General features: G+C 44.1%; 1 protein-coding gene across 2 annotated transcripts; it reads left to right on the forward strand.

Annotated features, from left to right (window-relative positions):
* The first annotated feature begins 5,334 nt into the window (after positions 1-5,334).
* On the forward strand, positions 5,335-52,605 carry LOC121533962 (mast/stem cell growth factor receptor Kit). 2 transcript variants are annotated; one of them, XM_041840358.2, is made up of 21 exons: positions 5,335-5,541; positions 10,454-10,708; positions 11,526-11,810; positions 11,944-12,083; positions 12,651-12,846; positions 13,059-13,245; positions 21,778-21,893; positions 22,170-22,284; positions 28,057-28,241; positions 31,240-31,346; positions 31,647-31,773; positions 32,351-32,455; positions 35,630-35,740; positions 37,058-37,214; positions 37,624-37,721; positions 46,787-46,917; positions 47,498-47,620; positions 48,623-48,734; positions 48,861-48,960; positions 49,444-49,549; positions 51,606-52,605. In XM_041840358.2, the coding sequence occupies exons 1-21, from the start codon at positions 5,487-5,489 to the stop codon at positions 51,807-51,809; spliced, it is 3,015 nt and encodes a 1,004-aa protein (XP_041696292.1). In that variant the 5' UTR covers positions 5,335-5,486; the 3' UTR covers positions 51,810-52,605. The 2 variants fall into 2 exon arrangements, with proteins under 2 accessions (XP_041696292.1, XP_041696293.1); XM_041840359.2 differs by having other exon boundaries at positions 12,678-12,846.
* Positions 52,606-72,089: the final 19,484 nt, after the last annotated feature.

Genomic DNA, 72,089 nt, shown 5'->3' on the forward strand with positions numbered 1-72,089 from the left:
CACCACCCAACTCGACCCCATCATCTCCCCTTATTTCCATTTCAACCATGTGCAGCTTGCAGAGTGCTGTTATTATGTTATCCATAGCATCAACATCACAATGCAGTGCATACAGTATGTGTCTACAGCTTTAATGTTACTGTACCTATGACGTTGTTGCTAAGGATCAATGTGGGGTCAATAGAGAATGTCAGGGTGCCATTGAATCCTTCATACACTAGACTAGAGGAATGAACTAGCCATCCATTATCACTGGTATTGATCACTACAAGACTGACTACCATGGTGTTCAGTTACAACATCATGTTGTTATATCTCTTTGTCTTTTTTTCTTAATTTTCCCTCTCTCTAACCAAAACACACACACACACACGCTGCACAAACGCAGGCTGTGGGGACTGGAAGGGTCATGGGAGAGAAGATGGGACATGTTAGCTTTGTTTAAAAATAGTTGTTATTTTTATTTGGACCCTGCGGACAAGCATATGTGGCAAGAAGCACAGTAGACACTCTGTTTTAGGGGGGATAGTGGGCAGGGTCAATGTCCCCTCAATCGTTTAACTTCCAGTAAAGAAATGTCTTTACTTGAATTAGGTGTGCTTCTTGAAAGCAAGGAAAACTTTAGAAATCCGACATACTTCTTATTATTTACCTTCCGCTGGCACCTGTAGCGCCAAAACCGTAAAAGCTAGCAACACCATAACAACTTTAAAATGTGCAGTTTTTTTGATACTACTAATACTTTTCACACTACAACCATATTTGTATAAATCCCAATGCATTTCAATGGCCGTCGACTTAACTAGTCTTCAACCATTTAAGCTAGAAACGCCATTCAAACATAGGTTGCTTGTAGAAATCTTTTTTATATAATTTATAATTTTGAACTATAACCATTTTATATTTGCATAAAAGCTCCATAGGCTACAATGGGAAGTATTTGGATTCACTACTGCCCTTGAATTGTTAATTGTTAAATTGTTAAAGCTGGATGGATTTTCGATTTAAAAACTTTACACCCCCAAGGTCTGAATGAGGAACTGGACCTAGCATATTTTTTGTAATGTGTCTAGACTGTAGACTCTAGGTGCTTCATCTTAAGTATGTGTCTCCTCTAAATTAGTTTGTAACGTACAGCACATGTTTGAATGATTTTGTTGTTGTTTACAACATCAACAACAAAAATATGCAAATATGGATTTATGGGACAGTGGAACATTAAAAAAAATAAGTGCAGAGCAATCATTCAGAATGGGATTCTGATGTAATATGAGTTGGTTTGGAGTGTTTTAGAGCATTTTCTAACATGCTTTAGACACATTTTCTGATCACATCAAATCAAATTTAATTTGCCACATGCGCCGAATACAACAGGTGTAGACCTTACAGTGAAATGCTTACTTACAAGCCCTTAACCAACAATGCAGTTTTAAGAAAAAAATAAAAAGTGTTAAGTTAAAAATAAATAATTAAAAAATAAAAATAGCAAATAATTAAAGAGCAGCAGTAAAATAGAATAACAGTAGGAAGGCTATATACAGTCAATGGCAAGTGATGACTCAGCAAAATGTGTCTACCAATTTTCTCTGTAACAACAACATATCAAAAAACGGTTTGGGGGATCAACTATAAGCACAGCAAAGGTGAAAATAAGGCCAAATGTAGAAATGGGTGAACTTCCCCTTTAAGGTCAATCCCTGATTACTTCCTCACTACCACTACCTCCACTACTACTATTTCACAACGATAAACACTTCAAGACTAGCAGGCACACACATTTTCTTTAGAAAATGTCATTTTCTAGTTAATTATATTAATTAATGACTTGTTTAAAACATTTATGAAACAGCAATATATGTATGTCATATCTTAAAAGTGTTTAAAACAGGTCCTATTCTGTAATATCTGATACATCCAATTGATACATCAATAGATAGGCCTTAATTGATTATACTGTTTGCATACAAGCTGTCTTTTCCAATGGCATGAAGCATATTTGATTGAGAAATTAATTAGGAGAAAGATTAGTTTGAATAGTCACAGCGAATCGATGGTTGATGACATGAGCGTTCATCTGCGGGACTCTAAAGGGTGTTAATTGTATGAGATGGTCATAGTATGTTAGCCACCTGACCTGGCAAAGGCGTCTGCACTCAAGTCATCTGTGCTGAGCTGAAGTTTAGGTTGTAAGTATGGTTGTAAGAAATGTACCTGTGTACCTGTTTTGTATCTGTCCTGTACACACCACATATTTATATTCTGGATTCTGACACATGCTCACTGTAATATACAGTGCATTCGGAAAGTATTCAGACCCCTTCCCTTTTTCCACATTTTGTTCCGTTACAGCCTTGTTCTAAAATTGATAAAATAAATAAAAAATCTCATCAATCTATACACAATACCCAATAATGACAAAGTGAAAAACAGGTCTTCAGAAATTTTTGCAAATGTAAAAAATGAAGCAATCAGAAATACCTTATTTACATAAGTATTCCGCCCCTTAGCTATGAGAATAGAAATTGAGCTCAGGTGCATCCTGTTTCCATTGGTCATTCTTGAGATATTTCTACAACTTTGATTGGAGTCCACCTGTGGTAAATTCAATTGATTGGACATGATTTGGAAAGGCACACACCTGTCTATATAAGGTCCCACAGTTGACAGTGCATGTCAGAGCATAAACCAAGACATGAGGTCGAAGAAATTGTCCGTAGAGCTCCAAGACAGGATTGTGTCGAAGGCACAGATCTGGGGAAGGGTACCAAAACATTTCTTAAATGGAAGAAGTTTGGAATCACCAAGACTCTTCCTAGAGTTGGCCGCCCGGCCAAACTGAGCAATAGGGGGAGCAGGACCTTGGTCAGGGAGGTGACCAAGAACCCGATGGTCACTCTGACAGAGCTCCAGAGTTCCTCTGTGGAGACGGGAGAACCTTCCAGACGGACAACCATCTCTGCAGCACTCCACCATTGTGGGGATGTTTTTCAACGGCAAAGAAAAAGTCCAGTGTCTGTGTTCTTTTGCCCATCTTAATCTTTTCTTTTTATTGGCCAGTCTGAGATATGGCTTTTTCTTCACAACTTTGCCTAGGTCAGCATCCTGGAGTCGCCTCTTCACTGTTGACGTTGAGACTGGTGTTTTGCTGGTACTATTTAATTAAGCTGCCAGTTGAGGACCTGTAAGGCGTCTGAAGCTAGACACTCTTGCTCAGTTGTGCACTGGGGCCTCCCACTCCTCTTTCTATTCTGGTTAGAGCTAGTTTGCGCTGTTCTGTGAAGGGAGTAGTGCACAGCGTTGTACGAGATCTTCAGTTTCTTGGCAATTTCTCGCATGGAATAGCCTTCAGTTTCAGAAGAAAGTTATTTGTTTCTGGACATTTTGATCCTGAAATCGAACCCACAATTTCTGATGCTCCAGATACTCAACTAGTCAAGAAGGCCAGTTTTATTGCTTCTTTAATCAGCACAACAGTTTTCAGCTGTGCTAACATACTTGCAAAAGGGTTTTCTAATGATCAATTAGCCTTTTAAAATGATAAACTTGGATTAGCAAACACAGCCATTGGAACACAGGACTGATAGTTGCTGATGATGGGCCTCTGTACGCCTATGTAGATATTGCATAAAAAATCAGCCGTTTCCAGCTACAATAGCCATTTACAACATTAACAATGTCTACACTGTATTTCTGATCAATTTGATGTTATTTTAATGGACAAAAAAAATGCTTTTCTTTTTTCGAAAACAAGGACATTTCTAAGTGACCCAAAACTTTTGAACAGTAGTGTATATTTTTGGTTAAACATTTTTTTATTTTTCCCAGTCTGAAAAAATAGGCATATACTGAAATCTGTTAACTCACCATAAATGTTAAACTCAATAACTAAAATCTATTCCTTAGGCCACTGATACTCAAATATTGCATACACATTACTAACCATTAGGTCTACTATAAATCTGTCAGATCAACTATTGGTGGACTTTATCCTCAGGGCTTCCAACCATAGCCATGGGAAGCACTTTGGGGGTGCGCTAATGCAGGACTAGTAAAGTCCCAGTGCACTACTTCTGTGAAATAAATGTAAACTAAATGTATTTAAGTGTTTACCAGCATTTGTAACTTGAGTCTAGACCACTTCAGTTTTCACATAGAAATAAGTAGCAATTGCAAAGCATTTCAAGAAACTGGAAGTATTTTTATATTCTACAAGTATTATCATTTTAGTCATTTAGCAGACGCTCTTATCCAGAGCGACTTACAGGAGCAATTAGGGTTAAGTGCCTTGCCCAAGGGCACATCGACAGATTTTTCACCTAGTCAGCTTGGGGATTAGAACCAGCAACCTTTCGGTTACTGGCACAACACTCTTAACCACTAAGCTACCTGACGCCCCAGCAGTTAATTATCAGATTAACTGTTTTGTACAGATAATTATAATGTATTCCTTTTCCATTTTATTAGATACTCTTATCCAGTGCAACTTACAGTAGTGAGTGCATACATGTTCATGCTGGTCCCCTTGGGAAGGAACCCATAACCCTAGCATTGCAAGCACCATGCTCTACCAACTGAGCCACATCACCACATCACAAAACACTTGATGTCTCAATGTACTCAATTACTGTGCATTGTTTTTCTTCATGGTGATGGAAAGTCTACAGGTACAAACCTAGACGACCAGCCTATGTACAATACAGTAATGTACATTTACATTAAGTGGTTTGTAAGGATGGTAAATTAATACTGCACAGAAAGTGGTTGTTTTCCATGTTATTTGATCAAGAAAAATATTTGATTTGATGTGGATGTTTTGGGTCTTTGCCCATAACTTTGCACCTTTTGATGTAAATGTTTGAGGACAGGGTTTTGTTTTTTCTGGATTCCATTAGAATGACAATTGCAGAGAAAGGGACAGGGCAACAACTCGTACAATTCCAACTATTGAATCCTGCAAGATACTGCTCTTAATTATACAACTACCTTTTTTACCAAAGCAGAGATGCTGAAAATATATGTATATATCGGTCTGCTAATACTAGTAAAGGCCCAGTGCACTACTTTTGTGAGAAGAAAAAATATTTATTTCAAAGAATATGTATTATTATTAAAAATAATAATTATAATCTGGGGATGCTGCAGCACCCTCAGCACCCCTACTTCCTGCAGCTATTCTTCCAATGCAAAGTATTGCTTTGATGTTCTGGCATGCATGGAATGTGATTGAAATACTTGTTATTGTTGATGCCACACAACCCGCACCCTCCCCTGCCCACGAACGTCCTCTATAGACGCAGTTCAACACAACATCACCACCAGTTGATCCTAGTACTTCAACACAATACCCCGCTGTATTGTGCGTTTAAGACGTTCAACTGCATGTCTTAAGCCTTCACTGAACTGCCGAACAATCCGCGACATTTACAAGCGGGAGCGCTTCATGGTAGACATTGGCACCGCACTACAATATAGATGGAATTGTAATAATGGAATACCACTGGGTACTGTTTTCTGTCTTGATACAGTTATCCTTCCAAACAGGTAAGACATAATATTGGTCAACATAGTCTCTCTGCCAACAGTTGTGAGGCTAGTTGTTGTTTTACAGAAGTATATTTTAACCACATAGTGGTGATTGATCACACTTCACGAACATGATCACCTTGGTCACTATACTAAATAGATTTTTGGAAATTGTTTTGTTCATTATTATTATTTGTTCTTTTTTTTGTGGACTATAAATATGTTATTTCTATTCAGTTAAGAATTGTATTGTAGCCTAGCCTACACCTTTTTCAGCAGATTTGAACTTTGTATAGTTTATGATTTTGGCAACACCGATCGTTCAGGACGTAGAGATAGCCTGTTGGTTAACCTGTACCTTTACATTTTGAGTAAGTCACTGAAACCTAATGAGGAAATTAGATATTTGTGTGCTCAGCATCAGGTTGCGTTCATCGCAATAATTCATCTAGTGGACCGGGCACAGCACGGAGACATTGGCAAAAAGTAAATAAACAGCGATTTATTTATGAACAGATTGATAAGTGACCTCGTTGTAGGCTAAAAAATGTTTGTTAGACATTACAATTAGGAATAGTTTCTACTATATGATTTGGGAACGTTAGTTCAATAGTCTAGTAGGACTATTTGGATAGGCTCGCTAAATGGTTTGTTATTTTCCAAGAGCCTCGAGTCATTGCCGCAGATAAGCGCTGTGCTTGTCATCTCTTGTCATCTCAGCATATAACTGTCATTATGGAAATGTCGAGGAATTCTTTGGAAGTAGGCAAATAAGCAGTGGCATTTTCTAAGAATTGGTTTTGCATAGACCTACTGTGGGCCTGTGGCGTTTTATATATTTTTTGTGACCATTAGCCTAGCCAATACAGAGAGGCTTTTGTCATACATTTTTATATCAACAATTTTTATATCAACATTTGCGTTCAAACTCTGTTTTTAAGCCTTGTAATGGTGTTTTGGTGTTAGGGCTTCATGTACCATATAAAACATATTTGACACAATTTACAACATGCCTCGCCTGTGAATGTAATGTCACACCTATAATTGCATGCCTCACCTATAGATTTAATTTAAAGCTTTATTGAGCAGTATTGAGCTGTGAGTGGTAGGCCTATCACTGCTTGTGATTGCTTACATGGTTGAAGAATCAATCCAAAAAACACCCACTTGAAAACAGGCAAAGACAGATAAATAATGTCAGTTATCCTGTAAAGTGATGCTTCCTGAAATAGAGGAATGCTTTCTTCTGTAGAGTGGAGTGCAGGGAGGGGGGATTAATCTGCACAACCTTGTCTCAGAGCATTTCGTATTATTCTGTACATAAATCCGAGACGCTCCATTTATGATGATATGTTACATTTCATATGGTTACGTACGAAGATTGCTTAAGGCAAAAACGAAAGTAGGGTGGATGGGTGGGCATATACCGCGAATATCTAGCAACCCAAAGGTTGCGATTTGAATATCATCACAGACAACTTTAGCATTTGAGTTTATTAGCAACTTTTTAGCTACTTTGCAACTACTTAGCATGTTAGCTAACCCTAACCCTAACAGTTTTACCTAACCCTTCACCTAACCTGCTGCCTGAACGTCTATCAACTCAAAGGTTGCGAGTTTGAAGATCATGACGGACAACATTAGCATTTTAGCTAATTAGCAACTTTTCAACTACTTACTACTTTTTAACTACTTTGCAAATACTTAGCATGTTAGCTAACCCTTCCCCCTAACCCTAACCTTAACCCTTTTAGCTAACCCTTAACCTAACCTTAACACTTTTAGCTAATCCTTCCCCTAACCCTAACCTTAATCCTTTAACCTAACTCCTAAACTTAACCCTAACCCCTAACCCTAACCCCTAGCCTATCTAACGTTAGCGAGCTAGCTAACATTAGCCACCTAGCTAGAATTCGTAACATATCGTTCATTGAGCAAATTCGTAACATATTGTACATTTCCAAATTCATAACATATAACACATTTTGAAAATGTGTAATATATAACACGTTTTGAAAATGTGTTACATATTGTACTTTTTGCAAATTCGTAACATATACACCACCAGTCAAATGTTTGGACACACCTACTCATTCAAAGGATTTTCTATATTTATACTATTTTTGACATTGTAGAATGATAGTGAAGACATCAAAACTATGAAATAACACAGATGGAATCATGTAGTAAACAAAAAAGTGTTAAACAAATCAAAATATATTTTATATTTGAGATTCTTCAAATAGCCACCCTTTGCCTTGATGACAGCTTTGCACACTCAATTCTCTCAACAAGCTTCACCTGGAATGCTTTTCCAACAGTCATGAAGGAGTTCCCACATATGCTGAGCACTTGTTGGCTGCTTTTCCTTCACTCTGTGGTCCAACTCATCCCAAACCATCTCAATTGGGTTGAGGTTGGGGGGATTGTGGAGGCCAGGTCATCTGATGCAGCACTCCATCACTCTCCTTCTTGGTAAATAGCCCTTACACAACCTGGAGGTGTGTTGGGTCATTGTCCTGTTGAAAAACAAATGATAGTCCCACTAAGCCCAAACCAGATGGGATGGCGTATCACTGCAGAATGCTGTGGTAGCCATGCTGGTTAAGTGTGCCTTGAATTCTAAATAAATCACCGGCATTGTCACCAGCAAAGCACCCCCACAACATAACACTTCCTCCTCCATGCTTTACGGTGCAGAGATCATCCATTCACCAACACCGCGTCTCACAAAGACACGGTGGTTGGAACCAAACATCTCCAATTTGGACTCCAGACCAAAGGACACATTTCCACCGGTCTAATGTCCATTGCTCGTGTTTCTTGGCCCAAGCAGGTCTCTTCTTGTTATTGGTGTCCTTTAGTAGTGGTTTCTTTGCAGCAATTCGACCATGAAGACCTGATTCACACAGTCCCCTCTGAACAGTTGATGTTGAGATGTGTCTGTGACTTGAACTCTGTGAAGCATTTATTTGGGCTGCAATTTCTGAGGCTGGTAACTCTAATGAACTTATCCTCTGCAGCAGAGGTAACTCTGGGTCTTCCATTCCTGTGGCGGTCCTCATGAGAGCCAGTTTCATCATAGCGCTTGATGGTTTTTGCGACTGCACTTGAAGAAACTTTCAAAGTTCTTGAAATGTTCCGTATTGACTGACCTTCATGCCTTAAAGTAATGATGGACTGTCGTTTCTCTTTGCTTATTTGAGCTGTTCTTGCCATAATATGGACTTGGTCTTTTACCAAATAGGGCTATCTTCTGTATACCCCCCCCCCACCTTGTCACAACACAACTGATTGTCTCAAACGCATTAAGAAGGAAATAAATTCCACAAATTAACTTTTAAGAAGGCACACGTGTTAATTGAAATGCATTCCAGGTGACTACCTCATGAAGCTGGTTGAGAGAATGCCAAGAGTGTGCGAAGCTGTCATCAAGGCAAAGGGTGGCTATTTGAAGAATCTCAAATATAAAATATATTTTGATTTGTTTAACACTTCTTTAGATACTACATTTTCCATATGTGTTATTTCATAGTTTTGATGTCTTCACTATTATTCTACAATGTAGAAAATAGTGCAAATAAAGAAAAACCCTTGAATGAGTAGGTATGTCCAAACTTTTGACTGGTACTGTAATACGAATTGTAATTCGTAACATATCATACTAAATGGGTGATGGACATCCACAAATTAATACGTACCATATGAAACGTAACATATCATGCCAAATTGGGTGTCTCAGATTTACATACAGAATAATACGAAATGCTCTGAGTCCAGGTTGGTTTGCATGGTGGGTTTTGGCTGATTGGTGGTCTGTTAAAGAGAGCAGCACACAGTATGTTGTACCTGGTGTGTGTTTGTCCTGGACACAGCCCAGGTAGGCCAGTTCTGCCTGCTTCTCACCTGTGCAGGGGTTGTCTGCTCTGAAGGTGGAGTTTATTTTGTGCTGCGTGCCTGTGGTTTCTTTTTCTTTTCCACTGTTCTAACCCATCCTCTGCCAAATTCTATTTAGGTTATATTTAAAGTGTTCTAGTTGACTATTTCATACACAAATATTTATGTTGGGTTAAGAGCCGAAGGGCACATAAGGAATGGGACGGGAGATAACTTGTTTGGCCTTCAAGGCAAAATGAATATGACACTCCTCCCATGCTGATATTGCTGCAGGTATATTTCAAGTTGTGCCAAGAATTGTACATGGTGCATCGTTTTACATCTTTGCCAAAGCGATAACTCACCTGTCATTTTTCAGTCATAAAGTGGTGTCAATATATTGCTAGGAGTGCTATGATAATGATTGGTATTACTATCAAAGTGCATGCAAAACAAGCTCTGAGGCTCTTGTCTACCCATCCTCAGTATTGACGTACATTTCTAGCAGATGAGGCTGGTGGGAGGAGCTATAGGAGGACGGGCTCATTGTAATGGCTGGAATGGAATAAATGAAATGGATGTGGTTTCCATATGTTTGATATGTTTGATACCGTTCCATTTATTCCCTTCCAGTCATTACAATGAGCCTATCCTCCTATAGCTCCTACCACCAGCCTCCTCTGATTTCTAGCCTAGTATTACTGTTGAAGTACCTGCAGTGCACTCTTTGCTGTTAAAGAAAGGTACTTCTCCTTCTTACTTATTTACTCCATTTTGTTAATCATACCTGTACTCTTCACCCTTAATCCACCTAAACACAATTTAGTGAAAGCCTCCGATATAAAACTGAATTGTCATTAGCCTAAAGAAACTGATCAAGGTCAATTGGAAACTAACTGTTATGATGTCTGTGCTGCAGCCTTTATGTTATGTGTTATATGGCTCTGAGTGAGGACTGTGACGTGTTATGATTACGTTTTCAGTGACTATGTGTATGATATCCAGAGCCTGTTTGATCAATACTGTAATGACCATCCCAACCATGTTACTACAGGCAGCGCCAGACCCACCATCACCCCCAGAGGCCTCCACCTGGTCATTCCACTCAACGCCCCCCTCAGCCTGCTTTGCCAGGGTGACCAGGTGGTGCAATGGCAGCGGGAGGACCGTCCCAAGCTGAGGGGTGAGGAGCGGACTAATGGGGCGTCCATCCTGAAAATCCCCAGAGCTCAGCCTGGCCACATGGGCCGATACATCTGTCTGGAGGAGAGAACCGGAGAGCAGAGCTCTGTCTACGTCTACGTCAAAGGTGTGTGTGTGTGTGTGTGTTTCTGACTCAACATTCATAGCCCTGTGTGCCTGTGTGGGCATGTATGTGAGAGTTTTTATGTGTATAAGGCAGTGGTTCTCAATCCTGGTACTGGGGACCCATAGGGGTGCGCATTTTAGTTTTTGCCCTAACACTACACACCTGATTAAAATCATCAAAGCCTGATGACGAGTTGATGATTTGAATCAGGTGTGTAGTGTTAGGGCAAAAACAAAAATGTGTACCCCTTTGGGTCCCCAGGACCAGGATTGAGAACCACTGGTATAAGGGTATGAGTGAGTGAGTGAGTGAGTAAGTGAATGAAAAAGAGAGAAAGAGGGGGTGGGACAAAGTTTGTAAGCGAGAAAGGTAACGTTTTTTTGTCTGATCTCAGAGAGGCTTGTGAACATTTCTTTGAGGAAGTGATAAAACATTTTTTTAGAGGGGCACTGTGTGTGGGTGTGTTTGTGCATGAAGGTGTTTACTGGATTGATAGGTATTTGGATCAGTCTTTGGATCTTCAACACTACCTGGACTAGTACCATGACCATAGGGCAGTACATCTGGATAGAACTGCTTATTTCTTGGAAAGTGCCTACAGTGTGTGTGCACATGCATGTGTGTATGTGTGTCAGCGATTGATTGATTATTAGCTAAAGATCAAACTGGATCTGTCTCCATGTTTGAATAACATAATTAGCACAATCTCCTAATCTCTTCTCTCAGAACTATACACACAGTACTCTGGACATTGTTCCATATACTTGAGGCTGTTTTCATACCACACTGTTGATTTAAAGTTGTTTGTTTTTGGCAGATCCTGATAATGCCTTTAGAAAGACCATAGTGTTCAGTATCCTGACTCGTGCGGGAGACAGTGCCTCCATCCCCTGCCTAGCAACCGACCCGGGAGTGGTCAACCTGCGCCTGGAGCCGTGCCATGGCAGTGCCCTCCCTAATGGTCTCCACTATGCTGCCAGCCTGGAGCGGGGCATAGTTATCTATGACACTAAGAAGGCCTTTGAGGGCTGTTACATCTGCACTGGCAGACTGGGCGGTGCCCTCGTTAAATCACACAACTATGATCTGACTGTGCGACCAGGTAATAAAACATTAACTGTGCGTGCATCTGCGCATGTAGGCACTCGCACATTCACTCCTGTGTTTGTGTTCTGGGATGTGAAGTACTGTATCCGTGATATAGTTTATTTTATATTCTCCATTTTTTAACTCAGTCCCAGATGTGCCTCCTATGATTGAGATGCAGGGGCCCAAGAGGGTGGTCCTGACGCGGGGCCAGAATCTCACCCTGACCTGCAGCACCACCAACGTCAACGGAGACATCAAGCTGAAGTGGGCCGCTCCGCCCGGCAAGGTGAGAACCCTTTGCCCTCTCTCTAGGGGTTGGCCAGGGAGGCTAGAGGGATACCTAGAGGACAGCTCTCCAATAGACTGACTGGAAGAGATTGGAATTTTATTACATTTACATTTACATTTTAGTCATTTAGCAGACGCTCTTATCCAGAGCGACTTACAGGAGCAATTAGGGTTAAGTGCCTTGCTCAAGGGCACATTTACGTCATTTAGCAGACGCTCTTATCCAGAGCGACTTACAAATTGGTGCATTCACCCTATTGGAATAGAGCAAAAGTTAGATGTCTTTTTTATTATATTCTTTACATTTATAAGAAATATCTCAGAAGAACGTTTGCTAGAGAGTCCAAAATGCTCCAAGTCTGAAACATCAGTATCTTGAGAAACTAGTGTGATGTTCAGTTGGCTGTGTGTGTATGTTTACTGCGTCTCAGGGTCCTGAGGGGTGTGTGTGTGTGTATGTGTGAGAGAGAGGAAAGCCCTCCTGTCCCCCTGCCCGGGGAGGGAAGGAATGCGGCCCAGACCAGACAGGGTTAATCTCTATAGATCTCTGGGTGTTGATTGACAGGATGCCGTGTGGGCTTCGTCTCCACAGCAACCGGCAGTGGAGAATGGCTCACGCATCCTGACTGAGCCCATCACACACGTCCGCAGCGCTACACTCCATATCAACTCTGTCGGGACACAGGATTCTGGGAGATATCGATGTGAGGGTCAGAATGAGAAGGGGATCAGCTCTGAGTCAATCTGGCTGGACGTCTATGGTGAGTATATGGCATTACAGTGTACTGCTGATCTATATTGAAATTCTCAATTTGAATGGGTTGTATTATGTATTTCCATAACGTGAAACTATTGCAACACTCATTGGAAAACCAAAGTGGAAATGGAGTGGTTTTGTTAAGAAGATTCAAAGGTATTTTCATGTGGGTGACTGTCAGTGTGTCTGACCTGTGGGTTGTTGTATGTCTTCCAGATAGAGGTTTCATCAACCTGGCTCCGTCAGATAACAGTACTGTGCGTGTGCGTGCTGGGGAGAGTCTGTCCCTGCGTGTGGACATGGAGGCCTATCCCAAACCACACACCTTCTCCTGGAGCTTCTCAGGCCAGCAGTTGAGGAACACCTCCGACTTTGTCATCACCACACAGAACCACCAACACAGGTATACACACACGCAAGCACACACACCAGGGTTTCTGTTAGGATAATCTGGTACCGGACAAGTGACCGGTAAGATTTAATTTATCAGACATTAAAGAAATTGACCTGTCATCCATATGCATTGGGTGCGTAACCCATTAGGCCATCCACCCACGCAGCCAGTGACATCAATAAATTAGAGATATTGGCCAAATTAGCCACATTTATGTGTCCTTAAAAACAGCCTATAACTAATTATAAAAACACTATTCCTTGCATTTGGATCTGTAGCATATGCAAAACTTTAGCCTATTGTTTTATTGGTTTTTACTTTCCTAAAATAATAATGATCCACCTCACGGTTCAGCTGTCTGAGATTTCAGCACTAAATGCATCAGGGCATTGCATGCATACTTTGCAAACAATAATGAGTTGTTAGGACGTCACGAAATGGTCTCCTAAAGTCATCAGGACGTTGTGTCATGGGCGCCGGAGATCAGAATGGCGCCGGAGAAGATGGCTGCCGTTTTACAGCCCTCTAACCAATTGTACTATTATGTGTGTTTTTTCGCGTTATTTGTAATTTATTCTGTACAAAATGTTTCTTTTCTGACCAAAAAGAGCTTCTGGATATCAGGACAGCAATTACTCACCTCGTATTGGACGAAGATTTTTTCTTCAACGAGTCGGACGCGAAGGATATTCTACAGACACCCGACAAGGCCCAAATCGCCGTCATTCGCATGAGAAAGAGACAGAGATATCATGGACATAGGTCGGGGTGCCTTGTAAGGATCCGACGGTGAGCGAGCAAACTGCCTCTTCCATCAATCCTATTAGCCAATGTTCAATCATTTGAAAACAAATTGGATGACCTAAGACTATATACTACCAACGGGACATTAAAAACTGTAATATCTTATGTTTCACTGAGTCGTGGCTGAACGACGACATGGATAACATACAGCTAGCGGGTTATACGCTACATCGGCAAGATAGAACGGCTGACTCTGGTAAGACAAGGGGTGGCGTCTGTGTATATTTGTAAACAACAGCTGGTGCATAAAATCTAATACTAAGGAAGTCTCAAGGTTTTGCTCGCCTGAGGTAGAGTATCTCATGATAAGCTGTAGACCACACTATTTACCAAGAGAGTTTTCATCTATATTTTTTGTAGCTGTCTATCTACCACCACAAACCGATGCTGGCACTAAGATAGCACTCAATGAGCTGTGTAAGGCCATAAACAGACAGGAAAACGCTCAACCAGAGGCAGCACTCCTAGTGGCCGGGGATTTTAATGCAGGGAAACTTAAATCCATTCTACCTAATTTCTATGTTAAATGTGCAACCAGAGAAAAAAAAAAAAAAACTCTAGACCAGCTTTACTCCACCCACAGATGGCATTGAGGAGTACACCACATCAGTCACTGGCTTCATCAATAAGTGCATCGATGACGTTGTCCCCACAGTGACCGTACGTACATACCCCAACCAGAAGCCATGGATTACAGGCAACATCCACAGCTAAAGGGTAGAGCTGCCGCTTTCAAAGAGCGGGACTCTAACCCGGAAGCTTATAAGAAATCCCGCTATGCCCTCCAACTAACCATCAAACAGGCAAAGAGTCAATGCAGGACTAAGATTGAATCGTACTACACCGGCTCTGACGCTCGTCGGATGTGGCAGGGCTTGAAAACGATTACAGACTACAAAGGGAAGCACAGCCGCAAACTGCCCAGTGATACAAGCCTACCAGACGAGCTAAATCACTTCTATGCTCGCTTCGAGGCAAGCAACACTGAAGCATGCATGAGAGCATCAGCTGTTCCGGATGACTATGTGATCACGCTCTCCGTAGCCGATGTGAGTAAGACTTTTAAGCAGGTCAACATTCACAAGGCCTCAGGGCCAGACGTATTACCAGGACGTGTACTCCGAGCATGTGCTAACCAACTGGCAAGTGTCTTCACTGACATTTTCAATATGTCCCTGACTGAGTCTGTAATACCAACATGTTTCAAGCAGACCACCATAGTCCCTGTGCCCAAGGACACTAAGATAACCTGCCTAAATGACTACCGACCCGTACCACTCACGTCTGTAGCCATGAAGTGCTTTGAAAGGCTGGTCATGGCTCACATCAACACGATTATCCCAGGAACCCTAGACCCACTCCAATTTGCATACCGCCCCAACAGATCCACAGATGATGCAATCTCAATTGCACTCCACACTGCCCTTTCCCACCTGGACAAGAGAAACACCTACGTGAGAATGCTATTCATTGACTACAGCTCAGCGTTCAACACCATAGTGCCCTCAAAGCTCATCACTAAGCTAAGGATCCTGGGACTAAACACCTCCCTCTGCAACTGGATCCTGGACTTCCTGACGGGCCGCCCACAGGTGGTAAGGGTAGGTAACAACACGTCTGCTACGCTGATCCTCAACACGGTGGCCGCTCAGGGGTGCGTGCTCAGTCCCCTCCTGTACTCCCTGTTCACCCATGACTGCATGGCCAGGCATGACTCCAACACCATCATTAAGTTTGCCGACGACACAACAGTGGTAGGCCTGATCACCGACAATGATGAGACAGCCTATAGGGAGGAGGTCAGAGACCTGGCCGTGTGGTGCCAGGATAACAACCTCTCCCTCAATGTGATCAAGTCAAAGGAGATGATTGTGGACTACAGGAAAAAGAAGAGGACTGAGCACGACCCCATTCTCATCGACGGGGCTGTAGTGGAACAGGTTGAGAGCTTCAAATTCCTTGGTGTCCACATCACCAACGAACTATCATGGTCCAAACACACCAAGACAGTCGCGAAGAGGGCACGACAAAACCTATTCCCCCTCAGGAGACTGAATTGATTTGGCATGGGTCCTCACATCCTCAAAAAGTTCTACAGCTGCACCATCGAGAGCATCCTGACTGGTTGCATCACCGCCTGGTATGGCAACTACTCGGCCTCCGACCGCAAGGCACTACAGAGGGTAGTGCGTACGGCCCAGTACATCACTGGGGTCAAGCTTCCTGCCATCCAGGACCTCTATACCAGGCAGTGGAAGGCCCTAAAAATTGTCAAAGACTCAAGTCACCCTAGTCATAGACTGTTCTTTCTGCTACCGCACGGCAAGCGGTACCGGAGCGCCAAGTCTAGGTCCAAAAGGCTTCTCAACAGCTTCTACCCCCAAGCCATAAGACTCCTGAACAGCTAATCATGGCTACCCGGACTATTTGCACTGCCCCCCCAACCCCATCCCATTCCCCTCTGTTACGCTGCTACTACTCTGTTGACTATTTATGCATAATCACTTTAACTCTACCCACATGTACATATGACCTCAATTACCTCGACTAACCGGTGCCCTCGCACCGGTACCCCCTGTATATAGCCTCTCTACTGCTATTTTATTTTACTGCTGCTCTTTAGCTATTTGGTTTTATTTTTTATTTTTCTTAATTAAGACTTTTTTATTTTACATTTTTCTTTAAAAAACTGCATTGTTGGTTAAGGGCTTGTAAGTAAGCATTTCACTGTAATGTCTACACCTGTTGTATTCGGCTCATGTGGCAAATACAATTTGATTTGATTAGATTTTTGATTAGAGGTTTTGTCTAGTTCCTGGTTGGTCACGAGGACATCCCTGAGGAAGTATTTAGGACATTCTTGGGATGTTGTGTCATGGTCCGTTGAAGGTTTTGTCTAGTTCCCAGTTTGTCCCGGGGACATCATCTGATGGTCGCAAAGAAACGTTCTCCCACAAAAAAAAAAAGTTTTAACCAGGGCACACGCACCCTAGTTTCATTACTCATCATACTTTGTTACTGTTGCCATGACCATCAAGGCCCTGATTGGTGAACCACTGATCCAGTCACTGCTCTTTTTCTTTTGGAAATGTTAGGGACACACATACAAACACACACAGTGCTTTTAACATGCAGTGTTTTCAACTTGATTACATTGTGTATGTTTATTCCTACTGTAATTATTATTTAACATGTCTTCATCTAGGATTTGAGCTCACAACCTCTTGGTTCACAGCATTCCAAGCTTCCTGCTATTCCACGATGTCTGTATTAATGACTGATTTCACCTGTAGGTCTATTCCTACACTTAGCACTTCAAAGTAAATCTCATCTCTGTTAAAAATACACTGAAGAGGCCTCCCGAGTGGCGCAGCGGTCTATGGCACTGAATCGCAGTGCTAGAGGCGTCACTACAGACCCGGGTTCGATCACCGGCTGTATCACAACCGGCCGTGATCGGGAGTCCCATAGGGTGGTGCACAATTGGCCCAGTGTCGTCGGTGGGGCTTTACTTGGCTCATCGTGCTCTAGAGACTCCTTGTGGCGGGCTGGGCACCTGCAGGCTGACCTCGGTTGTCAGTTGAACAGTGTTTCCTCCGACACATTGGTGTGGCTGGCTTCCTGGTTAAGCAGGCAGGTGTTAAGAAGCGTGGTTTGGCGGGTTATGTTTTAGAGGACGCATGAGTCGACCTTTGCCTCCCGAGCCTGTTGGGGAGTTGCAGCAATGAGACAAGATCGAAAAAGGAGATAATAATAATAATACTAAAATATAAATACACTGAAGAAAAACTATTACATTTATCATAGTGATTCAGGAGTAACATTAAAACAGAATAATTTGCCCCATCAACATTAGACAACCATTCTGAAAACCCAAACTCAAATTGCCGAAATAAGGAAATGAAATCAATGAGAGAATAGTCAGATTATCTGATAACTAAAATAGCAGTGCAGATGGCACTCTTTTGCTAAGTGCAGAGATGTATTATAGGTAATGAATGTGTAGGGGATTTCCAAAAATTGTTGTGCAGCAGAAAGATCAGCATACCCCAAATCCAGAGGTAGTGAGTTCAAATCTCAGGTGGGGTCATATTGAAAAGTAAATATTAAGTGATCATGTCAAATGTAATCATATTGTCATTGATTAAAGATTCTACACTATTTTAGCTGAACAGTGTACCACTTACCTTAAAACCCCCATACCATTTACTTTACTTATAATGGTTTGGGACAACTGGGACCATCACGTGACAAGAACCTCCAGGGGACCATGACACAATGTCCGAAGAAAAAACGTCCTCGGGGACGTCCATGGGACCAACCGGAACTAGACAAAACCTCCAGGGGACCATGACACAATGTCCTAAAAACGTCCCCGGAACAAACCAGAGAACGTTCCCTTGGGACCATCATGCGACGTCCTAAGGACTAGTAAAGTCCTGAGAATGTCCTAAAATGATCCTGCCATATTCCTGACATGGTCCTCAGTGACATCCTGGGAACTTCAAGGGAACTAAACAAAGGTCCCTCAGAGAACATTCCATTGGGACTATTACGCGATTTCCTAAGGACTAGTAAAATGAAAGTCCTGAGAACGTCCTAAAAAAGTCCTGACATGGTCCTCAGTGACGTCCTGTGAACTTACAGGGAACTAGACGAAGGTCCCCCAGAGACCGTTCCCTTGGGACCATCACTTAACATTCTTAGAACATTCCCAGAACATCAGTGGGATAATGTTGCGCCGAAACCCTTAAGGGACATAGTGGGAATGTTGCCGAATGTCCTCAGGACGTCCCCTGTTTGCTGGGTAGGTCTATTGGCTTAGGTGTCCACTGTATTATATGAATGTTTTTTTAATAATATAAAGGAAGAGAAGCTTAGGCCTAGCCCCTGAGAGATAGAGATATGCTGGCGGCATGCTAAGACACTGACATGAATTTATTTGTACTTGTCTGATAGGTTACTGTGTCTGCTATACAGATATAGGCATACAGAAAGAGGCTAATTCGTAAATTTTCGATTCAAATATGTTTTTGAAAGATGAGCATTATATTGTTATATGATAGGAGTAATTCTGGTAGGTCTAAAACATTCTTCCTCACCTCAAGTTCAGCTGTCGGAGTCAGTTGGAGCACCGGTGCGCAGTGCCTTCATATCATAGGCCTGCAGTATATTAGGCTAATAGCCAAACCACACCAAATCTTCACAAACGTTTCTAAACTTTATTAGAGTAATATCAAAAGTAAGTCAAGCCATTGTTTTTCGGGAAAATACGAACAGGATAAATGATATTGCGGTAAACACAACATTACAGTTGGAACTTAATTTGGCCAAAGAAAATGGCTCAACAGAATGAAACAACGCACTTGCAAACGGGTTTAAACCTTCACAAAAGTTTTGAACAGGCTATATTGCAGCAATTACCAAGAAAGGCTAGTGCCTACCATACCGAACAAATGACAGAAATAGGCTAATTATATTTATTTTACAACATGCCTACTTATAACCCATCTTAAACTAAATACGGAGCACACAATTAAAAAGACAGATCTAACTTAATTTAGCCAACGAAAATGTCTCAACAGATTGAAACAAAACACATTTAGCATATTTTAAAGAACTGGTTTGGGTTAATAAATAGGCCTACAATAATAACAATGATATAAACAATTTAAAATATAATGAGAAAACAAATGATTATAAATACGAAAATATAAAACAAGGAAAGTTCAAAAATTGCTTCCTACCTGAAGAACGAGTTGCACAGTAGCCTACATTTGGCCGCGACAACATTCTTCTCATCTTTGTTTACTACAATATTAAAACATTTCCATACGGAGGACATTCCCATTTGAGCAGGGCTCCAGATTAAAATGTTCCCCTGGTGGCACCAGCCCATGATTATAAAGTAATTCACAGTGTAATAGACTACTAATCCAGTGATTGTCATGCATTGTAGGTAGACAATGATGCAATTGTTGTTATATCTTACTTTTAAAATAGAGCTCCAGAATTTTCAATTTTTTTTGCATCTTTATGTGCTCTAATATCATAGGCTAATTTATTTGGGGCTAATTCACCACCTGAGGAAGTGGAAACACTCAAAACACATTAGCTAGATCACTAACTCTAAAGATAATACCCACTCATAGTAGCCATGTATTAATTTAACAGTACATTTAATGTCTGTCAGAAGGTGTGCTGTGAAGGTGTGGTGCAGGAATCAAGCGCAGGACGCAGGAACTTAGTCCAATAGACTTTAGTGAACCAAAACTCAAAACGAGTCAAAAGAGCTTGGATACGAGCGATTACGCACACAGGCGTAAAATCTAACAAAATAACAATAACGCACAAACACGTGCGAGAACTTCTCCAACACAGAGGAGAGAACGAAGCACAGACATACACGACAGCAAGTTCAATCACACACAACACATGACAAACACAACGAGAACTTATAGGACAATAATGAACGCTAAACGATAACAGGTGTACAACATCAAGACAAAACCAAACGAACATCGAAACATACAACGGTGGCAGCTAGTACTCCGGAGACGACGACCACCGAAGCCTGCCCGAGCCGAAACCGTGACAATGTCCAAAAAAACTTGTTGTAGCCTATTGTCCAATGAGGCCTATGCACTCCCAATGGCCAATGCGCATTGAGATAAAAATAAAAAGTATACCTACAGAAAGCTGAGAACATATTCTCTCCATCTGTGAGAACAGGATAGCTGTGTTTGCCCAGCAATTGTATATTCAAATGTTATACAATCAGAACACTTTTCTTTCTCCCTGAGCTTTTTTTTTCCCCGGGAAAGGAGAGAGAGAGAGAGAGAGAGAGTGGCTCGCTGAACACAAAAACAGATCCCAGCGAAACAGGTACAGGGGCAGGCAGGCAGACACTTTCATTACAGGAATCATGAGGATAATGAACTTTACTGTTTGAACAAATCATGTTTTTAGCCTCCTAAAAAATAGGATGTTTTTAGTGAGGTAAATGAATGTGCAGCCCGCACAGATGCTCCAGACTGCGATACATTTTTTTACTTGCACAGCCAAGTCAAAGGGTCGCAAAATGCAACTAAATGATCGCAGTCTGGAGCCCTGCCTTGTAGGCTTTTCACTAAAGGCGTACTCTCTAACTTTTGTTTTACTTCAATGAAAAAGGCCTCCATCTTCGCAATCAACAGTAGCCTAGACCAAGGCTCCTCTCGCTTTCTCTCTCTCCTCAGCCACAGGGCTACCCCAGAAAATTTGGCCGGAATAACAAATAAATAATCAGCTGTTAATTTATTTTATCAGCCAAAATCCGGCAATTACCGGCTAATGGAAAACCTGACACACACACACGCACACACGCACAAATCTAACATAAACACACTCTCCTTGCCCTGGGCCTACCACATGATGAATGTGTTCATTACACCCTCTCACTGAAATGTAACACCTTTGGTTCCTAACTGGCCCTGGGTCATTGAGAGATGATTACACTGCCTGAGAAATTCAGTAAAAATTAATTAGTGCCTCTGGGCTTTTTGTGTGTGCTGGAGTACTGTGCAGTTGAACTGTGGAGAAATAACTGGCTTTCAGGTGGTAAAGAATCATGAGGCGGCAGTTTCTGAACCAAGCCTGGTATTGTGTTGATCATGAGGTGGTTTACTTCAATAAATCAGCTGCATTAACACCAGTTGTTTTTTACATTTTTGTTATTAATGTTGATTCAATCACCAGGTACAACAGTGAGCTCAGGCTGGTGCGTTTGAAAATGTCAGAGAGTGGAGTCTACACCTTTTATGCCTCCAATGATGATGCAACAATCAATCAGTCATTTTCGGTCTACGTTATCAGTAAGTCGTAGCATTATATTCTCTAAAGATGCCATGGAGCCACGCATACATTATGTTGGGAAATGGGCAGTCAGAGACTTCTGCATACTGTCAATATGATGTAATTAATAATTAACATGATATGGCATTTATGACTAGATTTTCACAGACCATTCAGCGTATGTATTAAAGCCCAACACCTCTTTCGCCCCAACTACAGTAACCCAGAGCATTACAGTTGATTTACATGCTAAGTATCCCCACCTGGCATCAACACTAACATTCTGCTCCTGTCAGGTAAACCAGAGATTGTATCTCATGATGGCCCAGTAAATGGACAGGTGCGATGTGTAGCTGAGGGATACCCCGCCCCACAGATCACCTGGTACTACTGCGAACAGCCTTATATGAGGTGAGATCACTGGGGTAACACACACACATACTCACAATGACATGCTATGATTGGACTGTGTTGATAGATCGAGGGAATTTAGAAATTGAACTGTAATGACTAAAAGGGATAATTCAGGATTTTGGCAATGAAACCCGTTATTTCTTCCTCTGACCTTGATCTTCCTAATATTTCTATATACAGTACCAGTCAAAAGTTTGGACACACCTACTCATTCAAGGGTTTTTCTTTATTTTTACTATTTTCTACATTATAGAATAATAGTGATGACATCAAAACGATGAAATAACACATATGGAATTATGTAGTAAACAAAAAAGTGTTAAATCAAAATATATTTGAATTTGAGATTCTTCAAAGTAGCCACACTCATGGCATTTTCACAACCAGCTTCACCTGGAATGCTTTTCCAACAGTCTTGAAGGTTCCCACATATGCTGAGCACTTGTTGGCTGCTTTTCCTTCACTCTGCGGTCCAACTCATCCCAAACCATCTCAATTGGGTTGAGGTCTGGTGATTGTGGAGGCCAGGTCATCTGATGCAGCACTCCATCACTCTCCTTCTTGGTCAAATAGCCCTTACACAGCCTGGAGGTGTGTTGGGTCATTGTCCCGTTGATAAACAAATGATAGTCCCACTAAGCGCAAACCAGATGGGATGGCGTATTGCTGCAGAATGTTGTGATAGCCATGCTGTTTTAGTGTGCCTTGAATTCTAAATAAATCACAGACAGTGTCACCAGCAAAGCACCCCCACACCATCAAACCTCCTCCTCCATGCTTCACGGTGGGAACCACACACAGAGATCGGATTGACAGACCTTCATGTCTTAAAGTATTGATGGACTGTCGTTTCTTGCTTACAGTGGGGGAAAAAAGTATTTAGTCAGCCACCAATTGTGCAAGTTCTCTCACTTAAAAAGATGAAAGAGGCCTGTAATTTTCATCATAGGTACATGTCAACTATGACAGACAAAATGAGGAAAAAAATCCAGAAAATCACATTGTAGGATTTTTAATGAATTTATTTGCAAATTATGGTGGAAAATAAGTATTTGGTCAATAACAAAAGTTTCTCAATACTTTGTTATATACCCTTTGTTGGCAATGACACAGGTCAAACGTTTTCTGTAAGTCTTCACAAGGTTTTCACACACTGTTGCTGGTATTTTGGCCTATTCCTCCATGCAGATCTCCTCTAGAGCAGTGATGTTTTGGGGCTGTCGCTGGGCAACACAGACTTTCAACTCCCTCCAAAGATTTTCTATGGGGTTGAGATCTGGAGACTCGCTAGGCCACTCCAGGACCTTGAAATGCTTCTTACGAAGCCACTCCTTCGTTGCCCAGGCGGTGTGTTTGGGATCATTGTCATGCTGAAAGACCCAGCCACGTTTCATCTTCATTGCCCTTGCTGATGGAAGGAGGTTTTCACTCAAAATCTCACGATACATGGCCCCATTCATTCTTTCCTTTACACGGATCAGTCGTCCTGGTCCCTTTGCAGAAAAACAGACCCAAAGCATGATGTTTCCACCCCCATGCTTCACAGTAGGTATGGTGGTCTTTGGATGCAACTCAGCATTCTTTGTCCTCCAAACACGACGAGTTGAGTTTTTACCAAAAAGTTATATTTTGGTTTCAACTGACCATATGACATTCTCCCAATCCTCTTCTGGATCATCCAAATGCACTCTAGCAAACTTCAGACGGGCCTGGACATGTACTGGCTTAAGCAGGGGGACACGTCTCGCACTGCAGGATTAGAGTCCCTGGCGGCGTAGTGTGTTACTGATGGTAGGCTTTGTTACTTTGGTCCCAGCTCTCTGCAGGTCATTCACTAGGTCCCCCCGTGTGGTTCTGGGATTTTTGCTCACCGTTCTTGTGATCATTTTGACCCCACGGCGTGAGATCTTGCGTGGAGCCCCAGATCGAGGGAGATTATCAGTGGTCTTGTATGTCTTCCATTTCCTAATAATTGCTCCCACAGTTGATTTCTTCAAACCAAGCTGCTTACCTATTGCAGATTCAGTCTCCCCAGCCTGGTGCAGGTCTACAATTTTGTTTCTGGTGTCCTTTGACAGCTCTATGGTCTTGGCCATAGTGGAGTTTGGAGTGTGACTGTTTGAGGTTGTGGACAGGTGTCTTTTATACTGATAACAAGTTCAAACAGGTGCCATTAATACAGGTAACGAGTGGAGAACAGAGGAGCCTCTTAAAGAAGAAGTTACAGGTCTGTGAGAGCCAGAAATCTTGCTTGTTTGTAGGTGACCAAATACTTATTTTCCACCATAATTTGCAAATAAATTCATTAAAAATCCTACAATGTGAATTTCTGGAATTTTTTCTCTCTCTATTTGTCTGTCATAGTTGACGTGTACCTATGATGAAAATTACAGGCCTCTCTCATCTTTTTAAGTGGGAGAACTTGCACAATTGGTGGCTGACTAAATACTTTTTTCCCCCACTGTATTTGAGCTGTTCTTACCATAATATACCACCCCTACCTTGTCACAACACAACACTTTTTTGGTTACTACATGATTCCATACAGTGGGGGAAAAAAGTATTTGATCCCCTGCTGATTTTGTACATTTGCCCACTGACAAAGAAATGATCAGTCTATAATTTTAATGGTAGGTTTATTTGAACAGTGAGAGACAGAATAACAACAAAAACATCCAGAAAAACACGTCAAAAATGTTATAAGTTGATTTGCATTTTTATGAGGGAAATAAGTATTTGACCCACTCTCAATCAGAAAGATTTCTGGCTCCCAGGTGTCTTTTATAAAGGTAACGAGCTGAGATTAGGAGCACACTCTTAAAGGGAGTGCTCCTAATCTCAGCTTGTTACCTGTATAAAAGACACCTGTCCACAGAAGCAATCAATCAATCAGATTCCAAACTCTCCACCATGGCCAAGACCAAAGAGCTCTCCAAGGATTTCAGGGACAAGATTGTAGACCTACACAAGGCTGGAATGGGCTACAAGACCATCGCCAAGCAGCTTGGTGAGAAGGTGACAACAGTTGGTGCGATTATTCGCAAATGGAAGAAACACAAATGAACTGTCAATCTCCCTCGGCCTGGTCCTCCATGAAAGATCTCACCTCGTGGAGTTGCAATGATCATGAGAATGGTGAGGAATCAGCCCAGAACTACACGGGAGGGTCTTGTCAATGATCTCAAGGCAGCTGGGACCATAGTTTCCAAGAAAACAATTGGTAACACACTATGCCGTGAAGGACTGAAATCCTGCAGCGCCCGCAAGGTCCCCCTGCTCAAGAAAGCACATATACATGCCCGTCTGAAGTTTGCCAATGAACATCTGAATGATTCAGAGGAGAACTGGGTGAAAGTGTTGTGGTCAGATAAGACCAAAATTGAGCTCTTTGGCATCAACTCAACTCGCCGTGTTTGGAGGAGGAGGAATGCTGCCTATGACCCCAAGAACACCATCCCCACATGGAGGTGGAAACATTATGCTTTGGGGGTGTTTTTCTGCTAAGGGGACAGGACAACTTCATCGCATCAAAGGGACGATGGACGGGGCCATGTACCGTCAAATATTGGATGAGAACCTCCTTCCCTCAGCCAGGGCATTGAAAATGGGTCGTGGATGGGTATTCCAGCATTACAATGACCCAAAACACACGGCCAAGACAACAAAGGAGTGGCTCAAGAAGAAGCACATTAAGGTCCTGGAGTGGCCTAGCCAGTCTCCAGACCTTAATCCCATAGAAAATCTGTGGAGGGAGCTGAAGGTTCGAGGTGCCAAAAGTCAGCCTCGAAACCTTAATGACTTGGAGAAGATCTGCAAAGAGGAGTGGGACAAAATCCCTCCTGAGATGTGTGCAAACCTGGTGGCCAACTACAAGAAACATCTGACCTCTGTGATTGCCAACAAGGGTTTTGCCACCAAATACTGAGTCATGTTTTGCACAGGGGTCAAATACTTATTTCCCTCATTAAAATGCAAATCAATTCATAACATTTTTGACATGTGTTTTTTCTGGATTTTTTTGTTGTTATTCTGTCTCTCACTGTTCAAATAAACCTACCATTAAAATTATAGACTGATCATTTCTTTGTCAGTGGTCAAACGTACAAAATCAGCAGGGGATCAAATACTTTTTTCCCCTCACTGTGTGTTTTTTCATCATTTTGATGTCTTCACTATTATTCTACAATGTAGAAAATAGTAAAAATAAAGAAAAACCCTTGAATGAGTAGGTGTGTCCACACTTTTGACTGGTACTGTATCTTAATTCCATTCGTTGACTTTTTAGATTTGTGTGTATTGTTGTGTTTTGTTAGAAAATACTGCACTGTTGGAGCTAGGAACACAAGCATTTTGCTACACCCGCAATAACATCTGCTAAATATGTGTATGCGACCAATATAATTTGATTTAATTTGTGAAGACGTCTTTTCAGACCTTAGTAAGAGGGATTCAAAATGGTCTAATTGTCTTGACCTTCCCAGAGTATAAGCAGAAGTGGGATTGGACATGTGTGATTTGTTGGTGGACTGAAGTGAGATTACCCTCATGTGATCAGGGTTTGCCTCTGACTCGTTACCAGGAAACACTGGTAACGAGTCAGAGGCAATTGGCTAATCATTATCCAATCACTTTCAATTAGGATCAAATCAACTTAGAGAGCTGTCCAACTCAAACAAACATGCTTACAGTTACCCTTGACATGTCTATTTGATTTGTTTGTATACTTAAGGCACTAGGTGATGGTATGGAATGTCTTTGGAATGCTTCAATGTCTAAAATCAGACTGTATTGGCCCACACATCCAACTTTATTGGCACACACAAATAAATAAAGAGAGTCGCACACTCTCGCTATATATAAACCCTCAGTAATTTATACCCAGTAAATTACTGCGAGTTTGTATATAGAGTGTGCGACTCTCTTCATACTTTTTTTATAGCTTGCAGTTTATTCGCCGTTAGTCAGCACCTCCACACAAAATAATGTTCTCTAGCTCCAGCTTTTTATTAGACTATTAACACACACATACACTCGAGAAGCTCTTTAAGTGTGACATGGCGGGGCCTGTGGCCTGTCAGTATGTAGAAAACAGCTGCTGTTTGTGGTATGGTGCTGTGGAATGTGGAGCCTTGCTTGGGGCAGTCTCTGCTTCTTCCAATCATTGTGCTCTACTTTAAACAACAGACAAATCCCCAGCCTTTTCCCTTTCAACATTACAGCTGGCATCATAATGTAACTTGATGATATTGGATTACAAATGTTTCACTCTGTGGACTTCGTGTACCTCTAAGGTATTGTTGTTTTAGTTGATGCTGATGTGGAGGATTGTAGGGGTTCCTTTAGTTTGGTCTGCAAGACTGGCATGGTAGGGGATGAATTGATTTAGCCTGCGACAGTGATGTTTTTTCTGGGAACATTGATTTAAGACCAATGTATGCTCGTATGCGTCATGCCCCAGTGCTGTCCAAAGACTCTCTGTACCTGGCTGTTGTTTTGAAGGGCACTCATGGTGAACATAATAGGGGAAAGAGGGGATGGTTGACTCTAAATGACCTGCATCCCAATCAAAAATTCCTAACTTTTAGATGTCCATGATCTAATGTGAACCCTTAGTTTCCCGTTTGTATACTCATAACAGAACATTCATTAATGTTACAATAACTGCTGTGTTTAGAGCCACATGAAACAATGGACTCAAAGCTACTGAAAACAACATCCAAATGCAGTCACACTAGATTGGTAGACAGTTTGTCCCATTGTCCCCCTCAGGTGCTCCCACCAGATGAACGCCACTCAGGAGGAGCAGGACATTGTCACGGTGACGTTGTTGAGTCCTTCCTTTGGGAAGACGGAGGTGGAGAGCAGGCTGAACATCACCACGGGAAGATTCCACACGCTGGAGTGTGTGGCCACCGTGGAGGGAGAGCAGGACTACACACTGTTCTCTATCAGTGGTGAGTTGTGGTGACGCACTCACGCACGCACGCGCACACACACGCACACACACACACACACACACAGTTACTGGGAGGGTGTTGTCTATACCTCTGTGATAGGGTGGAAGCTCATCATCCTGGTACGTGTGGGCATGACTGTGTGTGTGTCAGCAATTACTCCTGGCTAAACACTTTCGAAACACACGCACATACACCCTGCAAAAATGTGTTGTTTTTAAGAGGTGAGTTTTGCATAGCCTTGCCTTGTCACACCTCAGGCAGAACACTTTGTAGGCTCAATGAGAAAAACACAGACATCTCACTCTCCTGACTCTATCAGCTCAGACAATGTATCTCTCTGGTCCCATTCCCTGGAATTTAGCATTCAGTCTTTTTCATATTGGCCCAGATATACATTAATAAACTGATGCCTTCCTTATCAGCTGATAGCTGTGTTTGTGATTGTGAACAATGGACTATTTCTCTCTCTCTCGCACACCCACACATACACACACACATACACACACAAGCAGTATACACAAGAGTTGGGAGTTGTTGGGGGGCTTGGGGGTGTTAAGGTGGTCTTGGCGTCAGCTAGTCTGTCCGTGTGTTTTTAAATGGATGTGTTTGGTGTTAATCCCTAGGATATCCCTACTTTGGGATTAGAGTTAAGTACAGTGTCAACAAACCTAAAGAGGACACAGTGACTGGAAGGTGTCTGTGGTTGGTTGTTGTTCCTCTACAATCTGGCAATCCCATTCAGGCGTCTCTCATTAGAAAACGCTTTTATAGACAATACTCAATATGAAAAATTCACAAATGAATGTCATTAATGCAGTACTAACTAGACTACATTACATGAACTACATTACGTCCCATCTGTAATTGGTACAGATAAACCCAGGGTCACCAAGGCCATTCAGGTCAGACAGCTCATTCCTTCTCCCATTATGTCTAACCTGAGATATCACAGTGCCATCCGTTTTGTCACCAAAGCCCCATATGCTACCCACCATTGTGACCTGTACGCTCTCGTTGGCTGGCCCTCACTACATATTCGTCGCCAAACCCACTGGCTCCAGGTCATCTATAAATCACTGCTAGGCAAATCCCCGCCTTATCTTAGCTCATTGGTCACCATAGCAACACCCACCCGTAGTATGCGCTCCAGCAGGTATATCTCACTGGTCATCCCCAAAGCCAACACCTCCTTTGGCCGCCACTCCTTCCAGTTCTCTGCTGCTAATGACTGGAACGAACTGCAAAAATCTCTGAAGCTGGAGACTCATCTCCCTCACTAACTTTAAGCATCAGTTGTCAGAGCAGCTTACCGATCACTGCACCTGTACACAGCCCATCTGTAATTAGCCCACCCAACTACCTCATCCCCATATTGTTATTTATTTTGCTCATTTGCACCCCAGTATCTATATTTGCACATCATCTTCTGCACATCTATCACTCCAGTGTTAATACTAAATTGTAATTATTTTGCACTATGGCCTATTTATTGCCTTACCTCCATAACTTACTACATTTGCACACACTGTATATAGATTTTCTATTGTGTTATTGACATTATGTTTTTGTTCATCTCATGTGTAACTCTGTGTTGTTGTTGTTGTTTTTATCGCACTGCTTTGCTTTATCTTGGCCAGGTCGCAGTTGTAAATGAGAACTTGTTCTCAACTGGCCTACCTGGTTAAATAAAATTTAAAAAAAGATGCAGAGTTACAGCTGTTTCTCTTTATGTGGATCAAGGTCATTTAAGTTATACGCACCATCAACACTCACCCAAACTCCTCAGTTCAACGCAAAGGATTTCTCAATTTGGTTAATCTGAATGTTTATGAAAGACTTGGATTTTGACATAGATCTTACCCATTGATAGAGGTTCAAGATTAAACATTGATATAGGCCTGGAGTCTCTTATGTAAACATAGGCAGAGCAAGATACAACAAACGTGTGTGATAATGTGTCATCACTTACTGGCAGAAATGGTCATCAGTGGTAGGGGCATAGAGTACTTTTGGACCACAAATCCAGCTATCTAGAACATCCTGTTTATATACTGTGGGATGCGATAGTGGAGTATGACGGCACTTGAAGCAAGAGTGAGAAGAGAGTTGTCTTGGTGTGGGTATGAAGATGAGATTGGTATGGTGTAGAGGAGGAGGGGTAGCTGCCTGGACACAGTGGGCATGTTGGTGGGCATTATGGACGAGGAGTGTGTGTAGCCAGGCAGGACAGACCTGTGGGAGCATGTGCCCAGGCTTTAGCGCTCCTCTCGGCAGAGTAGGACAGACGCTTGGAGACGTGCAGGGAAGTCTGGCGCACAGTGGGAGTCCTGGCCGCACTGAGTGTTTAGACGTTGTGGGAATTTTGGATGCAGCCCGCCAGGGAGCCAGCGAGCTGTAGGGAAATAAAATAGGGATGGAGGGAAAGCTTTAAAAGCCACTGACAGGTTTACAGACGATTAGTTCCTGCATACTCTGCATTCTCAGATGATTTGAAATGGAGAGAAAGCCTCTTATGGCTAAAGAGCTTATTACACTCCAGTGTACAGAGCTAGCAAAACAATAACACACCACAAACCGCTACACAAAGGAACAGAAGACTCATTATACAGAAATTATACATAACAACAACAACAACAGCAGCAGCAGTATCACGTCATGCTGCACAGCATTACTACATGCTGCACAACTATAATGGGAATTAAGGAAATAGGTAATAAATAGTATAAAAAATAATTAACAAAATACAGAAAACACAATTCGATTCAAATAATATGATTACTTTTGTGTGATCACTGAAATACAACAATGTAGCATATATGATACTGCACTCTACAATGCTAAAAGGCTAATATGTTGCCAAACATTAAAACTGATCTCTGTCTATCAGTGCTCCTCACTGATATCTCTCTCTGTTATCTATCTATCTGTTATATATCTATCTCTAACGTTACACTGATAATGTATGTATGTCTCTCTCTGGTGTGTGTCCCTGCAGAGAGAACAGTTACCCATGAGCTCTTCACCCCTCTGCTGATTGGAATAGTGTCAGCAACCACCCTCCTCACCCTCATCCTCATAGTGCTCTTCTACAAGTACCTGCAGGTAACTACCCAAACTCACTACCTCTACTCAGGTAACTACCTCTACTCAGGTAACTACCTAAACTCACCTCTTCTCATACATCACAGCCACTTCTACAACGGGTTACACACCTGTGTGTAAACTTGGCAAATTACACACAGTAAGTCATAGGCAAAGATAAGGTACACTAGCTCACCTTTAAAAACTTCTCAGCAATAACTCACAGAGGTCAATAAACTCTGTGCTGAAGTACCATGATTGATGTGAGTTTAATGGTGTCCCCTGTACTTATCCTAATATAACTCTCTGCCGGCCTCAAAGAAACCCAAATACCAGATCCAGTGGAAAGTCATTGAAGGTATCCACGGAAACAACTATGTGTATATTGACCCTACCCAGCTCCCATACGACCACCAGTGGGAGTTCCCCCGGGACAAACTGCGTTTTGGTGAGTTCCTATGCTTTCATCACACTCAGGAAAAGCACTGTTAATCACCAATACATCTCTTACAGTATATGTATCATCTCTAATCCAGAACTGTATGATGTACAGTTTGTTTTTAATATTATCTAGGTCTATTTTATATGTGTATCAATCGATAGCAGCAGGTGTTGAAATAAGTCTCTTTTGTTTTGGTATTTGGAGCCAGCCAATGTATCTTTGTTGTGACATCATGCCTTATCCCAAGGTCCTGTCTCATAATGATGGATTTACACTCTATTTGCTCACCGGTTACACTTTTACACTTTTACATTAGCCCTGAGCCTACACTAACTGCATGATGTATTTAATGTAGCTGTTTTCTTTTATAAAGAACACCAACCCCTCCCTCTAAGCAAACGTTCTGTTTACATTTTGGAGGTGTTTTTTTCTTCTCCGAACCACCCCAAACAGGATCCTGCATGTCCTGGTGTCTGCTGGCCCCGCCCTTGCAGGATAAACCTGGTAACAGGTGGCAGAGTCAGGATGTGGGAGGGGAACAGGATGGAGTAACATTGTTCTGTCTGTCTGTGTTTCCATGCAGGGAAAACTCTGGGCTCTGGAGCCTTCGGGAAGGTAGTGGAGGCTACTGCTTATGGAATGTCCAAAGCTGATACAGTGATGACAGTGGCGGTCAAAATGCTCAAACGTAAGAGGTCACAAACTATGAAAAAAATGTTGATATAGCAATAAATAGAGACACATTTTGGTGACAGATGTGTGTATTTTAAAGTATCTGACTGATCAGACCTGGTCAGGTCACACGGTCAGAGTGAACCCCTGCCCCTAATTATGAGTGCTAAACACCTGGATATTTGACTAAATGTATTTGACTAGCTACTGACCGTGTGTGTATGTTTGTTTGTATGTTTGTGTGGGTGTATGCAGTGATGTACACTATACAGTGCATTCAGAAAGTATTCAGACCCCTTGACTTTTTCCATATTTTGTTACGTTACAGCCTTATTATAAAATGGATTCAATTGTTTTTTCTCCTCATCAGTCTACACTCAATATCCCATAATGACAATGCAAAAACAGGTTTTTAGAAATGTTTGCAAGTTTATTAAAAATAAAAAACAGAAATACCTTATTTACATAAGTATTCAGACCCTTTGCTATGAGACTCAAAATTGAGCTCAGGTGCATCCTGTTTCCATTAATCATCCTTGAGATGTTTCTACAACTTGATTGGAGTCCATCTGTTGTAATTTCAATTGATTGGACATGATTTGGAAAGGCACACTACCGTCTATATAAGGTCCCACAGTTGACAGTGCATGTCAGAGCAGAAACCAAGCCATGAGGTCGAAGGAATTGTCTGTAGAGCTCCAAGACAGGATTGTGTCGAGGCACAGACCTGGGGAAGGGTACCAAAACATTTCTGCAGCATTGAACGTCCCCAACAACACAGTGGCCTCCATCATTCTTAAATTGAAGAAGTTTGGCCAAACTGAGCAATCGGGGGAGAAGGGCATCGGTCAGGGAGGTGACCAAGAAGAAATGGTCACTCTGACAGAGCTCCAGAGTTCCTCTGTGGAGATGAGAGAACCTTCCAGAAGGACAACCATCTCTGCAGCCCTCCACCAATCAGGCCTTTATGGTAGTGGCCAGATGGAAGCCACTCCTCAGTAAAAGGCACATGACAGCCCGCTTGGAGTTTGCCAAAAGGCACCTAAAGGACTCTCAGACCATGAGGAACAAGATTCTCTGGTCTGATGAAACCAAGATTGAACTCTTTAGCCTGAATGCCAAGCATCACGTGGATGAAACCTTACAGTGAAGCATGGTGGTGGCAGCATCATGCTGTGGGGATGTTTTTCAGCTGCAGGGACGGGGAGACTAGTCAGGATCGAGGGAAAGATGAACGGAGCAAAGTACAGAGAGATCCTTGATGACAACCTGCTCCAGAGCCCTCAGGACCTCAGACTGGGGCGAAGGTTCACCTTCCAACAGGACAACGACCATAAGCACACAGCCAAGACAATGCAGGAGTGGCTTTGGGACAAGTCTCTGAATGTCCTTGAGTGGCCCAGCCAGAGCCCAGACTTGAACCTGATCGAACATCTCTGGAGAGACCTGAAAATAGCTGTGCAGCGACGCTCCCCATCCAACCTGACAGAGCTTGAGAGAATCTGCAGAGACGAATGGGAGTAACTCCCCAAATACAGGTGTGCCAAGCTTTTAGTGTCATATCCAAGACGACTCAAGGCTATAATCGCTGCCAAAAGTGCTTCAACAAAGTACTGAGTAAAGGGTGAATACTTATGTAAATATTATATTTCAGTTTTTATTTTTAATAAATTAGCAAAAAATTCTAAAAACCTGTTTTTGCGTTGTCATTATGGGGTATTGTGTGTAGATTGATGAGGGAAAAAAACAATTTAATCCATTTTAGACATGGCAAAATGTGGAAAAAGTGAAGGGGTCTAAATACTTTCCGAATGCACTGTATATACAAAAGTATGTGGACACCCATTCAAATTAGTGGATTTGGCTATTTCAGCCACACACGGTTCTGTCAGGTGTATAAAATTGAGCACACAGCCATGCAATCTCCATAGACAAATATTGACAGTAGAATGGCCTTACTGAAGAGCTCAGTGACTTTCAACGTGGCACCATCATAACATGCCACCTTTCCAACAAGTCAGTTCGTCAAATTTCTGCCTGCTAGAGCTGCCCCGGTCAACTGTAAGTGCTGTTATTGTGAAGTGGAAACATCTAGGAGCAACAACGGCTCAGCCGCGAAGTAGTAGGCCACACAAGCTCACAGAACGGGACCGCCGAGAGCTGAAGCACGTAGCACTAAAAATCGTCTGTCCTCGGTTGCAACACTCACTACCGAGTTCCAAACTGCCTCTGGAAACAACGTCAGCACAATAACTGTTCCTCGGGAGCTTCGTGAAATGGTTTTCCATGGCCAAGCAGCCACACACAAGCCTAAGATCACCATGCACAATGCCAAGCGTCGTCTGGAGTGGTGTAAAACTCGCCACCATTGGACTCTGGAGCAGTGGAAAGGCGTTCTCTGGAGTGATGAATCATGCTTCACCATCTGGCAGTCCAACAGACGAATCTGGGTTTAGAGAATGCCAGGAGAACGCTACCTGCCGAATGTATAGTGCCAACTGTAAAGTTTGGTGGAAGAGGAATAATAGTCTGGGGCTGTTTTTCATGGTTCGGGCTAGGCCCCTTAGTTCCAGTGAAGGGAAACGTAATGCTACAGCATACAATGACATTCTAGACGATTATGTGCTTCCAACTTTGTTGCAACAGTTTGGGGAAGGCCCTTTCCTGTTTCAGCATGACAATGCCCCCGTGCACAAAGCGAGGTCCATACAGAAATGGTTTGTTGAGATCGGTGTGGAAGAACTTGACTGGCCTGCACAGAGCCCTGACCTCAACCCCATCAAACACCTTTGGGATGAATTAGAACACCGACTGAGAGCCAGGCCTAATCGCCCAACATCAGTGCCCGACCTAACTAATGCTCTTGTGGCTTAATGGAAGCAAGTCCCCGCAGCAATGTTCTAACATCTAGTGGAAAGCCTTCCCAAAAGAGTGGAGGCTGTTATAGCAGCAAAGGGGGGACCAACTCCGTATTAATGCCCATGATTTTGGAATTAGATGTTAGACAAGCAGGTGTCCACATACTTTTGGTCATGTAGTGTATGTATGATTGTTACACCAACAGCGGCCAGAGGTGTTTGAGCTACTGTAGCATGTCAAACTAGCCAGAGGCCATATTTCCTATGATGTTTTCTTTGATGATTACTTTAAAGCACTTTTAAATGATCATGTTCTGGTGTTGTTTCCACAGCCAGTGCCCATGCCACAGAGAAGGAGGCTCTGATGTCAGAGCTGAAAGTTCTCAGTTACCTGGGAAACCACATGAACATTGTCAACCTGCTGGGAGCCTGTACTGTTGGAGGTAAGGGGCAGTATGTCTGGAGGACTGTAGTGTTTATTCTCATTCTAATCTATGCTACTATCAATCTGAAGGGAGTGGGTAACTGGAAACTAAGTTTGGCAGAGGTTTTTGAGATACAGTAATAATCTGAACAGTCCTCCCTTTTATCACCAATGATTATATGGCTTGTTGGCAATGATCCGTCTAAGCTGCGTACAGGTGCAGAGCACAAAACGTGTACATTTCTAGACATCTTTGGAGAGCTTTTTGTTTTGTCTTAAAGGGGTAGTGTTGTATTTTTAGACAGGCTTGAATAAGCTAAGTAGCCAATAGGCAGAGGGTAGCATAATTTGTCTGATTCTCTTTAATAATGGTATGGGAATAATAATACATTTTATTTTGTAAAGTGGTTTCTTGCATCAAACAACACAACAACATTTCCAGTCACCACCTTGTCTGAAGGACTAGTGGATAAACAGGTTAATTTCAATCATTGCATGTTTTGTTTTTTTAAAGTCTCATGGAATGTAGGCCCACATTGAACACCACACATCGTGGTCCTCTGTAGCTCAATTGGTAGAGCATGGCGCTTGTAACGCCAGGGTAGTGGGTTCGATCCCCGGGACCACCCATACGTAAAAATGTATGAACACATGACTGTAAGTCGCTTTGGATAAAAGCATCTGCTAAATGGCATATTATATTATATTGGCTACTACTGAAGGCTGAGTGATAGAACAGCTATTTACATATTAAAATATTATGGGATGCATTTTCTCCATTGTTTTTAATGGTAGGCCACTCTGGTAGGCCTACATTATGATCAAATAGCCACAGTAGCCTACTTGGCCACTGTTAAAACTGTAACTTAAAGCAGGTACAACCTCAGTGTTCAGAGTAAACGCGCCTTGGAAGTTGCACAGAATTTTCACAACGTTCAAGATTGCACTCAGTAGACCAGAAATGTGATCAGTGCCTCCCAAAAATTGAGGGAACATTGCTTGTTGGGCATTAGAATTGTTTACTATTTGGTGTATAAATGTTTTATGATATAGGAGTGGTGCTGCTGAAACTTGCTGTACTTGTGGGAGTGGTGCTTCTGAAACTTGCCGTACTTGTAGGAGTGAGTGGTGCTCCTGAAACTTGCTGTACTTGTAGGAGTGGTGCTGCTGAAACTTGCTGTACTTGTAGGAGTGGTGCTCCTGAAACTTGCTGTACTCATTTTGGGGTGTCTATATTTCATGGTGTTTTGTTTGTCTTTGTTTGTCTTTAGTGTGTTGTTTCTACGTGGAGGACTTTCATGTGACTGACCATGGCTATTTGTCTCCATGTCTTTAGGCCCAACCCTGGTGATCACAGAGTATTGCTGCTTCGGTGACCTCCTCAACTTTCTGAGGAGGAAGAGGGAGACGTTCTTTTGCGCCAAGCTAGGGGAGGACTGCTACTACAGGAATGTAATGTTGCAGAGGGAGACAGCTACAGCTGGGTCAGATGGGTCAGTGTGGACTCATTAGGTTTACAAGGAGAGGGTGGTAGTTGGGTGTGGGTGGTATATACTGTAATTCTCACTGCACACTTTGTACTGTATATATGTACTGTTGCTTGTGTCATCTCACCTGCTCACAAAAGTAAATACCACTGCCGTTGTTCTCCCACCCACTGGAAAATTCCCCAATTTAACTAAGCATACAGTACTTTCATGGTCTATAAGGCAGGACAAGTCTACACTTTAAACTGACTACTCTTTGTTGTTATTGAGAAAACATACTTACAGTAAATGTAAATGTCTCTGGAGATTCATAAATGTTTATATAAGGGAGTATTTCTTACCTAGTGTGTAGTAGTTATGTGTAGTATTTGATGGCAACTGAACTGAGACCAGACTGCTTATTTCCTCCTCGCAGAGACAGCAGGAATGGCTACATGGATATGAGGCCTTCTGTCGCTGGTGTCCTGCCCAATGGCTTCTTCTCAGAGAAGAGACGCTCGATACGCAAAGCAGGCAAGACATCCACTTTTATATTCATTGATAATTATCATATACAGTACCAGTCAAAAGTTTGGACACACCTACTCATTCAAGGGTTTTTCTTTATTTGTACAATTTTCTACATTGTAAAATAATGGAATTATGTAGTAACCAAAGAAGTGTTAAACAAATCAAAATATATTTTATATTTGAGATTCTTCAAAGTAGCCACCCTTTGCCTTGATGACAGCTTTGTACACTCTTGGCATTTTCTCAGCCAGCTTCATGAGGTAGTCACCTGGAATGCACTTTTTAAAAGTTAATTTGTGGAATTTCTTTCTTTCTTGATGCGTTTGAGCCAATCAGTTGTGTTGTGACAAGGTAGGGGTGGTATACAGAAGATAGCCCTATTTAGTGAAAGATCAAGTCCATATTATGGCAAGAAAAGCTCAAATAAGCAAAGAGAAACGACAGTCCATCATTTTCTTTTTTTTCTTTTTTTTTTTTCCCCCACCTTTATTTAACCAGGTAAGCCAGTTGAGAACAGGTTCTCATTTACAACTGCGACCTGGCCAAGATAAAGCAAAGCAGTGCAATAAAAACAACACAGAGTTACATATGGGGTAAAAAACATAAAGTCAAAAATACAACAGAAAATATATATACAGTGTGTGCAAATGTAGCAAGTTATGGAGGTAAGGCAATAAATAGGCTATAGTGCAAAATAATTACAATAGTATTAACACTGGAATGCTAGATGTGCAAGAGATGATGTGCAAATAGAGATACTGGGGTGCAAAAGAGCAAAATAAATAACAATATAGGGATGAGGTAGTTGGGTGGGCTAATTTCAGATGGGCTGTGTACAGGTGCAGTGATCGGTAAGGTGCTCTGACAACTGATGCTTAAAGTTATTGAGGGAGATAAGAGTCTCCAGCTTCAGAGAATTTTGCAATTCGTTCCAGTCATTGGCAGCAGAGAACTGGAAGGAATGGCGGCCAAAGGAGGTGTTGGCTTTGGGAATGACCAGTGAGATATACCTGCTGGAGCGCAGACTACGGGTGGGTGCTGCTATGGTGACCAATGAGCTAAGATAAGGCGGGGATTTGCCTAGCAGTGATTTATAGATGGCCTGGAGCCAGTGGGTTTGATGACGAACATGTAGTGAGGACCAGCCAACAAGAGCGTACAGGTCACAGTGGTGGGTAGTGTATGGGGCTTTGGAGACAAAACGGATGGCACTGTGATAGACTACATCCAATTTGCTGAGTAGAGTGTTGGAGGCTATTTTGTAAATGACATCGCGAAGTCAAGGATCGGTAGGATAGTCAGTTTTACGAGGGCATGTTTGGCAGCATGAGTGAAGGAGGCTTTGTTGCGAAATAGGAAGCCGATTCTAGATTTAACTTTGGATTGGAGATTCTTTATGTGAGTCTGGAAGTTGAGTTTACAGTCTAACCAGACACCTAGGTATTTGTAGTTGTCCACATACTCTAGGTCAGACCCGTCGAGAGTGGTGATTCTAGTCGGGTGGGCGGGTGCCAGCAGCGTTCGATTGAAAAGCATGCATTTAGTTTTACTAGTGTTTAAGAGCAGTTGGAGGCTACTGAAGGAGTGTTGTATGGCATTGAAGCTCGTTTGGAGGTTTGTTAATACAGTGTCCAATGAAGGGCCAGATGTATACAAAATGGTGTCGTCTGCGTAGAGGTGGATCTGAGAGTCACCAGCAGCAAGAGCGACATCATTGATATACACGGAGAAAAGTGTCGGCCCGAGAATTGAACCCTGTGGCACCCCCATAGAGACTGCCATAGGTCCAGACAACAGGCCCTCCGATTTGACACACTGAACTCTATCTGAGAAGTAGTTGGTGAACTAGGCGAGGCAGTCATTTGAGAAACCAAGGCTATTTAGTCTGCCAATAAGAATGCGGTGGTTGACAGAGTCGAAAGCCTTGGCCAGGTCGATGAAGACGGCTGCACAGTACTGTCTATTATCAATCGCGGTTATAATATCGTTTAGGACCTTGAGCGTGGCTGAAGTGCACCCATGACCAGCTCGGAAACCGGATTGCATAGCGGAGAAGGTACGGTGGTATTCGAAATGGTCGGTGATCTGTTTGTTAACTTGGCTTTCAAATACTTTCGAAAGGCAGGGCAGGATGGATATAGGTCTGTAGCAGTTTGGATCTAGAGTGTCACCCCCTTTGAAGAGGGGGATGACCGCGGCAGCTTTCCAATCTCTGGGGATCTCAGACGTTATGAAAGAGAGGTTGAACAGACTAGTAATAGGGGTTGCGACAATTTCGGCGGCTAGTTTTAGAAAGAAAGGGTCCAGATTGTCTAGCCCAGCTGATTTGTAAGGGTCCAGATTTTGCAGCGCTTTCAAAACATCAGCTGTCTGAATTTGTGTGAAGGAGAAGCGGGGGGGGCATGGGCAAGTTGCAGCAGAGGGTGCAGAGTTGGTGGCCGGGGTAGTGGTAGCCAGATGGAAAGCATGGCCAGCTGTAGCAAAATGCTTGTTGAAATTCTCGATTATTGTAGATTTATCGGTGGTGATAGTGTTTCCTAGCCTCAGTGCAGTGGGCAGCTGGGAGGAAGTGCTCTTATTCTCCATGGACTTTACAGTGTCCCAAAACTTTTTGGAGTTATTGCTACAGGATGCAAATTTCTGTTTGAAAAAGTTAGCCTTTGCTTTCCTGACTGCTTGTGTATATTGGTTACTTTAAAACATGAAGGTCAGTCAATACGGAACATTTCAAGAACTTTTAAAGTTTCTTCAAGTGCAGTTGCAAAAACCATCAAGCACAATGATGAAACTGGCTCTCATGAGGACCGCCACAGGAAAGGAAGACCCAGAGTTACCTCTGCTGCAGAGGATAAGTTCATTAGAGTTATCAGCCTCAGAAATTGCAGCCCAAATAAATGCTTCACAGAGTTCAAGTAACAGACACATCTCAACATCAACTGTTCAGAGGAGACTGCGAGAATCAGACCTTCATAGTCGAATTGCTGCAAAGAAACCACTACTAAAGGACACCAATAATAAGAAATGACTTGCTTGGGCTAAGAAACATGAGCAATGGACATTAGACCCGTGGAAATCTGTCATTTGGTCTGATGAGTCCAAATTTGAGATTTTTGGTTCCAACCACCGTGTCTTTGTGAGACGCAGAGTAGGTGAACGGATGACCTCCGCATGTGTGGTTCCCACTGTGAAGCATGGAGGAGGAGTTGTGATGGTGTGGGGGTGCTTTGCTGGTGACACTGTCTGTGATTTATTTAGAATTCAAGGCACACTTAACCAGCATGTCTACCACAGCATTATGCAGCGATACGCCACCCCATCTGGTTTGCGCTTAGTGGGACTATCATTTGTTTTTCAAAAGGACAATGACCCAAAACAAACTTCCAGGCTGTGTAAGGGCTATTTGACCAATAAGGAGAGTGATGGAGTGCTGCATCAGATGACCTGGCCTCCACAATCCCCCGACCTCAACCAAATCGAGATGAGTTGGTGTCACGGATTCAGCCGAGGCTGCCCCTCCTCCTTGCTCGGGCAGGCTTCGGCGTTTGTCGTCACCGGAGTACTAGCTGCTACCAATCCATGCATCTTTGTTCGACTTGTTTTGTCTTAATTGGTCACACCTGTTTCCCATCATGTAGTTATGTCTTCCCTATTTAACCCTCTGTCTCACACTGTGTGTTGTGCGTGTTTGTTCATGTTTTGGTTGTCGTTAGTGTGCAGGTTTGTTCCCTCCCTGCGTGGAGGTTGTTGTTCATTATTTTACCTACGAGTAAAGTACGCCTTTTGATTAGCTCTGTGTCCTGCGCCTGACTTCGCCTACCGCATTACACTGACGCCTTGACAGAAACACGCACCATAACATGGAGTCAGCAGGTACAGCAATGCCAGCCGGATCGATGGAGGAACGCGTCCAACAACAAGCGGCCATGATCCAGGCTCTCGGCACCGCTATGGAACGAGTAGTTAATACTATGGAGCGATGGGAGAGTGGAGGTATCCCTATACCTCCTTCCATTACACCACCACCTACAGCGATGTCCATCTCTTCACCATCTGGGTCCAGTGGGATTCGGCTCTCGCCCCCGAGGGCTTATGACGGTACAGCTGCCGGGTGTCAGGGTTTTCTGCTCCAGGTAGAGCTCTACCTGGCAACCATCCACCCGGCTCCCTCGGGATACGAGAGCGTGTCCGCCCTCATCTCCTGTCTGTCCGGTAAAGCGCTGGAGTGGGCCAACGCCGAGTGAGGGGGAATAGACGCCGCAACTGTAAGCTATGCGGAATTTACCCGCCGCTTTAGGGCGCTATTCGATCATCCACCAGAGGGGAGAGTGGCGGGTGAGTGTCTATTCCACCTCAGACAGGGGAAGAGGAGCGCGCAGGATTTTGCGCTGGACTTTCGGACTCTGGCTGCCAGCGCAGGATAGAATGAGAGGGCCCTCATCGACCACTACCGTTGCAGATTAAGGGAGGACGTTCGTCGGGAATTGGCCTGCAGGGACACCAACCTAAACCTGGACCAACTGGTGGATATGTCAATCTGACTGGATAACCTATTGGCCACCCGTGGACGTCCAGATCAGGGGCCGTCCATTCCATCCCCCAGCACCTCCGACCCTACCCTTATGGAGCTCGGAGGTGCTGCTATGAGGGAGACCGGTAGAGGGGCCGTCCCCTGCACCAACTGTGACCGCAGAGGACACACTGCTGGTCGGTGCTGAGGAGGGCCTTCAAGGAGTCGAGGCAGTAGGCAGCGCACTGGTGAACCGTTTCAGGTGAGTAGGCACCCAACTCACCCAGAGCTCCCTGTTGCGCATATGTGTATAAATGTTGTATTTCCCGAGTTTTCTTCTCATTCCCAGCATAAGGCGCTAGTAGATTCAGGCGCAGCTGGGAACTTTATTGATCGTCAGTTTACCCATAGGTTAGGGATTCCTATTGTGTCAGTTGATGTGCTCTTCCCTATACATGCCCTAGATAGTCACCATTTAGGGTCGGGTCTGATTAGGGAGGTCACAGCGCCACTATGGATGAAGACGCAGGAGGGGCATGAGGAAATAATTAGTCTATATCTGATTGATTCTCCTGCATTTCCAGTGGTGTTGGGGCTTCCCTGGTTAACTTCTCATGACCCCACTATTTCATGGCAACAGAGGGTTCTCAAGGGATGGTCAAGCCAGTGCTTGGGGAGGTGTGTAGGTGTTTCCGTAGGGGCAACTACGGTGGAAAGTCCAAACCAGGTTCCCACCATACACATTCCGCCTGAATATGCCGATTTGGCTCTCGCCTTCTGTAAAAAGAAGGCGACTCAATTACCACCCCATCAACAGGGGGATTGTGCGATAAACCTCCAGGTAGGCGCTGCGCTTCCCCGAAGTCACACGTATCCTCTGTCACAGGAAGAGACGGCGCCTATGGAAACATATGTCACCGAATCTCTGAGACAAGGATACATTTGGCCGTCCACTTCCCCTGTGTCATCGAGTTTCTTTTTTGTGAAGAAGAAGGATGGTGGCTTACGCCCGTACATTGACTACCGTGGTCTAAATCAGATCACTGTAAAATACAGCTATCCATTACCTCTGATTGCGAGCATGACGGAGTCATTGCACGGGGCGCGCTTCTTCACGAAATTGGATCTCAGGAGCGCGTACAACCTGGTGCGTATCCGGGAGGGAGATGAGTGGACGACGGTATTTAGTACCACCTCGGGGCACTATGAGTACCTCGTCATGCCATACGGTTTGATGAATGCTCCTTCAGTCTTCCAATCTTTTGTTGATGAGATTTACAGGGACCTGCATGGACAGGGTGTAGTGGTGTATATTGATGACATTCTCCTATACTCCGCTACACAGGCCGAGCATATGTCCCTGGTGTGTCAGGTGCTTGGTCGACTGTTGGAGCATGACCTGTATGTGAAGGCGGAGAAATGTCTGTTCTTCCAAGAATCCATCTCCTTCCTAGGACACCGCCTGTCCGCGTCAGGTGTGGAGATGGAGATTGACCGCATTTCGGCTGTGCGTAATTGGCCGACTCCAACCACGGTGAAGGAGGTGCAGCGATTCTTGGGTTTTGCCAATTACTACCGGAGGTTTATTCAGGGCTTTGGTCAGGTAGCGGCTCCCATTACCTCTTTGCTAAAGGGAGGACCGGTGCGTCTACAATGGTCAGCTGAGGTGGACAGGGCTTTTGGGCATCTGAAGGACCTGTTTACTTTGGCTCCGGTGCTGGCTCATCCGGATCCTTCCTTGGCATTCCAGGTTGAGGTGGACGCGTCCGAGGCTGGGATTGTAGCTGTACTGTCTCAGCGCTCGGGTACGCCACCAAAACTCCGCCCCTGTTCTTTCTTTTCTAAGAAGCTCAGTCCGGCGGAGCGCAACTATGATGTGGGGGACCGGGAGCTCTGAAGGTGTGGAGGCATTGGCTTGAGGGGGCTAAACACCCTTTTCTCATTTTGACTGACCATCGTAATCTGGAGTACATCGAGGAGGCTGAACCCTCGTCAGGCAAGGTGGGCCATGTTCTTCACACGTTTTGTGTTTACTCTCACTTACAGACCAGGTTCCCAGAACGGTCATCCTGGCATCGTTCAGACAGTGCACTGTCTTAGTGGGAAGTACTGGTGGCCCACTTTAGCCAAGGACGTGAGAGTTTATGTTTCCTCCTGCTCGGTGTGCGCCCAGTGTAAGGCACCTAGACACCTGCCCAGAGAGAAATTACAACCCCTACCTGTTCCACAACGGCCGTGGTCCCACCTATCAGTGGATTTTGTGACGGACCTTCCCCCCTCACAAGGGAACACCACGATCCTGGTCGTTGTGGATCGGTTTTCCATGTCCTACCGTCTCATTCCTATGCCAGGTCTCCCTACAGCCCTACAAACTGCTGAGGCCCTGTTTACACACGTCTTCCGGCACTACGGGGTACCTGAGGATATTGTGTCGGATCGGGGTCCCCAGTTCACCTCAAGGGTCTGGAGGGCGTTCATGGAACGTCTGGGGTTCTCGATTAGCCTTACCTCAGGTTTTCACCCCGAGAGTAATGGGCAGGTGGAAAGAGTTAACCAGGATGTGGGTAGGTTTCTGAGGTCCTATTGCCAGGACCAGCAGGGGGAGTGGTCGGGTTATATCCCCTGGGCAGAGATGGCCCAAAGCTCACTCCGCCACTCCTCTACTAACCTTACGGCTTTCCAGTGTGTGTTAGGTTATCAGCCGGTCCTGGCACCTTGGCATCAGAGCCAGATCGAGGCTCCTGCGGTGGATGAGTGGTTTCGGCACTCAGAAGAGACCTGGAACGCTGCTCATGTACACCTGCAGTGGGCAATCAGGCGACAAAAGGCGAGCGCCGATCGGCACCGCAGTGAGGCCCCGGTGTATGCACCGGGGGACCGGGTCTGGCTCTCGACCCGAAACCTGCCCCTTCGCCTGCCCTGCCGGAAGCTGGGTCGGCGGTTTGTGGGGCCATTTAAAGTCCTGAGGAGATTGAACAAGGTTTGTTATAGGTTACAGCTTCCTATTAATTACCGTATTAACCCCTCGTTCCATGTGTCTCTCCTCAGGCCGGTAGTGTGGTAGAAATATTTGACTCAAAAGTAGTCAACTCAAAAATATCTCTCAAGAAACTGGAGCTTGTGAATCCAAAAATTAGACTTTTATCTAATAACAAAAGCCGAGCAGTTCCATCGAACAACTGTCTCTCTTTGGCTTAGAGATCCCTTTTATACACACACAAATGCACAAACATGCTTACATGGCATACACAGTTACTCCCCTTATGACAAATTCCTAACCTATTTTAGTTATGCGCCACCCTTCTCTTTCAACGTCCAGCTGTCACACATGGTCCACTCCAAAAGGTCATGAATGCTTTTTCTATATGAAGCCTCTCATTCTATTAGTTGCGAGGCTCAGGCCCTTTGTTAAAAAAGAATATACATACTGTACATTCATTTAAAGCACAGTTACATACTGCATTGGCTATATTCCTTATTTAAGCATGCATCTGGATTATAAAATATCAAACATGTTTATTATATTTTACCTTTGGCATCTCCCTACATTTGCCTTAATGATACATAAAATATGTCTATAGTAGTAGCTGGTCCACTCCAGGAGTCTGAGGTACGGGAGGTTCCTCCGCCCCCACTGTACATCGAGGGGGCTCCGGCGTACTCGGTCCGTTCCATCTTGGATTCGAGGCGTTGGGTGGGGGGCCTGCAGTATCTCATGAAGTGGGAGGGGTACGGTCCGGAGGAACGGTGCTGGGTCCCTAGGAGGGACATCCTCGTTCCCTCCATGTTGCGGGATTTCCACCAGAGTCATCCGACTTGCCCTGCTCCGCGTCCTCCTGGGCGTCCCAGAGGCCGGGGTCGGCGCACGGCCGAAGCCGCGCGTCAAGGGGGGTACTGTCACGGATTCAGCCGAGGCTGCCCCTCCTCCTTGCTCGGGCAGGCTTCGGCGTTCATCGTCACCGGAGTACTAGCTGCTACCGATCCATGTATCTTTGTTCGACTTGTTTTGTCTTAATTGGTCACACCTGTTTCCCATCATGTAGTTATGTCTTCCCTATTTAACCCTCTGTCTCACACTGTGTGTTGTGCGTGTTTGTTCATGTTTTGGTTGTCGTTAGTGTGCAGGTTTGTTCCCTCCCTGCGTGGAGGTTGTTGTTCATTCTTTTACCTACGAGTAAAGTACGCCTTTTGATTAGCTCTGTGTCCTGCGCCTGACTTCGCCTACCGCATTACACTGACGCCTTGACAGTTGGACCACAGAGTGAAGGAAAAGCAGCCAACAAGTGCTCAGCAAATGTGGGAACTCCTTCAAGACTGTTGACTGTTGACAAAGCATTCCTCATGATGCTGGTATTCTACAATGTAGAAAATAGTAAAAGAAAAACCCTTGAATGAGTAGGTGTGTCCAAACTTATGACTGGTACTGTATATCATTTTAGAGAGCTAATTTATACAACCTGCAATATCTCCCTCTATACATAGTTAAGCTTCCTTAATAGACAATGTTGCTCCCTCTATGCATCTCTCTAATTATCTTGCTCTATTGCTATGTTTCTCTCAGGTGGTTCCAGTAGTGAGCCTGATGTTGTGAGTGAGATGCTCCATGAGGACAGTCTCTCTCTGGACACTGAGGATCTGCTCAGCTTCTCCTATCAAGTGGCCAAAGGCATGGACTTCCTGGCTTCCAAAAATGTAAGCCCTTAATTTCCTCACAGAAGCTCTCCTCTCCTAATATAGCTCCTGAAAGCCCTCACCACTAGCTATTCAAAACAACAGGTCTATTTTCACTCTGCAATTAAATCCAGATAGTTAAATCCATGATGGTAGATCATGTAAATTTCCAACCATTCTCTAAATATTTTCATTCTGTAAGTACTGTACATTCATGTAGACCAAGAAAAGCACTCTTTCCACTGGTATTGTTTGTTCTATGTATCAGATTACATTTAGACACACACTAAGCTGCACACACACACATTAGTTCCATCTTCTTTATTGCCAAACGCTGCCAGGGTCACATTGCCATAGCTGGTCAACAGGTCCAGAATGCATGTTTGAGCATGCTGCTGAAAGATGTATAAGCCTTTAAGGCAAGCGGACACCAGACTCCAGCCAAGCTCTGTATCAATCAGTGTGTGTGAAACAGATTAGGGGAAGGAAATTTACTGTCACAATTTATTAGTAGTGTTTAACTGTGTTATGTTATCTTATGTTACCTTATGTTATCTTATTACATTACATTATGTTTTATTATTTGTGTGTGTGTGTTCAGTGCATCCACAGAGACCTGGCTGCCCGGAACATTCTGCTGACCCAGGGGCGAGTGGCAAAGATCTGTGACTTCGGCCTGGCCCGTGACATCACTACAGACTCCAACTATGTAGTCAAAGGCAATGTAAGTCTGGCCCATCACTCACTACTGGAGATCTCAATGTGAGTTATAGATACAGCCATGGATATTTAGCAGTGAAAACCATCAATGGAATAGTCAAGCACAGGCACAGTATTTATATAAAGTCTCTCAAAACCAGTGTCAGCTATGAGCCTGGGGGCATGATGGGATAGTACTGGATGTCCAATTCCATGGCATGTGAAGTACAGTATGTATGTACACTGAGTGTACAAAACATGCTCTTTCCATGACATAGACTGACCAGGTGAATCCAGGTGAAAGCTATGATCCCTTATTGATGTCACTTGCTAAATACACCTCAATCGGTGTAGATGAAGGGGAGGAGACCGGTTAAATAATTATTTTAAAGCCTTGAGACAATTGAGACATCGATTGTGTATGTGTGCCATTCAGAGGGTGAATGGGCAAGACAAAATATTGAAGTGCCTTTGAAAGGGGTATGGTACGTGCCAGGCGCAACGGTTTGAGTGTCAAGAACTGCAATGCTGCTGGGTTTTTCAGACTCAACAGTTTCCTGTGTGTATCAAGAATGGTCCACCACTCAAAGGACATCCAACGAACTTGACACAACTGTGGGAAGCATTGGAGTCAATATGGGCCAGCATCCCTGTGGAACGCTTTCGACACCTTGTAGAGTCTATGCCCCGACGAATTGAGACTGTTCTGAGTTTAAAACTCAATATTAGGAAGGTGTTCCTAATGTTTTTTTTTACACTCAGTGTATATCTGATGGATCTGACATTGTGTAATGTGCACTCTGACAAGTGTGTGTTTATGAATTCCTTTATTCAAGATTAATCAACAGCATCTGCAATCATTATTTGCTCTCTCTGGTTCTCCACCCTTCACAGCTGTAGACAGCTGAAGTGATGGAGATGATGGATTACTTCAAGGATGTCAAGAGATTTGCTTTGATGCATTTTCTGAATACATGAAGTGCATCTGATGTATTAGACTGGTTGTGATGGTTTGTGTTCCATGCAGGCTCGCCTCCCAGTCAAGTGGATGTCTCCGGAGAGCATCTTTGAGTGTGTGTACACATTTGAGAGTGACGTGTGGTCCTATGGCATCTTGCTCTGGGAAATCTTCTCACTCGGTACATATGTCCACATTATCCTCTCTGTGTGTGTGTGTGTGTGTGTGTGTGTCCATGTTTGCGAGTGCCTGTCCGTGTTTGTGTTTTCATTGATTTTTATTATCTTATTTTCTACATGGCCTACAGGAAGCAGTCCATATCCTGGGATGCCTGTGGACTCAAAGTTCTACAAAATGATTAAGGAAGGATATAGAATGGATGCACCAGAGTATGCACCGAGTGAAATGTGAGTGTGTGAGTGAGTGTGTGTGCGTGTGTGTGTGTGTGTGTGTGTGCGTGTGTGTGTGTGTGCGTGCGTGTGCGTGCGTGCGTGTGAGTGCGTGCGTGTGTGTGCGTGTGTGTGTGCGCGTGTGAGTGCGTGTGTGTGCGTGTGAGTGCGTGTGTGTGTGTCTAAGTATCTTGAGAAAGAGAAAGAGAGTAGGAGTGTGTGGGTGTACTATGCAGGGGTGTGAATATGTGGGATTTAAGCAGATTGCAGATTTTATTACTTTCACCATAAACTTCACCATAAAAGCTACATTATTATTGAATGCGTTATTAGACGTTAGCTACATACATTCCATTTTCAGAAGGCTACACTTAGAGAAAAGCATGTAAAGTATGTTAAGTGTCATTTTGTAAGAGAGGGGGGAGAGATAAGGGAGGTAACAGGTGTATGTGCTTGGTGCCATGCTTGCGTCTGTGCTAAATATGTGTGTTGTGGTTTCAGGTATGAGATAATGAAGTCGTGCTGGGACTCGAACCCCTTTAAGAGACACTCCTTCAGCAAGGTGGTGGAGAGGATCGAACAACAGCTGTCAGACACCACCAAACACGTAGGTCACAGAACTCCTCTAACCTGCTTGTTTACAAATGTTGACAGACTATGGATTTAAGGTATTCACTAGAGTTTACCAGCAGTAAATTCCATAATCCATATTCTTGAGATTTCTTTTTTTTAAGTACCAAAAGGTCCCACCTTGAGATGTTGCTGTATTTAATAGTAGCAAACTACTATACAAATTCAATAAAATATTACCTTCCATCATGTTGTAGTAACGTCCCACTGGGCACACACTGGTTGAATCAACGTTGAACCAACGTGGAATAGACATTGAGTTGACATCTGTGCCCAGTGGCGTCAGCCTACTGCCCTAGCCTTTTGTAAGGGCATGGTTGAAGAATGTGAGTCCTCTAACTCTGTCTCCCCACCTCTCTTTGAAAAAACCTGACAGAAGTGCTGCCTTTTAAAATACCACCTAACAATCAGAGTTCCAACCGCTGAACACTGCTGACCAGTCATCTGATAAGGCCATTCCAGCTGGTTGGGAGGCAGGTCACAGACTGTTAGAAGGACTGATCTAGTTGTTTTGACTGAGTTAATATGTTACCTTTGATCTCCCTGAGGCCCCAGGGCGTCACAGGGCCACACTGTAAACCGCAATTTGCTGTCATTACTCAAATATTTTGAGGAAACCCGTTGCACTTAACCCTCCCGTTGTCCTAGGGTCAAAATGACCCGCCACTGTGTTGAACCAACTTTATTTAATTTTTATATTTTGGGGATCATTTGTGAGAAGGAGGCAGTGAGACTTTAAAGAAAGTACTTACGTAAAGTGATTTTGTAGTCATTACTCAAACCGATGGAGTCACTGTGACCCTGTAGGGGTTGAGTTGTTGAGTTGTATCAGCTTGAACATTTTGAGGAATGGCCCCACTAAGCCATGCCTCCAATATAATTTCCTAGTGTGCCTTGCCTTTTTGCGTGAATTGTAGAATTGCCACCCATGACTGTATTTGTTAGTGACAGAGACCCATGGTTGTTGAATTCGTTCATTTTCAGTCCTGTGGCCTTCACCAAGTAAGTTCCCTAATACAGTGGCCTGAAACTCATGGTTTACAGGCCACATCAGGCCTGCAAGTAGGGTTGAAAAATTCTGGGAAAATCCTGGATTTCCAGGAATCTCCCAGTTGTGATTTCTGGAAAACCTGGGAAATTTACCAGAATTTTGCAACCCTATCTGCAAATCGCTTTATGCTGGCTTGCAAAGTGATGTTTAATTTCTATTCATAATGACTGCCAGGGTTAGGGACAGTATGAGGAGACTACCTAAACCATTTAAACTGTAAGGACCATTTCTGTAACGGGTGCAAAAAATCTAACTAAATTATTGGATTAGTTTAGAAAAATGTATGTTATTTATCTTTGTGTAGCATAAGATTAATCAATCAATCACTCAATGTACATGAACAAACCTGCAGTAGAGCATGCTGGGAAAAAAGTAAATGTGTTATCATAACTTAAGTTGATGGGACCATTTTGTGTAATAATTACTTTTCATTGACTTTGAGTTCAACTTACTACTAGTATTTAAGTTAAAAATGCCTTGGGGTTTACAGTTTACAGGGAGTCCAAACAGAGTACAAAGAACATGTCTGTGGGCTCCCCCCACCCCAGTCAGACTAGCAGTTAACACACACGCCACACACATCATGCGCCACCCACACACACACACACACACACACACACACACACACACACACACACACAGTACCCACTGAACGTCACACGACAGTTAGGAAGTGATGAATAGGATTGATCACTTGTGCCATAATCACCTCTTTCACTGTGTCATGATGACTTACGCCTCTCCTCATGAACTCAGCTCACCTCTCACTCCTGAAATATGCCAGTGAGATCTGATAGAGCGATTTAGCTAACACAGAGCAGGTATTCTCTTCTCACGCCTTCCCCTTCTTTATTTAACCACGCTGCATGTTTCTCACGCAGTAAGCAGAACTGCAATGAAAACACCCCGCCAGCACTACATAGAATATTGTATGAACTCTCTTTCTCTCTGTTTCTCTCCGTTTCTCCCTCTCTCTGTGTAGATTTATCTGAACTTCAGCTCCAGGTTTCCGGTTACAATGGGGCAACAGGTTACCAGCGTGGACCAGGGGACCCAGAATGCCAACGTCCTTCTTCTCAACTCTGTGGGCAGCAGCAACGCCTCCACTCAGCCCCTATTGGCCAGCACCAGCGTTGACATCTTTCTGGGGGAGACGGACACCGGGGTCAGGGTCCACCGGGTGTAAGGCCCCACCCACGATGGCTGCCCCATAAAGTGCCTGTTCAGTGCCGTCCCAAACACCCCACCACACCCTATCCCAACCATATGTGTCTAGCTATTAGCCAACCCCTCCCAACCATATGTCTAGCTATTAGCCTCCCCCTTCAGACAGAGACTTAAAGAAGGATCCTCTCGAAACCTCTGCTCCTGGCCCCCTTAGGGGGTACCATTCCTAGGTCACTACTGTATATCAATTTTGATGTGCTGTTTGAAATGGACACTATAATTTATAGCTCCATAGTAGTGCTATTTTCAGTGGACTTTCTTCAATGTTGCTGTTACCGTATCTTATGCGTTTCATACAATGTTTTTGTTTGTTTCACATTTCCGTTGTCAATGTTTTAAACTGAATTACTATGTTTATTCGTTTTAAATATAGTTATTTTTCTCAAAATAAATCATGTAGCATTTATAATGGTTGAAAGACAATTATCGTTGGAAGTGAAAGTACTTGAAATTGAACATTTTTCTAGATGTCGGCATCATGTAATGAAGCTTTCAGCTGACCTTTTTTCTGTTGCATCTTTTAAGAGTTAATGTTAGTATTATTCCTCACATTCAGTTTTGGTGATTATGTGAAGGAGAGACATTTCTAGGGCCAATGGTTGAAATGATATTCAGTAGGTTTAGTCTCAAAACGTCTCAATCTAATGAACCGATAAGCATGGTACTATGACTTCAGCTTGTAGTTGACGTTCCTGTGTATACAGTGAGGGAAAAAAGTATTTGATCCCCTGCTGATTTTGTACGTTTGCCCACTGACAAAGACATGATCAGTCTATAATTTTAATGGTAGGTTTATTTGAACAGTGAGAGACAGAATAACAACAAAAAAATCCAGAAAAACGCAGGTCAAAAATGTTATAAATTGATTTGCATTTTAATGAGGGAAATAAGTATTTGACCTCTGCAAACCATGACTTAGTACTTGATGGCAAAACCCTTGTTGGCAATCACAGAGGTCAGACGTTTCTTGTAGTTGGCCACCAGGTTTGCACACATCTCAGGAGGGATTTTGTTCCACTCCTCTTTGCAGATCTTCTCCAAGTCATTAAGGTTTCGAGGCTGACGTTTGGCAACTCAAACCTTCAGCTCCCTCCACAGATTTTCTATGGGATTAAGGTCTGGAGAGTGGCTAGGCCACTCCAGGACCTTAATGTGCTTCTTCTTGAGCCACTCCTTTGTTTCCTTGGCCGTGTGTTTTGGGTCATTGTCATGCTGGAATGCCCATCCACGACCCATTTTCAATGCCCTGGCTGAGGGAAGGAGGTTCTCACCCAAGATTTGACGGTACATGGCCCCGTCCATCGTCCATTTGATGCGGTGAAGTTGTCTTGTCCCCTTAGCAGAAAAACACCCAAAGCATAATGTTTCCACCTCCATGTTTGACGGTGGGGATGGTGTTCTTGGGGTCATAGGCAGCATTCCTAACGCCAAACACGGCGAGTTGAGTTGATGCCAAAGAGCTTGATTTTGGTCTCATCTGACCGCAACACTTTCACCCAGTTCTCCTCTGAATCATTCAGATGTTCATTGGCAAACTTCAGACGGCCCTGTATATGTGCTTTCTTGAGCAGGGGGACCTTGCGGGCGCTGCAGGATTTCAGTCCTTCACGGCGTAGTGTGTTACCAATTGTTTTCTTGGTGACTATGGTTCCAGCTGCCTTGGGATCATTGACAAGATCCTCCCGTGTAGTTCTGGGCTGATTCCTCACCGTTCTCATGATCATTGCAACTCCACGAGGTGAGATCTTGCATGGAGCCCCAGGCCGAGGGAGATTGACAGTTATTTTGTGTTTCTTCCATTTGCGAATAATCGCACCAACTGTTGTCACCTTCTCACCAAGCTGCTTGGCGATGGTCTTGTAGCCCATTCCAGCCTTGTGTAGGTCTACAATCTGACATCCTTGGAGAGCTCTTTGGTCTTGGCCATGGTGGAGAGTTTGGAATCTGATTGATTGATTGCTTCTGTGAACAGGTGTCTTTTATACAGGTAACAAATTGAGATTAGGAGCACTCCCTTTAACACTCCCGTTGTCCTAGGGTCAAAATGACCCGCCACTGTGTTAAACCAACTTTATTTAATTTTTATATTTTTTGGATCATTTGTGAGAAGGAGGCAGTGATACTTTCTTTAAAGTCTCACTGCCTCCTTCTCACAAATGATCCCCAAAATATAAACATTAAATAAAGTTGGTTCAACACAGTGGCGGGTCATTTTGACCCTAGGACAACGGGAGGGTTAAGAGTGTGCTCCTAATCTCAGCTCGTTACCTGTATAAAACACACCTGGGAGCCAGAAATCTTTCTGATTGAGAGGGGGTCAAATACTTATTTCCCTCATTAAAATGAAAATCAATTTAAAACATTTTTTACATGCATCTTTCTGGATTTTTTTGTTGTTATTCTGTCTCTCACTGTTCAAATAAACCTACCATTAAAATTATAGACTGATCATTTCTTTGTCAGTGGGCAAACGTACAAAATCAGCAGGGGATCAAATACTTTTTTCCCTCACTGTATGTGTATATATTGACCTTGTGTATGACTAGTAATAAGTGTATGATGTGGGAGGTAGCATTAGCTTAGATTCAGCAAAGGTTGCTTGCTGGAGAATCCTTGTAAATATGTAAATATGTTGCTTGTGTCAGCACCTCTTCTATCCTTTACAGTATATGTGACCCTTGTTTACATGTGTCATCAGACAGGTATTGCCGTATCACTGTGGGGTGTCTTTAGTATAAAAACTGTCACCAAAGATGGGGAAGGTTCAAACAGGGCATGGTTATGATAAGCATACTGTATAAGGGAAAGGGTGATTAGCCAGTGGATGCTTTCTACTCATGCAGATTGTTAAAGAAGGCTCTCTGTTTTGAGGTAAAAAGCCAATGATGCTCGTTTCAAATGCCAATGTGGAGCTTGCAGAACAAACCAACAACCAATAACTGTTCTGAGAAAAAGCCAATGGGAAAAATGCTGCTCAGATGAACAGCCAATTGAAATTTAGATGTGAAAGTTAGATGTTAGAGGTGTCTAATCAAACAAGGCTGTGACATGTCTTATAGCTCCCTACAGTCCTGTGGGCAGTACCCTCAGTGCTCCCATCCCAGCCATCAGTAGCTGATTTCTTAGCCTTCCCTCTGCTCTTTGTGTCCAGCTGCTTCCTCTGACGGAAGTGTCACTTCCACCATCTCTCAACCAGAGCTCTGTATCACTTCAGACTCCCATCACTAGGACTTCCCTCTTCCCACACTGAGATATTGTTGTGAAGAGCACCTGGAAATGCACGGACTGAAAGTGTGTGCATGTGTGCGTCCCTGTGTCTGCATGTGTAGGTGCCACAGTATGAAATGTAGGAAATTTACCTATCTCACTTTTCAACCCTGTCTCCTTCCCAAAGCTAGCTCTTTGTAAATATGTGTGTGAATACAATGTAAAGTAATGTGGATGCCGTCTTAATGTTTTATTTTTTATTTTTTATTTTCTATTGATATGGTATATTTAATGCACACCTCTGATATGCTGTAATATAAAAAATGTCCTATCACAAATAGATACACAGAGATACATCCACTAAATCTATACTGTACATCTTCTTCTTTGGAGGTAAGCTGCTTGTTTTTCTGTTTTCTTGTGACTACTGAAGACGTCTTTGTTTGGAATTAATGATTCCGTGTGTAGTGTCATTTTCCCCTTGGCTAACCATCGCATGCTGTCTTCTACAAGCAAGCCAAAACATTTGTTATTTCTTTTCAAATGCTTTTTTATAGCGTTGCCTTAAAAATCTAGTTTGTTTTCAGCCCCAAACAGGAACGCTTCGTACTTTCATGACAAAGGCAAATATTGTCTAATTTGGCTAATTACAAGCGAGGACGAGTAGAGCTGTAGGGCAATAACTCACATCAATGCAATGCTCATTCTACCTTTTGTCCAATGGAATTGGAGACCTCAAAATAGGTAATTACACAGTAATAACATAGTAGTTACATGGTTATATCTGTGTCATTCATCACATTGTTAAAGACAGCACAACCAAAATATTGTCTGATTACCCCTAACAAGTTTACTCTGTAACGGTTGATTATAATATGATGCTTGTTTTATAACTTTTAGGACCTTTGTATTTTTACCCTAATCAAAGAGACGTTTATTTTGTGCATTTTGTTGTATATTTATTTTACAAGAGACAGTTGTTTGTTGTGCAAATTTTCAATGTGTTGCTTTCTCTTGTGTTACTGTAATATAAGTCAAATAAACCCATAAAAAAAGAGTTTTGTTAATCATGATTTGTATTAGAAATATGTGACTTTTCATATGTGTGCAGTTTAGTTAATTTTTGGGACATTACTGTCTTCTCTTTTGATCCAGTTTAATAATGTAGTGGAGTCATTTTATTTAGATTGACATAGATCTGAGGGTCATATTCTCAGCCATCTGTGTCAAGCCTCTGAGCAGGTGATGCCTCAGGTCACTGTGTCAATCCTCTGAGCAGGTGATGCCTCAGGTCACTGTCAATCTCCTCCCCATGGTAGTGTACAGTCATACTAGTGTACAGTCATGGACTGTATCTGTTTTTAAAATCATGTTTCCTGCTCCAGAATGGTCAGGGACTTTGGCTTGGGTCCAACGGGGGACATCTGGCTGTAGGGGAACGCCGCAAGGACAGTGGCTCGTCCAGCAGGCCAGGCCGGTGGACGGACAGACAGAGGGGCCTTGTGCGTGTTACTGTGTGGGCTGAGCCCATTGTTCTAGCATCTATCTGATAAGAGGGACAGGAAATCCCACCATTGAAGCAGAGTGGTTGAATGAATACGTTTGTGAGACAGAGTGGTCGCTTAAAGTAAAGAGCAGCTGAGAGAGGGAGAATAATATTTTCTGTAATATTTCATGACATTATTTGAAGATCATTGCGAGACTGGACTTTGACGGGAAAAGCTAGTTACCATTGTGCTACTGTACTGTTGGTCTGATATGAAATGTACTGCAACAACGGTGATCAAATTAAGATCCTACATCTGTATATGGCCCAGTTGGGATTTTCATACGTTATTACTCTCACAATACAGTCCAATTAGGCACAGTGTATTGCACCCTTCTTTTTTCTTTCTCTATTCCTCTCCCTTCTCACCCTCTGTCTCTCCATAAGGGTAGAATTCTGGCCAGGTCCTCATTCCAGCACAATAGTCTAATTTGTTTTCTAATAGCCTCAGGCAAATGATACTTCTTCCAAGATGGAAAAACAATCACCCAATTGTATCATGGTAGTTCCATTGCTTTTTCTCTAGCATGATCTAGTTACAAGGGCCAAGTGCCAACACATGACACAATATGTCAATAATACACATGATATGGTATGTGTGTGCGTATTTACGTGTGTTTGCATGCAGGTGTGCGATTGTGCGTGCATGTGTTCATGCTTACGTGTGTATTTGTGTGTTCTTTAAAAAATTCCCCTGAATATTGTGTTTTGTCTGCAAATTTTGCAGTGAAAATGTGGGGCTTTATTTATATAGTATATATTTTTGTGTTGTGCTCCTTTAGTAAAAGTGTGGTGAGTGTGGTGAAAGGAGTCAGGCACAGGAGGGTAATCACAGAATACAGAGTTTATTCCTTCGTTGACACACAAATACGCTCCAATAGCGATCAACGAAACAGGCACAGGGGAAACAAACATCCCTGGCAATTACACTGTAACGGAATCCAATAATACATAGGCACAGGGGGGAAATCTACCCTGGCAACACAATGTTATGAGTAGCTCCACCGAGCTACATACTCTCACAATTAACAATCACCCACAAGGACAAGGAGGCAGAGGGAAAACTTATACACACACTAATTAGGGGATTAGAACCAGGTGTGTGTGATTGACAAGACAATTGTGATGATGATTGGGGCGGCAGTGGTTAGTACTCCGGTGACGACGAACGCCGAAGCCTGCCCGAACAAGGAGGGGAGGCAGCCTCGGCCGAAGTCGTGACAGTACCCACCCCCCTGTCGACCCCAGCCTCGGGGACAGCCAGGAGGAAGCGGAGCAGGGCAAGCCAGATGGCGATGGTGGAAATCCCGCAACAGGGAGGGATCGAGGATATCCCTCACCGGGACCCAGCACCATTCCTCTGGACCGTACCCCTCCCACTCCACGAGGTACTGAAGGCCCTCCACCCAACGCCTCGAAGCCCCCTCGATGTCCAGAGGAGGTGGAGGAACCTCCCGCACCTCAGACTCCTGGAGCGGACCAACCACCACCGGCCTGAGGAGAGACACATGAAACGAGGGGTTAATACGGTAATTGGGGGGAGTAACAACCTATACGTAACCTCGTTGATTCTCCTCAGGACTTTGAACGGCCCCTCAAACCGCGGGCTCAGCTTCCGGCAGGGCAGGCGGAGGGGCAGATTCCGGGTCGAGAGCCAGACCCGATCCCCCGGTATGAAGACCGGGGCCTCACTGCGATGGCGGTCAGTGTTGGCCTTCTAACGACGCACGGCGCGCTGGAGGTGAACGTGGGCAGCGTCCCACGTCTCCTCCGCGCGCCGAAACCAGTCATCCACCGCAGGAGCCTCGGTCTGGCTCTGGTGCCACGGTGCCAGAACCGGTTGTTAACCTAAAACACATTGGAATGGTGTTAGGTTAGTAGAGGAGAGGCGGAGAAAGCTCTGGGCATAATCTTCCCATGGCAGGAACACAGACCACTCCCCCGGCCGGTCCTGGCAGTAGGACCGCAGGAACCTACCCACATCCTGATTTACTCGTTCCACCTGCCCATTTGACTCGGGGTGGAACCCAGAGGTCAGGCTGACCGAGACCCCCAGACATTCATTGAATGCCTTCCAAACCTTGGACGTGAACTGGGGACCTCAGTCGGACACTATATCCTCTGGCACCCCGTAGTGCCGGAAGACGTGAGTGAACAGGGCCTCCGCAGTCTGCAGGGGCGTGGGGAGACCGGGCAGAGGAAGGAGGCAGCAGGACTTGGAGAAGCGGTCCACAACGACCAGGATGGTGGTGTTACCTTGGGAGAGGGGAAGATCAGTCAGAAAATCAATGCTAAGATGAAACCATGGGCGTTGTGGAACTGGTAACGGTTGTAGCTTACCCGCTGGGAGGTGCCTAGGTGCCTTACTCTGGGCGCACACCAAGCAGGAGGAGATGTACACCCTCACGTCCTTAGCCAAGGTAGGCCACCAGTACTTTCCGCTCAAGCAGCGCACTGTACGACCGATACCTGGGTGACCAGAGGAGGTGACGTGTGTGCCCAGAAGATCAGACGATCACAGATAAGAGCAGGCACGTACCGCAGCCCAGCTGGACACTTCGGTGGAGATGGATCTGTGCGTAATGCCCGCTCTATATCCGCGTCCATCGCCCATACTACCGGCGCCACAATGCAGGAGGCCGGGAGTATGGGGGTGTTGTCTCTGGGCCTCTCCTCTGTGTCATACAGCCGGGACAGTGCGTCTACCTTCACGTTCTTCGTACCCGGAATGTATGATAGAGTAAAATCAAACCGGGTGAAGAATAGGGCCCACCTGGCCTGGCGAGGATTCAGCCTCCTCGCTGCCCGGATGTACTCCAGGTTATGGTGGTCCGTCCAGACGAGGAAAGGGTGTTTCGCCCCTTCGAGCCAATGCCTCCACATGGTCAAAGCTTGGACAACAGCCAACAGCTCCCGATCACCAACGTCGTAGTTCTGCTCCGCCGGGCTGAGCTTCTTCGAGAAGAAGGCACAGGGGCGGAGCTTGGGTGGCGTGCCCGAGCGTTGGGACAGGACAGCGCCTATCCCTACCTCGGACGCATCCACCTCCACTACGAACGGTAGTGATGGATCGCGGTGGGCCAGTACCGGAGCTGAGGTGAACAGACCCCGCAGTCTCCTGAAGGCCAGATCCGTCTCAGCAGACCAGCAGAGCCGGGACGGCCCACCCTTCAACAGGGATGTGATGGGAGCTGCGACCTTGCCAAAGCCCCGGATAAACCTTCGGTAGTAGTTGGCAAAGCCAAGGAATCGCTGCACCTCCTTAACCATGGATGAAGTCGGCCAATTACGCATGGCTGAAATGCGATCTCCCTCCATCTCCACACCTGAGGTGGTAATGCGGTATCCGAGGAAGGAGACGGACTGCTGGAAAAACATACGCAATTTTCCAACAGTCTGGCCAGCACTTTGCGAACCAGGGACACATGCTCGGCGCGAGTTGCGGAATACACCAGGATGTCATCGATGTAGACCACTACACCACGACCAAGCATGTCCCGAAACACCTCGTTGACAAAGGACTGGAAGACGGATGGAGCATTCTTCAAACCGTAGGGCATCACCAGGTATTCATAATGCCCCTGTGGTTGTGCTGAATGCCGTCTTCCACTCATCCCCCTCCCGAACACGCACCAGGTTGTACGCACTCCTGAGATCTAGCTTTGTGAAGAAGCGCGCCCCATGCATTGACTTGATCACTGAAGGAATGATGGGGAGAGGATAACTAAATCTAATCGTCTCCTTGTTCAGTGATCGATAATCAATGGACGGGCGCAGACCGCCGTCTTTCTTCTTCACAAAGAAGAAACTCAAGGAGGCGGGTGAAGACGAGGGATGTATGTACCCCTGGCCCAGGGACTCGGAGACGTATGTTTCCATAGCCTCCATTTCAGCCTGCGACAGGGGGTACACATGACTCCTGGGAGGTACAGCGTCTACCCGAAGGTCTATCGCGCTATCCCCCACCCGATGAGGTGGTAATTTAGTAGCACGCATCTTGGAAAATGCATGCGCCAAATTGAGGTATTCGGGGGGAATGCACACGGTGGAGGTACCATCTGGACTTTCCACCGTGGTTGCACCAACGGAAACATCTAGACACCTACCCTGACATTCACGCGACCACCCCGTGAGAGCCCTCTGCGGCCATGAGAAGGTGGGGTTGTGGAGTGCTAGCCAAGGGATACCTAATACCACAGGGAAAGCAGGAGATTCAATTAGCGAAAAAAATTACCTGCTCACAATGAGTCTCCTGGGTGATCATGGTGACCGGTATAGTGACTTCCGTAACAAACCCGGACCCTAATCGTTGACTATCGAGTGCTCTGATGGGGAGTGGAATGGAGAGGGGAACCAATGAAATGCCTTGACGGCGTGCGAATGCCCTGTCCATAAAGTTCTCAGCTGCGTCTGAATCGACTAGCGCCTTACACTGGGGAACCACCATGTGATCAGGAAAGTGGATAGGTAGGGTACAGTGTGCAACAGAGGGCTCTGAACAAGTGTGGGTGTTCGATACCTGGGGTGAGGCGTGAGTGCCCTGCCTGCCGCCCCCAAAAAACGTTGACTACGATGTGTGGTGTACTGTCCTGTCGTGCCACCAGAGTGGCACTGTCGCTGTCCTCTTCCGCTCTCTCGGCCGGCAGCTCCACCCAGCTCCATCGGCTTGGGATCCGAGTCGTCCGGGGTGGAAACGGGCAGACCCTTATCAGGACGTCCTCTGGCTGCCAGCAGGTTGTCCAAACGAATGGCCATGTCCACCAGTTTATCGAAGGACAACATGGTGTCCCGGCAGGCTAGCTCCTGTCGGACGTCCTCCCGCAGATGGCACCGGAAATGGTCGATCAGGGCCCGCTTGTTCCACCCGGACTCCGCTGCCAGCGTCCGAAACTCCAACGCGAAGTCCTGCGCGGTCCTCGTCCCCTGCCTCAGGTGGACCAGCCGCTCACCCGCATCTCGACCCTCGGGCGGGTGATCGAAGACCGCCTGAAAGAGGCGAGCGAATTCCCTGTAGTCCTCCAACGCGGCTCCTCCCTCGTTCCACACCGCGTTGGCCCACTCCAGGGCTTTCCCGGTGGTCGGGATATCTGGATCCCTCCGGGTGCTGGGGTGTAGATGGCTGGATCCGGTTGGCCAGCTGGTCTCGACAGATCGGGTCCTCTCCTCTCCAGGCGTTGGACGACCTGAAGAACCTGATCCATCGCTTCCCCCAAGCTGGCCAGCATCGTGGAATGCTCCTGGACCCGTGCCACAACTCCAGGCATGCGCTCTTCTCCTGCTGACTCCATAACGGGTGGGTGATTCTGTGGTGAGTGTGGTGAAAGGAGTCAGGCGCAGGAGGGTAATCACCGAATACAGAGTTTATTCCTTCGTTGACACACAAATGCGCTCTAATAGCAATCAACGAAACAGTCACAGGGGAAACAAACATCCCTGGCAATTACACTGCAACGGAATCCAATAATACATAGGCACAGACAAATAAAGTAGCAGGGTTGACAAATTCATCTTAAATCAGCCATAAATCCCCTTGTGACAGGGGAAGGAAGCTTGTTGTGTGCAACATGGAGCGGCAATGGAATACAAGCTTCACAAAAAAAATTGTTAAAACAATTCTAGCCTGTCTATCTATGGGTAACTGGGTTGATGTGTTATGCTCGAACCACCGCTCAGTTTTACTCCACAAAACACCAGAAAATTGCAAATAGAGTAGAACCAGTTCACCTGCTTTTACAGTTCAGAAAGTATTCACACCCCTTGACTTTTTCCACATTTTGCTGTGTTACAGCCTGAATTTCAAATGTATTACATTTAGATTTTGTGTCACTGGCCTACACACAATACCCAAAAATGTCAAAGTGGAATTATGTTTTGAGAAATTTTTACAAATTCATTAAAAATTAAAAGGTGAAATGACTTGAGTCAAAAGTATTCAACCCCTTTGTTATGGCAAGCCTAAATAAGTTCAGGAGTAAAACATGATTTTTGAATGACTACCTCATCTCAGTACCCCACACATACAATTATCTGTAAGGTCCCTCAGTTGAGCAATGAATTTTAAACACAGATTCAACCACAAAGACCAGGGATGTTTTCCAATGCCTTGCAAAGAAGAGCAACTATTGGTAGATACATTTTTTTATTAAAAGCAGACATTGAATTTGCTCATGGTGAAATTAAATCCAAACAAATTAAATTGTATTTGCCACATGCGCCGAATATAACAGTTGTAGACATTACAGTGAAATGCTTACTTAGATAAGTAAAAAAAATGAAAAAGCAAATAATTAAAGAACAGCAGTAAAATTAAATTAAATAACAGTAGGGAGGCTATATACAGGGGGTACCGGTACAGAGTCAATGTGCGGGGGCACTCCGGTACCGCTTGCTGTGCGGTACCAGAGAGAACAGTTTATGACTAGGGTGGATGGAGTCTTTGATAATTTTTAGGGCCTTCCTCTGACACTGCCTGGTATAAAGGTCCTGGATGGCAGGAAGCTTGGCCCTAGTGATGTACTGGGCCGTACGCACTACCCTCTGTAGTGCCTTGCGATCGGAGACCGATCAGTTGCCATACCAGGCTGTGATGCAACCAGTCAGGATGCTCTCGATGGTGCAGCTGTATAACTTTTTGATGATCTGGGGACCCATGCCAAATCTTTTCAGTCTCCTGAGGGGGAATATGCTTTGTTATGCCCTCTTCACGACTGTCTTGGTGTGTTTGGACCATGATAGTTTGTTGGTGATGTGGACACCAAGGAACTTGAAGCTCTCAACCTGTTCCACTAGAGCCCTGTCGATGAGAATGGGGGTGTGCTCAGTCCTCCTTTTTTTTCCTGTAGTCCACAATCATCTCCTTTGTCTTGATCACGTTGAGGGAGAGGTTGTTATCCAGGCACCACATTGCCAGGTCTCTGACCTCCTCCGTATAGGCTGTCTCATCGTTGTCGGTGATCGGGCCTACCACTGTTGTGTCGTCTGCAAACTTAATGATGGTGTTGGAGTCGTGCCTGGCCATGCAGTCATGGGAGAACAGGGAGTACAGAAGGGGACTGAGCACGCACCCCTGAGGGGCCCCCGTTTTGAGGATCAGCGTGGCAGATGTGTTGTTACCTACCCTTACCACCTGGGGGCGGCCTGTCAGGAAGTCCAGGATCCAGTTGCAGAGGGAGGTGTTTAGTCCCAGGATCCTTAGCTTAGTGATGAGCTTTGAGGTCACTATGGTGTTGAACGCTGAGCTGTAGTAAATGAATAGCATTCTCACGTAGGTGTTCCTCTTGTCCAGATGGGAAAGGGCAGTGTGGAGTGCAATAGAGATTGCATCATCTGTTGTTCTGTTGGGGCAGTATGCAAATTGGAGTGGGTCTAGGGTTTCTGGGATAATGGTGTTGATGTGAGCCATGACCAGCATTTCAAAGCACTTCATGGCTACAGACGTGAGTGTTACGGGTCGGTAGTCATTTAGGCAGGTTATCTTAGTGTTCTTCGGCACAGGGACTATGGTGGTCTGCTTGAAACATGTTCAAATCAAATCAAATTTTATTGGTCACATGCGCCGAATACAACAGGTGCAGACATTACAGTGAAATGCTTACTTACAGCCCTTAACCAACAGTGCATTTATTTTAAACAAAAAAGTAAGAATAAAACAACAACAAAAAAGTGTTGAGAAAAAAAGAGCAGAAGTAAAAATAAAGTGACAGTAGGGAGGCTATATATACAATAGAATAAAGTGACAGTAGGGAGGCTATATATACAGGGGGGTACCGTTGCATAGTCAATGTGCGGGGGCACCGGCTAGTTGAGGTAGTTGAGGTAATATGTACATGTGGGTAGAGTTAAAGTGACTATGCATAAATACTTAACAGAGTAGCAGCAGCGTAAAAAGTATGGGGTGGGGGGGCAGTGCAAATAGTCCGGGTAGCCATGATTAGCTGTTCAGGAGTCTTATGGCTTGGGGGTAGAAGCTGTTGAGAAGTCTTTTGGACCTAGACTTGGCACTCCGGTACCGCTTGCCGTGCGGTAGCAGAGAGAACAGTCTATGACTAGGGTGACTGGAGTCTTTGACAATTTTGAGGGCCTTCCTCTGACACCGCCTGGTATAGAGGTCCTGGATGGCAGGGAGCTTTGCCCCTGTGATGTACTGGGCCGTACGCACTACCCTCTGTAGTGCCTTGCGGTCAGAGGCCAAGCAGTTGCCATACCAGGCGGTGATGCAACCAGTCAGGATGCTCTCGATGGTGCAGCTGTAGAATTTTTTGAGGATCTGAGGACCCATGCCAAATCTTTTTAGTCTCCTGAGGGGGAATAGGCTTTGTCGTGCCCTCTTCACGACTGTCTTGGTGTGTTTGGACCATGATAGTTCGTTGGTGATGTGGACACCAAGGAACTTGAAGCTCTCAACCTGTTCCACTACAGCCCCGTCGATGAGAATGGGGGCGTGCTCAGTCCTCTTTTTTTTTCCTGTAGTCCACAATCATCTCCTTTGTCTTGGTCACGTTGAGGGAGAGGTTGTTGTCCTGGCACCACACGGCCAGATCTCTGACCTCCTCCCTATAGGCTGTCTCATCGTTGTCGGTGATCAGGCCTACCACTGTTGTGTCGTCGGCAAACTTAATGATGGTGTTGGAGTCGTGCCTGGCCATGCAGTCATGGGTGAACAGAGAGTACAGGAGGGGACTGAGCACGCACCCCTGAGGGGCCCCGTGTTGAGGATCAGTGTGGCAGATGTGTTGTTACCTACCCTTACCACCTGGGGGCGGCCCGTCAGGAAGTCCAGGATCCAGTTGCAGAGGGAGGTGTTTAGTCCCAGGATCCTTAGCTTAGTGATGAGCTTTGAGGGCACTATGGTGTTGAATGCTGAGCTGTAGTCAATGAATAGCATTCTCACGTAGGTGTTCCTCTTGTCCAGGTGGGAAAGGGCAGTGTGGAGTGCGATAGAGATTGCATCATCTGTGGATCTGTTGGGGCGGTATGCAAATTGGAGTGGGTCTAGGGTTTCTGGGATTATGCTGTTGATATGTTGGTATATATGTTGGTATTACAGACTGAGTCAGGGACATGTTGAAAATGTCAGTGAAGACACTTGCCAGTTGGTCAGCGCATGCTCGGAGTACACGTACTGGTAATCCGTCTGGCCCTGCGGCCTTGTGAATGTTGACCTGTTTAAAAGTCTTACTCACATCGGCTACGGAAAGCGTGATCACACAGTCATCCGGAACAGCTGATGCTCTCATGCATGCTTCAGTGTTGCTTGCCTCGAAGCGAGCATAGAAGTGATTTAGCTCGTCTGGTAGGCTTGTGTCACTGGGCAGCTCGCAGCTGTGCTTCCCTTTGTAGTCTGTAATAGTTTTCAAGCCCTGCCACATCCGAGCGTCAGAGCCGGTGTAGTACGATTCAATCTTAGTCCTGTATTGACTCTTTGCCTGTTTGATGGTTCGTCGGAGGGCATAGCGGGATTTCTTATAAGCATCCAGGTTAGAGTCCCACTCCTTGAAAGTAATTATTAATTACACTTTGGATGGTGTATCAATACTTCCAGTCACTACATTGATACAGGCCTCCATCCTAACTCAGTTGCCGGAGAGTCAGGGATTTCACTATGAGGCCAATGGTGACTTTAAAACAGTTACAGAGTTTGCTGTGATAGGAGAAAACTGAAGATGGATCAACAACATTGTAGTTACTCCACAATACTAACCTGACAGAGAGTAAAAAAGGAAACCTGTACAGAATAAAAATATTCCAAAAAATGCAAAAACTGCAAAAAAATTTGCAAAGAAATTAACTTTATGTCCTGAATACGAAGCGTTATGTTTGGGGCAAATCCAACACAACACATCACTGAGTACCACTCTTCTGTTGGTGGCTGCATCATGTTATGGGTATGCTTGTCATCTGCAAGGACGAGCTAAGCACAGGCAAAATCCTAGAGGAAAACCTGGTTCACTCTGCTTTCCAACAGACACTGGGAGACAAATTCACCTTTCAGCAGGACAATAACCTAAAACAGAAGGCCAAATATACACTGGAGTTGATTACCAAGAAGACAGTGAATGTTCCTGAGTGGCCGATTTAACTTAAATCAACTTGGCAAGACTTGAAATTGGCTGTCTAGCAATGATCAACAACCAACTTGACAGAGCTTGAAGAATTAAAACAAAAAATATTGTGCAAATATTGTACCGTACAATCCAGGTGTGCTAAACTCTTAGAGACTTACCCAGAAAGACTCACAGCTGTAATCGCTGCCAAAGGTGATTTTAACATGTATTGACTTAGTGGGTGAATACGTACAGTACCAGTCAAAAGTTTGGACACACCTACTCATTCAAGGGTTTTTCTTTATTTTTACTATTTTCTACATTGCAGAATAATAGTGAAGACATGAAAACTATAAAATAACACAAATAGAATCATGTAGTAACCAAAAAAGTGTTAAACAAATCAAAATATATTCTATATTTGAGATTCTTCAAAGTAGCCACCCTTTGCCTTGATGACAGCTTTGCACACTCTTGGTATTGTGAAAAACCTCTGCCTGTACTCCACTTAAATTAACAGGTGACAACAAGTAAAGAGGATTTGCTGCACTGTACATGTTGATTCTCTGCTGTATATCTTCTCTTATTTTTTGGTTGATCATTCTTGAGTTTTATCAGTTTAACGGTGAGTAGTGGAGAAGGGGGTAGGTATCACATATGGGTGTGTTTGTGGGTCACCACCACTTCCGTCTTTCACCCAGCTGCTCAGGAAACATGTGCCTCTGTGTGTGTGGAGACTGTGTGAGGACGGGCAGTGGGCTTGGTGTGACCTGGGGGTGACACCACAGCCTGCCAGCCAGAAGCTTGAAGATATGGAGACCGCAGGGGGGGTACAGGAGAGAAAGGGGTGAGGGGGGCACCAAGGAACAGGGGGCGGGGGAGTAAGCTTAATTTATCTAAGGTACACTGCACTTCCTCCTGTGGTAATCCAGACAGCTCCCTCCTTCCCTCAGCCCCCTGTGCGTACACACATAGACATAGGGAGGGCACAGGGTACACACAGTCCCAGTCTGGGAGGACCAAGAACAACAGTACATCAGTAAAGATAAATCAATAAATGGGGACTACACTGAGACTGTGTTGAAATTGGAATACCTCTCTTCATTATATGCTTTCTCTCTGTGCTTTATATTTAAATGTGCGCTCATAAGCATGTCATCATGACCTAACATTTGAAAGTTTGCACTATAAAGATCAGATGATTGTGTTTGGTATGTAATTTAAGACATTGCTATTAGGTAAAAGCTGAAATAGTCATAATCATACTATTTTCAAACATTATGAATAACCCTCATGTTGTTTCCAGGTGTAGGATTAGAAGTCCAGAGTGAGGTGGATTGCCTGGGAGGACTGGTGTGTTTTAGTTAACCCCTGGAAGCAGTGATGATAAGAGATGTCGTCAGTTCGTTGTGACAATGTTAATCTAACATTGCCACCTGACCTTTGACCTCTCACCCCAGGTTTGACAGCTGGGTGTTCCTCCAAACCTGATCTGGGCCCCATGGGAACCTGGCTGGCTTTCCTCAACAGTCGGTACATTTTCCTGGACCTGAACCAAACATTTGAGATTGGATTAAAGTGCCATCTAAATTGCGGTATGTTGAGAGAGATTGTGTTGACAGACAGAATTCACACAAGGGATCCTTGTGTTGCTGAGTTTCACATCCATTTGCCAAAAGTTTATCCATGTTTCTTATAAAAGGTGCAGCACACTTTACTACTATCTTATTCTGTACATTATGTTAGTATTGGTGTGTAACTGAGCCCACCATTCCCTCAGGAAAACATGTTTTGTACTATTTATTTCACATACTGTACCTATAATGTCCCGTGAGTTTCATTAAATTACCATCAAATGACCTTGATACATTGATGCCTATGTTGTTTCTCAGTTGGCACACTAGCATTATTCAGTCAGTTGGCCAACATTAATATAGATGTATGGAGGAGCGTCAGCAGGAGCCTCTATATCAAACAAATATTACATATTTTGAAGCAGCCGATCTCTTTTCATGTTTAGTGTATCATCAATCTTGAACTTGTTTGTTATTTGGCATGGCCTGTATAAAGTGCTGGCTTGTTCCTCTCAGATATACTGTAAATAAATGCCACTGCATGGGCAAAGGGGAAGCACTTGTACCCTGTTCTCTTCATCACATTACCATCTCTTCCTAACATGGTGGTATAGAGAATGTATGACAGAGACGTTGTGTGCTACTGATAGCATTTTGTCAGGTGTTTTTTCAACCCTCTGTACCAAATTCTCCAATGGGCATCTTAGGACCAGGTGAGCTGCTAAGAGCTGCTGACTGAAGTTTTCACTACCATTGAACAGAGATGTTGGTCAACATGTCCTGTTTCTCCCTTTAAATTCCTAGGAACTACAGAGTGCAGGGTAAGCTGGCTTTGTTTTTGTTTTCTTGCGTATATGGCAGAATGAGAGTCTCCTGCTGAAGGCTGGATCAGTAGACTTAGCTCTAGCAAGGGATTGTGTTTAGTGTGGGCACTTTTTCAAATACCACTACTAAGATTGTGGATAACAGGTCTTCTCTTGCAATTCCTGCTAAATCTTTTCCCAAGGTGCCGTAAGGTTTAGCTTAAGTGTTTGGATTGTTTATGGGGAATGCTTCACCATGGAACATTCCAGTAGGTGTGGGTATATCACCTGTCCACTTATTCATGATTCAACGGCAGGCGTGACAGGTCACAAAGGACAAGGTATGAAGTTTCCAGTGAATTTTGGTGTGATGACCTTTACCCTGTGAGAAATAAATAAATACATGTGTTTTTATACTTCATTTCTATATAGGATTACAGTACCTGATAATGTTGGATAACCCTTTATATTTTTATGATCTCTGTATAATCCTGTATATTCTATTTTCAATCAAACACATTTCCGCTGTAAATCCTATGGCTAAGTAAGTGCTGTGAAGGGGTGTCACTAACATGTGTGTTTTCACAGTGCAATGGATCCAATAATGAGTGCACTGGGCTGTGGAATTCAAACAATCTCTTCCTGATGGGCCCTCTGCCCCTCCACATATTGTGCTAATGACAGTCTGTCTGACTGGATGGTCAGGGGTTGAAGGAAAACCTGTGGTCTCGTCCTGGCTGGCCAGCTGGGACAGTCACACCTAAGTGTAACCCAAAGCCCAGGATACTATAATAGTAGGTTGGAGGTTGGGACAGTCAAGCGACATTATGGATCAGCTTGACTTGAATCTGAAACTGGGACACATTCATTTGTGGAGGGAACATGTTCCTTTCCAACTCATAGAACATTGTGATTGATAAGTAAGTGATATAACATCACGTCGGGGGCTCAATTGAATCTATAGCGCAGAAGATCTGCGTTGTAGCACGGTTGAATTCAAAGGTAATTTCAGATTCAGCCAACATATGCAGCGGAAACATTTCCTTTCAATTTCAACCGCGCTACAATGTAGATTTTCTGCACTACGAATTTAATCAGTTCACTGTCCTGTTCTGTTAACTGTTAGATTGCTGTCAGTGAAGTGAAATAAGCCAGATGTCTGTGAGCAGTAATGACCTGTCAGCCCCCTGTCATTTTAGGTCTCACTCAGGAAAGTGCTCTTGTTTCGGTAGGAAGGTTCAGACACATCCAGATTAGTTTGTGCAACTTGCCTCTCTTCCTCTCTTTAGACAGAAGTCAACGTATTACTGTACTGAAACAGATGTGGCCTGAGAAACAAATGCTAGCTAGCCCTTGGGCATTGGACAGGCAGTATGTTTTGGCTGAACACACTCAAGTCAACTGTGTGATAATTAATATTGACAACCCTCTGTACCGTCTCAGATAGGTCATTACCTTTTAATGTGGTGTCTGTAAAACTCTTTGGACAACAGGCAAATATATTAGCCTTTTCAATAAATATTATGCGGATCATATCTAGAAAGATTTGTATAAATCAGCCCTCCCTTTTTGGTTGTATTGAAGGACTTCACTACTGAAGAGCTGTTTTGGCCCTCACTGTCTAACCCTCATTTATCCTGGGCCATGGGTTAAGGCTGCTAGTTAACCACTGCCACTCAGAGAGAGTAGTCACTCAGACTGTCTCTGTTAGCTGTTGAATAACAGTGATCTCCTTTGTCCTGAGGCCTGTGCATGCCCTAAAGGCCATTGTGTGTGTGTGTGTGTGTGTGTGTGTGTGTGTGTGTGTGTGTGTGTGTGTGTGTGTGTGTGTGTGTGTGTGTGTGTTAAACTTAGACTCCCTTCATAACTGAATAATTACACACCCACTGAATCCATATTAGACAATAATCAAGCCTTTGAAGAGCTTGTTTGGTGTCATCATCAGTCATGTGGCTGTGTGAGTGCATCAGTTACAGTGTTTTCCACTCCCCCTAGCCTGTAGACATTAACTCGTTTTATGAGTCTCTTTCACTGTACTCTGGTTATTAAACAATTAATTACGAGACCTTTTCTCTTTTATCCATGAGAGGTTATTGCAGCATAAAAACATAAAAGACAGCTCTCTTACCCACATTTCCTACTGACTGCACAGACCTAAATCATGCTCTATTGCTCCTCCTAACTCCTCCCCAGTCATATCTGATATGTCTGTCTTGCTCTTACACCAAGGACATTGTACCTTTTTTAATTACACCCACTTGTTTAGTACTACAAGCAGGGTGTCGTTGGGGGGGGGGTCAACATAATTAAAGTGGGATTTAGGGCCTTGTCTGAACTCAGACCTAAAGTCAGTAAAGCATACTAACGGTCTGGTTGGTAGAACTGATGTTTGTATGAGGAAATAGACAGGTGATTTAGCTGTCACTATTACTATAGTCTATGTCACTGCTCTTGGCATCTGCTGCGCAGTGTTTTTCCATGTCATGTTTGAGCTCTAGGCTGTCCCGGGATCACTCAGGGATATGTTTGGGGAGTCTTGTAGACCTAGCTAATAATATTCAAATTATCATATCTACAGTGCCTTTGGGAAGTATTCACAACCCTTGACTTTTTCCATATATTCTTGTGTTCGCAGGTGGGATTAAAATGGATTTAATTGACTTTTTTTTGTCAACGATCTACACAAAATACTCTGTAATGTCAAAGTGGAAGATTAATTCTGACATTTGTAAAGGATTAATGAAAAATAGAACACTAATATATCTTGATTACATAATTATTCAATGTTAGAAACACATTTGGCAGCGATTACAGCTGTGAGTCTTTCTGGGTAAGTCTCTAAGAGCTTTGCACACCTGGATTGTACAATATTTGCACATTATTCTTTAAAAGATTATTCAAGCTCTGTCAAGTTGGTTGTTGATCATTGCTAGACAGCCATTTTCATTTCTTGCCATAGATTTTCAAGCAGATTTAAGTCAAAACTGTAACTAGGCCACTCAGGAACATTCAATGTCGTCTTGGTAAGCAACTCCAGTGTATATTTGGCCTTACTGTATGTTTTAG

Source organism: Coregonus clupeaformis, chromosome 20 (genome assembly GCF_020615455.1).
Source record: "Coregonus clupeaformis isolate EN_2021a chromosome 20, ASM2061545v1, whole genome shotgun sequence".
Lineage (NCBI taxonomy): Eukaryota > Metazoa > Chordata > Actinopteri > Salmoniformes > Salmonidae > Coregonus > Coregonus clupeaformis.

Excerpts from the sequence above, each read along its gene's own strand:
- LOC121533962 (XM_041840358.2), top strand. The coding sequence starts at position 5,487 with ATGGAATACCACTGGGTACTGTTTTCTGTCTTGATACAGTTATCCTTC. Across the intron at positions 22,285-28,056 it reads TGCGAACAGCCTTATATGAG|GTGCTCCCACCAGATGAACG; the intron begins GTGAGATCACTG and ends TGTCCCCCTCAG. Across the intron at positions 32,456-35,629 it reads GGCGGTCAAAATGCTCAAAC|CCAGTGCCCATGCCACAGAG; the intron begins GTAAGAGGTCAC and ends TTGTTTCCACAG.